Here is a 72,089-nt window from a genome sequence, read left to right as displayed (position 1 = left end):
ATCTCTGAAGTATGTACCTATTTGTGAAACTCTGGTAGAATGAAGAAATTTCAAGTAACCTGTGAGATGCCATGGTGATCACAATCTTCAAGAAAGACGACCAGTCAAACTGTAGTGACTGCAGCGGCAGAGCATTGCTCTCAACTGTTGGCAAAGTCCTAGCGAGGTTACTACTTAATTGCCTCTCTTCAATTGCAGAGAACGTTCTTGCACAGTCCCAGTGTGGCTTCCAACTCGCCAGAGGAACAGGCAACATGATCTTCATAGCATGCCAACTTCTGGAAAAGTGCAGAGAGCAGAACATCCCCTTTATGACTTCCTTTGATCTCACAAAGCCTTTGACTCAGTGAACCAAACTGCCCTTTGGAAGGTACTGCAGTGCTATGGATGCTCAGCTAAGTTCACAAACATCATCTATCTCCTACATGACAATATGCATATAACAGTACTATGCAGTGGCTCCACCACAAATCCCTACCCTTTCAAAACAAACATCAAACAGCATCATTGCACCAACGTTACTTTTGATCTTTCATACAGCATTTGCAATTACTGCTGAAAGGCTCCGAGCAGATGTGGTGACAACTTTTTGCACTAACCTCAGCTGGTTGAAGGCCAAAGCCAAGATGACAACCAGTATACCAATGATGCACAAGTTAGTGCTCACTCTGAAAAACTACAACAGAAGCCTATCAAATATGAAAGCATAGGACTTGCCCTGACCATCAGGAAGACCAAAGCCCTCCATCAACCCACACCAAATGTATAAAATTCAATGTCTTCAATTAAGATTCAGGCTGAGGTGTTGGAAAATGCCCTCAACTTCCCCTTTCTTGGAAGCTATCCATCCCAAAATGCTGACACTGAATCCAACATGCTAATCCTGCCTATGGTAACTTACGTACTCGAGTTTTGAGAATCATCATATCAGATGCAATATTAAACTCAAGTCTATCGGGCAGTGGTTCTCCCTATGCTTCTGTATGGTTCTGAAGCTTGGACGAATTATAGATGCCATATCAAGGCCCCAGGGCAACCATGCAGTCTTACTGTCTTGCGAATCAGGTAGGAGAACAAAAGAACAAACATGAGTGTCCTCTAAGACATGCTAATTATAGCTAGCGTTATGATCTCATCAGCTGGGGTGGACAGAACTGTCAGGAAGATATAATAATGTTATTGAAATTTATTGTAAAATAGTGGTATCTGCCTATATATGTGTGTGTGACTTAATTGGATTGAAGGCAGCTGCTCTGATGGCTTTGATGTATTAGGAAATGAGCTAGGTTTGAAATGTTAAGTAGGTAAACGTGGGGGAAGTTTAAAATGTAAGGTGTAGAAGGACATTTGCTTTTTAATTAAACCAGACTAGATTGTTTTCCAAGGAGGAGTGAAATGTGTCACCTATCCAGGTGAAGTTCAGAAACAGTGTATTTATTTTTCCCAAAGAATACTGGTAAAACTTAGCACTGAGAGATTTTTATTACCAGAAAGATAAAGTCCAAAGACATAGTGAAACAATGGGAATTTGCATTCAATGGGGAAAATATTCAAAGGGGAAAATATGTATAAAGGAGTGAAGGCTGTGTGTAAGGGTAGGCATTTTAAGATTTAACAAGTGTGAAAAGCCTTCAGCATCTACGCCTCAAGCGGCTGTCTTCAAACAACTGAAGGTAAGAAAACTCACTTTGAATTTGACTTGTTCAGGGTATCATGTTTCTTTGGTTCTTTTAAAATCTGTGTCTTAATGTTTCCTTAACGAAAGTGTAACTGGGAGTCAGATTAAGTAGGGGATTTAGAAGTTATCATAGCAATTTGTAGATCTATGTGTTTAAAATAATTTTGTCTATCAATAAAGGTTTAATTTAATTTTATAAGAAACCCTGTAAAACTTGGTCTTATTACTACTGACTTCAAGACACGCATCTTGAAATAAATACAAATTGCAAAACAGTTGTAGCAGTTGTTTCAAGTTTCCCACTGGGATTTGAACAACTCAGCATTTACCATCAGCTGTGCCATAACAACAGAAACATGTCGCCAGAATGCCTGATTCAAGATTACCCAAACAGGTGCTCTACTCGGAGCTATGCAGAAAGCCTGTTCACCCAGGGGCTAAAGGAAAGGTTCAAAACAATCTTGAAGCCTCCATGAAGGTCTGCTGTGTCAACATCAACACATGAGAAGCAGATGTCCAATCGCGACCTAGATGGCAATCCATCAAAAATGGTGTCAACCCTTCAAATCAGCAAGAGCAGCCTTGAGAATTGAAAGAGAGGATAGCTGCTCTCCAGCTCTCACCATCTCTACCAGCTAACAACAGAGGTCCTCACTCTAGGACAGCCTGCAAGGCTAAGATAAACCATCTATGAACCCACAGCCAACACTACCACCTGACTTCTAGCCAGCCATCCAAAAGGAAGAATCATCAACATGATGAGATACTGATAAGTAGAAATTAATTATTGTTGAAAATATTATTTTGGAGTGCCTGTTATGTTGCTTCTATAGGACATCACTTATTTTAATGATTCCCAGCAACGTTACTGTGCAGACAGTGATTTCTTTACCCTGCCCTTTCCAAGTTGTTTAAGTGACTGGGGAAATTTTCGGCTCGCTCAGTTCTGTTGTGTTTGCTGTAACGGATGTGCCCGTTGTTGACTTAAAAGAAGTGTGCCCAGGTCATGTTATTTTGTTGGGTATGCCGGGCGGTTTTCTGATTGTGCCAAAAATGAATCTGCTGTTCGTTTTGTAGAAGAGCGTTTTGCGTTGCATAAAATGTTTTGATAGCAATTAAAATAAATGTGTTTTAGTAAATTGTGCATTAATATGGTGATGTTTCATTGTGTCATTGCAGTGTAAACTTCAAAACTGCATTGCAAAAGAATTCTAGTTGACTAAGCTTCACTAAGTGGCCAAAAGACCTTGAGAGAGAATGGAGATTGGATTCCCTTTTGAGAAATTTCAGAACAGTTATGGAAACAAATAGGAATAAAATAAGTCATGTATCTCAGTGCAATTACAGCAAATGTATTGTGCTTGGTTTTTGGAATAGATGGGCACTTGATAGACATTCATAGGAGCTGAATATACTTGCCAGAGTGGTTAAAAAACCTGTACTAGCTGTTTCATCCCATTTAAAAAAAAAACCTGTGCAGGTATGAAGGGCAACTCAGTGAACATGCTTAGTCAAAACTGTGCACACTGAGCCATAGAGGGAAGGAAGTGTTCTTTCACTGAGGTGAAGTTTAGAGTAAAGTGAACTCAAATTTTAATTTCAGAAGTGTATTACTTCTGTATCAGCATATTGATTCTTTTTGCAATTACTTGGATCTGTTTTTGTGTAAAGTTTCAGAAAAATAAAATGTAATCTTCAATTAAAAATGTTTAATTGAGCATTGCACAAGCCATCTTTCCTTGCAAATGTTACTAATTCAATGTTGGGCGGGGGTTCATAATTTACTTTCTCATTCTCTATTCTTGTGAGTTGAGGTCTGTAGTTTCCTTTTGGCATCCTGAATAAACTCTCAGAATTGCTATATTTATTTGGAGTAAAAAAATGGCTAAGGAAAACTGGAATAATTGGGGCTTCTGTTGGAAAACACCCTGTTGTATCTACCTATTTCATCAGTTCCTTGGGAGTGGCAGAGAAAACATGTTTGTGCTAATTTCTGTTCTGATATACTGTGCACAACCACTTGGAAAGTTCAAAAGTAGGTAATTGTGGTAGGATTTCTCTATCCTGTTTTCAATGTTCCCCTTTTTAATGACAGCTATAGTATGGAATTTATTTGTTTTTAAAGACTAAGTTATACTTGAAGCATTTGAATGGGCATGTGGCTGAGTGTCAGACTGTGGAATGGAGATTTTCTGATTGCTTCTTAGCTCAGGTATTTTTAAGGTGTCCTGATGGTGCTGATTTGGAAACAACTATCTCATTTAAATGAAAAGTAGTTGAGTTGATCAGCACTGCATCTTTCAATGGAGAAGTAGATAAACATTTGAAGCAGTGGAAGCTGTAGTGTTGCATTGTCCATTAAAAGTGAAGGCACAGGCACCATTGGGGTGATATAACTTAAAATCTCACTCTGAAACTGATCAAATCAGGTGCAACACCCAGTCTAATTTTACTCTCCATTGAAATCACAGGAGAGGTTGTAAAATCAGCATTCTACCCGATCCCATGATTCCCACGAGGTTAAAATGGTCCCAAAGTGCTGAATTGCTTTCTTCTGACTTTAAAAACTCTATAGTGGGTATGTTATATATGCCAACAGTATGACTGCTCATTTGGTGTGATTGTTTTTTAAAATGTATTTACAAAAAGAAAAACGAGATGTTGGAAACACTCAGTTGGTCAGACAGCATCTGTAGAGAGAGAGAGATAATATTTCAAGTCAATCACCTTTAATCAGAACCCTTATGTCATACTGTTGACATATTTCTAATTTGCCTAAAGAATTCAGAGCTCTCCAGAGAAGTTATCAAATATTATCTTCAAAATCACTGAGGGCAATTATAAAAACAATAAAGATTTTTAAAAAATTTGGTTACCTATTTGTCATAAATGAGTCAATTGGATTATTTTTGCCTTAGTGAGGATTTCACTTCAAATGTTAATTTATATGAACTGCTGTGAAATGTTTAAGTGCTGAGGTGCTTTAGAAGTAAAACCATCATCGCCATCAGTCCAATTCATTGGTTTCTGGTGGGGTAATTTCAGGGAACTAATTGGGTTCTTGTGCCTGATATTTTCATAGACAATGGTATTGATCAGTTCATTTGATTGTAATCCTACAGGTTGCATATTTGACTTATTCTCTGTAGTAGGAATGGATTGTGCTTGTGATATTTTCACCTTTTGGGCTCATGTAGACTTGGGCTCTGTGTTTTTTGTCTCAGGATGTATTTCATGTAACTGCATTTTTGTCCAAGTTTATTTTAGCCAAGTTGTTGATTTGCCCCTTTGAATCAGCATCAGTAATAATTCTATTAATAACTGAACAAGGTTACTGAGGCCAAAAGACATGCTTTTGCACCTGTTCTAACTTCCTTGGTTTTGGAGATCATTGTGCAGTATGGCTGCAGTTCATTTTGTTATGATACGGCAGGTGGTATTTGCCAAGCTGACCAAATCCACAAGGGAAACTTGGCCATGCTATCAACGATTTTGCAATTTGTATTTATTACGAGAAGGCTGGTATACTGAAGTCAGAAGTAATGAGTCTACTACCGCCTTTAGATATTTTAAAGATTAAATTATAACATTTATTTAAAAAAGTATAAACTTAAACACGCACATTACAGTTATAACAGTTCCCAAAATTTCTACTTAGCAGACTCCTAACTACACACCCACTTTAAGGCAACAGTCCAAATAGATTCCAAATTTATCAAGTCATCCAGAAATATTACCACAAGCACCCACTAGACAATGGAATTCCAAAGGCTTTTAACATAACTTTGGTTACTGGAACAGCAAACATCTTCAGGGTGGTTACAGGCTTTTCCCCTAAGTCTGTTTCACATGGTGCACCTTTCAAGATCTCACACGTCAACACCCCACACAGCCTTCCTATCAGGAAGATATAAAAATGTTATTGGAATTTATTGTAAAATAGTAGTATTTGTGTCAGTTGTGTGTGAGACTTAATTGGATTAAAGGCAGCTGTCCCTGAAGGCTCTTATGTGTTAGAAAATGTTAAGTAGGTAAACATGGGGAAAGTTTAGCCTGTATGGTATAAAAGAACATTTGCATTTTTAAATAAGCTAGACTAGCTTGAATTCTAAGAGAGGGAGTGAAATATTACACCTAGCCGGGGGAAGGTAGTGTTTATTTTTCCCAAACTTGGTACTATGAGAGATTTTTATTATTAGAAAAGTAAAGTCCAAAGGCAGTGCAACAATGGGAATTTGCATTCAAAGGGGAAAATATGTATAAAGGAGAGAAGGCTGCGTATAAAAGCAGGCATTTAAGATCTAACAAGTGTGAAAAGCCTTCAGCATCTACCCCTCAAGCTGCTGGCTACAATGAACTGAGGTTAAGGAAACTCACATTGAATTGGATTGTTCAGAGTATCATATTTCTTTGCCTGGGTCTTTTAAAATCTGTGTTACTGTTGCCTTAACGGAGGTGTGACTGGGAGTCAGATTAATTAGGGGATTTAGAAGTTAATATAGTAATTTGTAGACATATGTATGTGCTTAAAATCATTTCTCTTTTTAATAAATGTTTAATCTAGCTTTGTAAAAACCTGTAAAGCTTAGTGATCTTATTACTACTGAATTCAAAGCCCGCATCTCGAAACGTACAAATTGTAGAAATAATTGTGGCAATTGTCTCAAGTTTCCCTCTGGGATTTGAACAACTCAGCATTTACCATTGGCTGTGCCATTACACTTCCATCCTTCTTTAAATATATTTCTCCCTTTTTGATCTGTAAATCCCATTGTTTCAACTGGCCTTTGGAAGTTACTTTTCCCAGAATATAAAAATCATGTTATCATTATTGTCAGCACTTTTGGGAAAAATCAACGTTAATAACCTTGCCTTATTTATCTTGCTAGTTGTAAACGTTTTCTGACTCCCATTGAAAATCAAACACTTTTCCAACTTATTTAAAAATGCAAATTTCATTCACACCGTCTATGCTGAGACCTCACCCTAGTTTACTCATCTCCATTTCAAATGCCTGTTTTACACCTCACTTTTTTGATAATTTAAGCCTTGCATTCTAACTGTCTCTAGTTTAATTAAATTAACCCCCCACACACAACCATACAGACATACGCGTGCACACACACATCGCCCTTTCATATTCAATGACGTTACCATCACTGAATCCCCCACAATCAACATCCTGGGGGGTTACCATTGACCAGAAACTGAGCTGGACTAGCCATATAAATACTGTGGCTACAAGAGCAGGTCAGAGGCTAGGAATTGTGTGACTAGTAACCCACCTCCTGACTCCCCAAAGCCTGTTCACCATCTACAAGGCAAAAGTCAGGAGTGTGATGGAATACTCCCCACTTGCCAGGATGAGTGCAGCTCCCACAACACTGAAGAAGCTTGACACCATCCAGGACAAAGCAGCCTGCTCGATTGGCACCACATTCACAAACGTCCACTCCCTCCACCACAGTGCACAGTAGCAGCAGTATGTACCATCTGCAAGATGTACTGCAGGAACTCACCAAGGCTCCCTAAACAGCACCTTCCAAACCCACGACCACTACTGCCTAGAAGGACAAGGGCAGCAGACACATGGGAACACCGCCACCTCCAAGCCACTCACCATCCTGACCTGGAAATATATCGCCGTTCCTTCACTGTCGCTGGGTCAAAATCCTGGAACTCCCTCCCTAACAGCTCTATGCCTGTACCTGCACTCCATGGACTGCAGCAGATCAAGGAGGTGGCTCACCACCACCTTCTCAAGGGCAATTAGGGATGGGCAATAGATGCTGGCCTAGCCAGCGAATCCCACATCCCCTGAATGAATTTTTTAAAAAGCCTGCTTTAAAGTATCCCACAGTAATATTAGAAGAAATATGATGGTTCCTGGCCGTGCACAAAGACTAAATGCTGACCACTTTTTTTTTTACTGTGGTCACCTTGTATCACATCCTTTTGATGTCATGAGTATTTGCTGGTTAGAGGTTTTGGGGTGTTTTCTAAACTTTCAGCCTCTTGTTTCAGTTCTGAGTTTGTTCCCTTTTTTTTTAAAGAAAATGTGGAAATGGCAAGTAAAATGATTTGCCCCAGTTTTGTTTCAAACCAAGAATAAGGAGTGAAAAAAAGTTTTATAGCACTTTTAAAGATGTGATGGAGGGATACAAGACTGAACACGTTGAACCACTGAGTGCAGTTATCGGTTGATCAGTATTTAATCGGAACCAAAAATCTAGAACATCTATTGAAAAATTAAACAGAATGTTACAATGGGGAGGGAGAAAGGAATAAGAAGTGAAGGGGTTATGTAATGCTAGTAACATTGACAGCTTGCTAAGGATGAGTCAAGGTTGTGTTTTTTTAAAACTAGTTTCACATCCTTGTGATATTGAAGATGTTCTGGAATTTAATTCTTCTGACAAGTATTGGAATGTCAGTGCCCAGTTTGCTTGAGCTACTGGGTCCTCTCTGTGTGGAATGTTGCTCTAATATCTGCCAGCCTTTCCTAGCCCCCTCCTGGATACCCTGGCCTTATTGCTGAGCCTGGATTGTTTGCTGCCGAATTTTAGTGGGTCAGGTTTAAACACGGATAAAAGAGCTGAACTCGTGAGGTGAGAGTGACTGCCCTTGACATCAAGGCAGCATTTAACACTGTGTGGCATCAAGGAGCCCTAGCAAAACTGGAGTCAATGGGAATTGAGGAAAATTCTCCACTGGTTGGAGTCATACCTAGCACAAAGGAAGATGGTTGTGGATGTTGGAGGTCAGTCATCTCAGTCCCAGGACAGCACTGCAGGAGTCCCTCAGGGTAGTGTCCCCGGCCCAAATATCTTCAGCTGCTTCATCAATGACCTTCCTTCCATCATAAGGTCAGAAGTGGGGATGTTCACTGAGGATTGCAAAATGTTCACTGTTTGCGGTGACTCACACTGAAGTAGTCCATGTCCAGATTCAGCAAGAACTGGACAATATCCAGGCTTAGGCTGACAAGTGGCAAGTAACATTTGCGCCACACAAGTGCCAGGCAGCTCACCGCCCTAAGGGGAGTTGGGGATAGGCAATAAATGCTGGCCTAGACAGCGAAGCCCACAATACGTAAATGAATTTTAAAAAAGGCTGGATTGCCATATTGAAGAATTAAATAAATGTCAGCTTTGACATTCAGGAAGGTTCTTGGCTGCCTTGGTGCTTTTTTGTCCACTGAGATTTAACTAATGTCTTCGTGGCAATGTCATCAAATTGACACGTCTAGTGATGAGTAAGTGACGACTTGATTGAAATCTTTACAATCCTGAGGTGTCTTGACAGGGTGGATGTGGAGATGATGTCTCTTCTGGGAGAACCTAGAACTAGAGGTCACTGTTTAAAAAATAAGGGGTCTCTCGTTTAAGACAGAACACAGGCAGCAGAATTTCGGAAACCTTTAAGTTTATGGGGGATGGATGACGTGAGGCTGGCAAGGAGCATGTTGGAATTGTCAAGCCCAACTTCTGATCAGTAGCAGATTTGCAATGTTAATGTAGGTTCAGGAAAGGTACTAATGGACCTGCCCGAGGGGTTTGAGCAGTGCTGTTCTTTCTCGTGTTTAATTGGAATATTATTAAAAAAATACTTGAACTATAATTTTATATTCTTTTAAGAAGTGGTCATGAAAGTAAAATAGTTTTCATAATATTTTTCTGGCTTATTGTAAAGTAGGTTTATGAGGTTGTGTTTTTGTGTCTGTGTGAGATTTAATTACATTTTGTAGCCAAGCAGACTGCAAGTTGAACTTATCAAAAGTAAGGTTTAGAAGTGGCTTTAAAATGCTAATAAGTAAACATGGTTGGGGTCTTCAGGTGTAAAGGGAATTTGCATTTTTAGATAGATGAAGGGGATTTGAATTTCAAACAGGTTAATGAGAATAGTAGCAACATGGAAAGATTTATATTGTAAGAAAGGTAATTTTGCAAAGACATATGGAAACAGTGGAATTTACATATTAAAAAGGGTGAAACGTATATAAAGGAGATTGAGGCTGTGTGTCAGGGAAGGCATTGTAAGATCTAACAAAATGGTGTGAAGCCTCTGGTTTTTGTATGAATTCGAAGCCATTTTGAATTCCACTGTCCAGGGTATTGTGTTAATTTGCTGGATCTGTTTAAAATCTAAAATATCTATTTTTGGACTGTTGCCTTAAAGGGGGTGTAACTGGGAGTCAGGTTAATTAGGGATTTTAGGAGCTATTATAGTAATTGGTAGTTCTATGTATTTGCTTGAAATCTCTTTTGTTAATATTTTAATTTTAGTTTTTAAAATCAGTAGTCTTGGTGGGCTTATTACTTGTGAATTCAGGGCACACCAATGCCTCCACTGTCTCTGCAGCCACTTCCTTTAAAACCCTTGGATGCAGCCCATCAAGTCCTGGCGACTTGTCTGCCTTTAGACCCATTAGTTTCTCAAATACTTTGTCCCTTGTGATAGAGACTGTTACAAGATCTTTCCTCCCATTAGCTCTTTGCTTATCTGATATCTTTGGGATGTTTATAGTGTCCTCCACCATGAAGACCAATGCAAAATATTGGTTTAAATTATCTACCATTTCCTTGTCCCCCATTACCCCATTATCAATTCTCCAGTCACATCCTCCAAGGGTTCTACGCTCACTTTAGCCACTCTCTTTTTATATACCCGCAGAAGCTCTGGCTGTTTGTTTTATTTCTTGCCAATTTACTTTCGTAATCAATTTTCTCCTCCTTTATTAGCTTTTCAGTCATCCACTGCTGGTTCCTAAAAAAAAATTCCCAATTCTCTGGCCTACCACTTGTTATTGCCATTTTGTATGCTTTAGTTTTTGATTGGATACCCTCCTTAACCACCTTTGTTAACCACGGGTGGTTCATCCTTCTCATCGAGCCCTTCTTTTGGACCAGGATAAATTTTTGCTGAGTGTTATGAAATATCTGCTTAAATGTCTGCCACTGCTCATCCACTGACCTTCCCCTTAGTCTATTTTCCCAGCTGCTTTAGACAACTCTTTCTTCATACCTCTGTAATTGCCCTTATTTAAGTTGAGGACACTGGTTTGAGATTCAAGTTGCTTGTCCTCAAACTGAATTTCAAATTCTACCATGTTATGATCGCTACCCCCTAGAGGATCCTTAACTACAAGATCTCTTATTAATCCTACCTCATTACACATTACTGGATCTCAAATAGCCTGTTCTCGGGTAGGTTCTGCAACATATTGCTCTAAGAAGCAATCCCTGATGCACTCTACAAATTTGTCTTCATTGTTACCCCTGTTAATCTGATTTGTCCAGTCAATATGCAGATTAAAATCACCAACAATTGTAGCACCCTTCTTACATTCCTTGATTATTTCCTGATTTATACTTTGTAGTACAGTGAGGCAACTCTTTGGGAGCCTATAGCCGACTCCCACCTGTGATTTCTTCCCCTTGCTATTCCTTACTTCCTCCCAAACTGATTCCACGTCACGATCTATGGCACAATATCAGTACTCCCCACCGCACTGATACCTTCCTTTATTAACAAAGATACCTCAATTCATTCACATGATGTGGATGTCACCGACAAGGCTGGTTTTTATTACCCATCCCTAATTACCCCCAAGCAGATGGTTGTGAGCCATTTTTTCAATAGCTGCAGACCATCTGATGGCAGTCGTCCCAAATGCTGTTAGGGAGGGAGTTCCAGAATTTTTGACTCAGCAGTGAAGAAGGAATGGTGAGACATTTCCGAATCAGGATGGTGTGTGACTCAAGGGAACTTTGAGATGGTGGTGTTCCCATGCACCCATTGCCCTTCTAGGAGGTAGGGGTCATGAGTTTGGAAGGTACTGTCAAAGGAGCCTTGGTGAGTTGCTACAGTGCATCTTGTAGTTGGGGCACACTGCTGTCACTGTGTGCTGGTGGTAGAGAAAATTCATGTTTAATTAAGATGGTGGGTTGGGGTACTGAAGTAGCAAGTTCCTTTGTCCTAGATAGTGGAGTTTCTTGTGTTGTTGCAGCTGCATTTATCCAGGCAAGTGGAGAGTACTCTCTCCTCCATCCCCACCCCCTTTCCGATCCTGTTTCCCCCCCCCCCGCCTCTTTTCCAATAATTTATATAGATTTTTCTTTTCCCACCTATTTCCATTATTTTTAAATGTATTTCCATCCATTGTTTTATCTCTACCTTTTAGCCTATTTCGATCCCTTCACCCCACCCCACCCCCACTAGGGCTATCTGTACCTTGCTTGTCCTGCTTTCTACCCTTAATTAGCACATTCCTTAGATAATATCACCACCTTCAACACCTCTTTGTCCTTTTGTCTGTGGCATCTTTTGGTTATCGCCACCTATCACAGACCCTCTATCCAGCTCTACCTGTCCCACCCTCCCTTAAACCAGCTTATATTTCACCTCTTTTCTATTTTTACTTACGGACTCGAAATGTTAACTGTGTTCCTCTCCGCAGATGCTGCCAGACCTGCTGAGTTTTTCCAGGTATTTTTATTTTTGTTTTGGAGAGTATTCTGTCACACTCCTGACTTGTGCCTTGACGGTGTAAGGGCTTTGGGGAGTCGGGAGGTGACTGACTAGACATAGCCTAACACACTGCCGCCCCAAAAATAAATGACTGCCATGATGTTTTGGTGGTGTTTTTATTTTTCTAACTTGTCAAATAAATTATATATTTGGAGCAATGGGTGATTTTAGACAATCCCTGCATTAATAAACTGACAAAATCCAAAAGTGTCAGTGGTTTTACAATTTCTGGGGATTATTCCTCCAGTTCCTGGTAGCTTTCTGTGCAGTTAATAAAACATTTGGCCTGCAGCCTCCATACCAATGCTACCAAAGCAGTTGTTATAAAATGTTCAGTTTAAATTTCAATTTAAAAGTTCAACCCTTGAAAATACAGTGAAAATAGTGTTTGAAACTAGGAAAAATGAGTATGGAAAGGACTCGATTTGGATTGCTCCTAATGACTTGGCACATATCCAGAGGGCCAAATAGCCTCCATCTGTGCTGTATAATTCTGTGGTTCAGTATCCAAAAAAAAAAAGCGCTGTCGATGCTGGAAATCTGAAACAAAAACAGAATATATTGGTTAAAATTTCTGTGTTCACAAAAGAAAATAACAAAAAACCTCCCAGAAATAACGGAGAATGAAGGGACTAGTCTAAACAAGGAACTGCAAGATATTAATGCAAATTTTAAAAAAGTACCAGAGAAATTAATGGGACTGAAAGTAGACAAATCCCCTGGACCTGATCTACATCCCAGTGTTGAAAGAGGTGGCTGTAGGGACAGTAGATGCATTAGTGATCATCTTTCAAAATTCTATAAACTCTGGAATGGTTCCTGCAGATTGGAAGGTGGCAAATGTAACCCCGCTATTTAAGAAAGGACGGAGGGAGAAAACTGGGGACCTACAGACCTGTTAGTCTGACATCAGTAGTAGGGAAAATGCTGGAATCTATTATAATGCATGTGATAACAGGACACTTAGAAAATAAAGGTAGGATTGGGCAGAGTCAACATGGATTTATTAAAGGGAAATCATGTTTAACAAACCTGTTGGAGTTTTTTGATGATATAACTAGCAGAATAGATAAGGGGAAACTGGTGGATGTGGTATACTTAGATTTTAAGAAAGCTTTTGATAAGGTCCCACAAAAGAGGTTAGCAAACAAAATTAGAGCACATAGGATTGGGGGCAATATACTGGCATGGATTGAGAACTGGTTAAAGGACAGGGTGAGTGATATTCAAGTTAGCAGGCTGTGACTAATGGGCTACTGCAAGGATCAGTGCTTGGGCCCCATGTATTCACAATTTATATCAATGATTTGGATGTGCGGATTAAATGTAATATTTCCAAGTTTGCAAATGACATGAGACTCAGTGGACAAGTGAGTTGTGAGGAGGATGCAAAGACATTTCAAGGGGATTTGGAGAGGCTGAGTGAGTGGGCAAAAAATTTGGCAGATGGAATACAATGTGGAGAAATGTGAAGTTATCCACTTTGGTAGGAAAAACAGAAATAAAGAGTATTTCATAAATAGTGAGAGGCTGGGAAGTGTTGATCTTCAAAGGGACTTGGGTGTCCTTGTTTGAGTCATTGAAAGCTAACATGCAGGTACAGCAAGCAATTAAGAAGGCAAATGATACATTAACCTTTATTACAAGAGGATTTGAGTATATAAGTAAAGATGCCTTGCTGCAATTATAAAACGCCTTGGTGAGAATGCACCTGGAGTATTGTGTGCAGTTTTGGTCTCCTTACCTAAGGAAAGATAGGGGGAGCGCAACGAAGGTTCACCAAACTGATCCCTGGGATGGAGGGATTTGCCTATGAGGAACGATTATTAAATAGACTGGACCTTTATTGTCTGGAGTTTAGAAGAATGAGAGGTGGTCTCAGTTAAACATACAAACTTCTTACAGGGCTCGACAGGATAGTTGCAGGAAGGATGTTCCCCCAGGTTGGGGGTTCGAGACCAAGGGGGGACAGTCTCAGAATAAGGGGTAGACCGTTTAAGACTGGGATGAGGAGGAATCTCTTCAGAGGGTGGTGAATCTTTGGAGTTCTCTGTCCCAGAGGGCTGCGGGGGCTCAGCCATGGAGCAAGTTCAAGACAGAGATCAATAGGTTTTTACATATTAAAAACATCAAGGGCTATGGGAAATTCCAGGATAATGGGGTTGAAGTAGGTGGTCAGCCATGATCTCATTGAATGGTGGAGCGGGCTGAATGGCCTCTTCCTATTTCTTATGTCTTATGTTCTTAAAACTCAAATGAGTTGGGCAGCATCAGTGAAAAAAACAAAAGGTTAATGGCTCAGGTATAGCCCTGACAGGTTCTCCATTTTGCATTCTTGTTTCAACCCTCAGCATCTGCCCTGGTACAGTTTTATACATTTGTGGAGATATGTTTAGATATTGGCTGTATTTCTAAATTATTGCCTGAGGATTATAAATTCCAAATGATTTTTGTTCATGGGAGTTCCCCCGAACCTTGAAAGTCACAGGTTTTAATCATTTTGTTAACTTTCAAACTTGAGGGTCCTTGCTTTTCTGTATATGTTGAACATTTGTACAAGTTAATGCTAGTGGCCTATCACCCCTGTTCTCCACATTGAACCTCTGCATAGAAATTTAGCAATTTTTCTATTTCTGTCGATTTTCCAACAACAAGACATCCTGCAAGGTCACAAAGCACTTGAGTTTTACAATGCTTGTAATGGTCTTTAGCTATTGTAATCACAGGCAGTAATTTATAACTACAGGAAATTTCAATCAGTCTGGAGCCAATATGATGCCTTTTTGCTGTTTGCTGATTCATAGGCAATTTCTAATCTGGCTAATCAGCAATTGTACTTTAATGCAGTGTAGTTCTCTGACAATGTGTTGTAATGCTATAATGTTCACTCTGCACTTTTTCATGTGGTGAAGTTTATGTAACTATTTCTGTTCATTTCAGTGCTGGTTGACTTTTGCACCAATTGCGGATCAGACAGCCCAGTATTTCCACATTTCCATGGATCAAGTTAATTGGTTATCAATGATCTACCTCGTTGTTGGTGTTCCCTTTGGCTTTGGGACAACATGGATACTTGACATGCTTGGACTTAAAACTTCAGTAAGCTTAGTTTTATATAATCTCCAGGTCTCTTGATGTATTTTTGACATAGTCAAGAATGCAACAACTTTGGTAACTGTTCTCTTCCATTAAATAAGTGACAAATACCCTAATTAATTATGGCCTACATCACCTCCCCAGGGTTTATCATGCTAAGTCTTTTAGGGTTGTTTTGTTTACAGTTTACATACATTGATATATGGTGATAAAACTTGTTGCTTTTCTGAGACTGCAACTAACTGGAGGAGGAGGCTCCACAAATATCCCCATCCTCAATGATGTGGGAGCCCAGCACATCAGTGGATGAGACAAAGCTGAAGCTCTTGCAATCATCTTCAGCCAGAAGTGCCGAGTGGATGATCCATCCCAGCCTCCTCCAGAGGTCCCCAGCATCACAGATGCCAGTCTTCAAGTTCAATTCACTCCATGTGATATCAGTAAACAGCTGAAGCACTGGATCCTGCAAAGACTATGGGCCCTAACAATATTCTGGCAATAGTGATGAATATTGTGCTCCAGAACTAGCTGTGCCCCTAACCAAGCTGTTCCAATACAGCTACAACACTGGCATATAACTGGCTATGTGGAAAATTGCCCAGGTATGTCCTGTACACACAAAGCAGGGCAAATCCAACCCAGCCAATTGCTGCTCCATCAGTTTACTGTCAGACATCAGCAAAGCGATGGAAGGGATCGTCGACAGCGTGAACAAGTGGCACTTACTCAGCAATGACTCTGTTTAAGTTTCGCCAGGGCCACTCAGCTCCTGACCTCATTACAGCCTTGGTCCAAATGCGGACAAAAAAGCTGAACTGAATAAGTGAGTTTATAGTGACTGCCCTTGACATCATGGCAACATTTGTCCGCACCTGGCACCAAGGAGACCGAGCAAAACTGGAATCTATGGGGATCAGGGGGAATAACTTGGCACTGTTTGGAGTCATACCTGGCACAAAGGAAGATGGTTGTGGTTGTTGGAGGTCAATCACCTCAGTCCCAGGACATCACTGCAAGAGCCCCTCGGGAAAGTGTCCTCAGCCCAACTACCTTGAGCTGCTTCATCAATGACCATCCCTCCGTTATAAGGTCATATTTAGGGACGTTCGCCGATGATTGCACAATGTTCACCATTCATAAGAATTTGCGATTCATCACATACCGAAGCAGTCTGTGTCCATAAGCAGCAAGACCTGGACAGTATTCAAGCTTGGGCTGATGTGTGGCATGAATGTTACTTGTCACTTAAGTATCAGGGAATGACCATCTCCAACAAGAGAGGATCTAACCATCGCCCCTTGACATTCAATGGCATTACCATCACTGAATCCCTGCTCTCAACATCCTGGGGTTTACCACTGACCAGAAACTGAACTGGACTGGCCATATAAATACTGTGGCTACAAGAGCAGGTCAGAGACTGGCGATTCTGCAGCTGACTCCCCAAAGCCTGTCCACAATCTACAAGGCACAAGTCAGGAGTGTGATGAAATACTCCCTACTTGCCTGGAGGAGTGCAGCTCCAACAACACTCAAGCTCCACACCATCCAGGACAAAGTTGCTGCTTGATTGACACGCCATTCACCACCTTAAATATTTACTCACTCCACCACCGACAGTGGCAGCAGTGTGTTCCATTTAGAAGAGGCACTGCAGCAAATTGCTAATGCTCCTTTGACAGAACCTTAAAAACCCGCAACCCCTGCCACCTAGAAAGAGAAGGGCAGCAGGTGCATGGGAACACCACCACCTGCAAGTTCCCTGCAAGTCACGCACCAGCCTGACTGGGAAATATATCGCCGTTCCTTCACTGTCGCTGGGTCAAAATCCTGGAACTCTCTCCCTAACAGCACTGTGGGTGTACCTACACCACATGGACTGCAGCGGCTCAAGAAGGCAGCTCACCCCCACCTTCTCAAGGGCAATTAGGGATGGGCAATAAATGCTGGCCCAGCCAGTGATACTCATACCTCGTGAAAGAATAAAAAAAACAGGTTGCACCTTTAAATTTCAGTGCTTTTGAGCTCTGAATAAAACACTTTTCATCTCCATAGCCTCCACTAAAACACTCGGGCCTGAATTTCACATTTCACACCCACCCTGAGGAACAAGAAAGAGGATTTTTTAAAATCCTGAAATTTGAAGTAGTAAAGCAACCAGGAATATGAGAGAATTAATGCCAGTGATATGGTGAATGTTGAGGTTGGTTACTGGATCCATCCATCTCTCTGAATTAGGTCACAGGATCTTCTGAGTCTGCTCGAACAGTCTGACCCTTAAAGCTGGTATGTCTGATGATGCAGCATTCTCTTGCTGTTGCACTGAAAAGCCAATCTAGATATACGCTGCATTCCTGGAGTGGGACTGGAATTCAGTCTGCTGACTTGAATGGTGCAACCAATGGAACAAATTGATAAGAAAACATAGGGAAGAATTTCCCTCTGTCGGGGGGGGAAATGCAGGAGCGGGCGAATGTGGGCGCGCTTCCGATCGGCGCCCCCGATCGGGGGTGTCCCGCCATTTTACGTGGGCAGGCCAATTAAAGTCCGCCCAGCGTGCCGTCCACCAGGAAGCGCTATGCGCTCTCTGTGCGGGCAGGGTGGGGGGATTCCCTCAGCCGAGAGTGTGCTCTTTCACACATGCACACGAAAGAGCGACTCATCTCCCTGAGGCTAAGTGCTGCCTCAGGGAGATCGGAGCCAAATTTAAAATTGGTGAAGGGGCAAAAATAAAATTTCCCTGACATGTCCCCTCATGTGACACTGTCACATGAGCTGGGACATGTCCATCACTTTTAATCAAACATTTGTTAAATTTTTTAAAACTCTCACGAAAGCTCATCCCGCCCGTGGATGAGGTTTGATGCTTTTTCTAAAGCCCACCAGGGCTCCCGGCCTGCCCACCAACCTTAAGGTTGAACGGGCAGGTCCATTAATTATTTCAATTACTTTTTAAATGGCCTCAATAGGCCATTGACAGGTCGGCGGGCACACAGCTGATTCAGCTGCGCTGCCACTGACCTGAAAGTTGAAATGACGCGGGGTGACGTCGGGAGTTCCGCCTGACATCATCCCACGTAATTTTTTGCGTCAACAAGCGCCCCCCCCCCCCCCAACCCCCCACCTTGCTCGCTGACCTAAATATCCCGGCCCTAACGATGGTGCTCACTTAATTTTCAAAGTATGTTTTCCCAACAAAATACTAATTCCAAATGTGAGCTATCTGTTACAAATAGGGTTGTACCTTTACACATATCAAATTTATTTGTGAAACCTTTGACTGTGCTAATTAAAATTAACAAAGTGTATAAATTCACAAAGTTTAATATAATTCCTGAATACTGGTGATTTCGTGCAATTTCCTAACTATAAACTAGTTTGTTTTTGAACGACTCAAGATTGTTGCGGATTATTATAGGTTGTAAAGTTGACTATTTTTTTTCAAAGCAAACAGAACATGTGTGGATTTAAAGCATAGAGGATATCGGCAGGCCCATCCAAAATTGTAAAGAAGTATTCCACTGCATATACACTTGGAAACACTAACTGACCACCACCTAATAATTCAATAATCCCTCTGATCTTCCGCACTGTAGTTGATCCTGAGCTCATGGCTGAACATGGCTGGTTGTGCAGTGCAACTCTTAAGTGTTGCTTTCTTCATACCTCAAGAAAGTTGGAAATTTCCTCTCCTGATGGTGGGCCAGACTTTTGGTGCATTGGCGCAGCCTTTGGTTCTCTTTTCTCCAACAAAATTGGCTGCTATTTGGTTTCCGGAGCAACAGAGAGCAACAGCAAACATGATTTCATCAATGGGTGAGTTGTTTGGCTTAGAATGAATACGATTCATCTTTCAAAAAATATCAGTGACTTTTCATTTGGATTGCTATGGACTATGTATAAGATCAGTCAACCGTCTGGGAAAAGCGCAGACTAGCCATCCGTTTTCTACCAAAGTGGAAAAGGCGTACGGAATTCTTGGCTCTGTATAAATCGAGGCATTGGCCACAAGAGCGAGGAAGTTATGCTAAACTTTATAAAACACTGATTGGGCCTTAGCTGGAGTATTGTGAACAATTCTTGACACCACATTTGAGGAAGGAGTTCAAAATCTTGCAGAGGAGTTTTATTAGAATGGTACCAGGAATGAGGGACTTCAGGTTCCTGGAGAGACTGGAGGAGCTGGGATTGCTTTCCTTGGAGCAGAGAAGGTTAAGAGAAGATTTAAGAGATCTTCAAAATCATTAACTGAATATACTTAAGTTTGTGGAGCAAGACCGGGGAGTGGAACTAATTAGTCGACACAGGCGATCCCACACTAACATTCCATACTGAGTGTCAGTGTTGTATGTTCCGTCTTGTCCTATCTCACTTTTGTTTATTGAGTTTTGTGGAGCAATTAAATGCAATATTCACTTCTACCCATTAGCTTAAAATTTTGTTTTGAGTTTCTTTTCCCTCATTCAAAAGACATTTTTTTGACTTAAGCTGAATCTTGGCTTTAACTTTTCTTTCCTGAGGTCGAGGTTCAGCCTGGATCCAACACTGTCCATTCACCTCTGAGACTAAAGTCCAAGTGCAGTCCTCATTAACTGGTGGAAGCGTCTGTCTGCTAACTGTGAGGGTTCTAAATAAGTTTGTCTGTGTCAGTTCAAATGTAGTTCCTATTGGTCATGGAACTAAAGCACAAAACTAAGAAATCAACAATAGTTAGCAATTTTGATAGATTTTATATGATTGGTTGGTGCGGGAAATGGGAAATAAATATACTGGCAGGATGAGATTTTTCTAGGCTGGACCTGTAGTAGGTTTTGAGGTGGAGTCGAGGGAGTTTTACTTTGCAGCTGAATACACCACAGCTAGTAGAGTACTTGCTGCTGCCAAGAGTACCTAAGATAGGAGGAGTTCTGTATAGTGGCACTGACAGCTGCTCCCCTCTTCAAGAAGGTCTCTTGTATAATGAGCAACTTGACACTGGCCAGGAAATATCCAGCTTAATATAATAGCCTAAATGGTCTTTTTGGTCCCCAATTGGCCCATCCCTCCTCTTTATTCTTCTAGACATTACAGGAAATCTCTGGTAACTCCTGTGGTGCTCTGTGTTCTTGTGGCTATATCAGGCAAGGATATTAAACGATGTGTCCCTCTGCTTGAGCATTGAATGGTTGGACAATTTTCTTTGAACAATGAGCAGCACTATATTTGTGAATAAACTACGAACTACATTGCTTTCTCTGCTATCTTAATAGAGAGATTAACTAATATGTTTAATGGCTCAAAATAGTGCATAGGAAAATCCTAAGCAAATATATAAACATTTTTCCACTAATTTCTGATGTAGCAACTGCAGTTTTACAAGTGATTGGAAACATAATAATTGGGTTTTGTTTCCTCCCTGGCGATCTAGCCAACCCGTTGGGTATTTTGTTTGCCAACATACTTTCCCCTCTGTTGGTGAAGGAGCCGTCTTCAATGCCAATGTTGGTAAGCACATACAAAACCCTAACCCTACAGATTATTATTTGAAATGCACCTGCCATATTCCAGAGGGAGTTATATTCTTAATTTGGTCCGTTTGTTACATTTTCAGCTGGTAGTGTATGCAATTCCTGCGGCGATTGCATGTCTTCTTACAACAGTGGGGATTCGTAATAAGGTGCCTCCAACACCTCCATCTGTTGGTGCAGCCAATTCTACCTCAGAGCCCTTTTTCACAGGAATGAAGATGGTAAGTAATTATTACCTCGAGTTTGGAGCGAATGTTTCTGACAGCTGAAGCTAAGAATTGACAATACTTAATGAATAAATAAATGAGGTGAGAGAAAACAAAGTGCAAAATTGCAATAAACTGATGTGAAGATGAAGTTGTTTTGAAATTCTTTAAAGTACATGCAGATTTTCTACTTGAGCTTCTCTTTCTTGTATTCCATGCTATATCTGTTCATGCTTTCCCCCCGTCACCTGTCACAATTTATATATCGCCCATGAATGAAGATTTTCTGCACACTGTTGTCTTTATTGTTTTTCTTTTTCTGTGTTCATCCTTCTCAAACTGCGAGATAAGCCCTCAGCCAACTAGAGACAGTACAAAACCCTGCACCGATTGCATGTTTCAGGTATTTCGAACACTAAAGTTGCCTAAGAATCAAATGATTTCCAGGCCCATTCAGCTTTTTATTCTCTAAACAGAAAATTCTGGAAGTACTCAGCAGGTCGGGCAGCACTTGCAGAGAGTGAAACAGAGTTAATGTTTCAGGTCAATAACCTTTCATCAGAATAGTTTCTTATTGTGCTGCCTGACCTGAGTATTTCCAGTGTTTTCTGTTTTCAGATTTGCAGCATCTGCTTCATTTTGCCTTTTGTGTCATCTCTTTATGATCAACAGCTCCAAATGTTAAAATGTGACTTATCACATCACTTTGGAAGTATTCCGACGATGGCAGCCTTCTGTCTCACAAGACGATGGTGGTCAACTCTTAAGCATTGCCTGGTGTGGCTAAGGAGCTGCACTCTGGCCTGACAGTCTCTGCTGTATTTGTTTCAGAGGACGACACTGTGCTGAGAGGGTGCACAATTCACTGGCCTCTCTTCTCTGCGCCCATTGTTGGCCAGTTTAGCTTTTCGTTTCTGCTTGCCTCTTCCAATGCCCCTCCAAACAGTCAGTCTCCAGAGATCATGCCCATCAGCAAAGGCCAATTGCAACATGAAAAAGAATATGCCAAAGGGTGTCGGTCCCAGAACACTGCCCTGTTTGACCCCACACTGGATTTCAAATGGCTCCAATGTTGCCCCATTAGAGCTCGACCTCACCCATCACCTCATGGAAAGAGGAGATCACATTGAGCAGCTTCAGCCAGTTTTCTTCAGCAGCTTAAATAGACTGCCTCTGCTCACATGGCCAAATGCTTTGGTGAGATTGAGGAAGGCAATATATAGTGGTCTCCTTTGTTCATGACATTTCTCTCGCAGCTGCTGGACTGAGAAGATCATGTCAATTCTAGATCTTCCAGTTCTGGGACCACACTGGGATTTGGGGTAGATTCGTTCAGCCAAGATCAGGAGTCTGTCAAGGACAACGCAGGTAAGTACTTTTCCCGTGGTGTTCAGCAGGGATATGCCTCTATGTTTGTTACAATTGCTGCAAATGATCTTGTACAGGGTCACAGTCTTTGCATCTTGCACATTGAGGCACTGCTTCCTCTCTCCAGGAGAGACCGGGAAGTTTGTGCTGATGCTGTAGGAGTGCTGGTTTTCAGTGCTTGATGAGTTCAAGTGGAATAGCATCAGCATCTGAAGATTTGCCCATGGCGCGCAAGTCAATAGCTTTGCTAAGGTTTTCCACTGTGGACTCACTTTCCAGCTCTGCCATGAAGGGCAGGCTTTCTACAATGTCTAGAGTTCCCTTGGTGAAAGAGTGCCTCCTAGAATACAACTCCAGATAGTGTTCCACCCATCTCTCTATTTATTGCAGTCAGGGATGACCTCCCCACCTTTGTTTTCAATGCAGCCGTTTTCTTTGCTGATGAACATATTGCCTTTTTGATCCCTTCATACATGCTCCTGACATTCCTTGTCTTAAATACATCTGGATATTCTGGCAGAGGGCTAAACAATAGTCATTGGTGCACTACCTAGCAGTCTGATGGGCTTTACTTTGTGTGGCTCTTAGTGCATTTGGAGTTGTCTTGTTCGCGTCTCTCTTGTAATTAAAGAGAGCGGATCACTTGGTTTCAATGACCGGTCCCATCACTAATATTAGTCTTGAACCAGTCAGCACTTTTCCACTCTTCCTTCCCATATATTGAGGGTGCAGTATTGTGGATAGTGTTTCGAAGTATGTTCCATTTTGCTTCTGCACTGTGTGGGAATGCCAGAGAGTGCCTATTCAATCAAGTTATGGAACTGTTGGTTTTTATCTGGGTGGACAGTATGGCTGATGTTGATTTAAGGGCAGCATTTCTGCTTTGAATGAGAAATCTTCATCACCCCAGTGCGCACCAGGGAGTGATCTCTATCACAGTCAGCGCTGTGGTAACTGCATGTGTTGAGAATTCTGTTCAGGGAGTAACATCTGGTGATGATCAGGTCCAGCTGCTGCCAGTGCCCTGATCTTGGATGTCTCCAGGACACCTTATGACATGGTTTGTTCTGGAAGAAGGTATTAATTAAACAAAGCTCGTGGTAGCAGCAGAGCTCAAGTAGTCTCTGTCTCTTTCTTGTTTATCTTTCCCAGGCCATGATGCCTGAGGCAAGAGGATCATGCCATGTGGTCCATGTCTGCTCTTGCATTGAAACTCCCCAGTAAGCAAAGATGTTCAGACTTGAGATTCTGCTGATAGCAGTGTGAAGCTCCTCATAGAACTGGTCTTTTGCCTCTCGTGGACCACGTTGGTAGAGCATAAATACTCATGAGGGACTGGCCCTGTTTTTGAGTGGGTTTGAGATGAGAGGTGGATAGAGAGAGCACATTCTGAACCATTTGTGGAGAGTTCTGTCTTGAAGAGGAACAAATTCCTTATGGTGAAGCCTACACTTTGCTCACGCATTTCCTGTGAACTCTTACCTTGCCAAATGACCGTATAATGTTTTTCTTTTAGTGATCCGCTCTTGACAAGCCTGGTCTCGTCTTATGATGCTATGTTGATGTTCAGCTTATCACATTTCATGTTGATCGCAGCTGTCTAGTGCATGTTACACCAGGTGTCTTGTCAGTCCCAGGCGCATGGTCCTGACATCCTAGGTCCTGATGTTCCAGCTTGTCAGTCCCAGACACATGGTCCTGATGTTCTAGCTTGTCAGTCCCAGGCACATGGTCCTGATGTTCCAGCTTGTCAGTCCCAGGCGCATGGTCCTGATGTTCTAGCTTGTCAGTCCTAGGCACATGGTCCTGATGTTCCAGCTTGTCAGTCCCAGGCGCATGGTCCTGATGTTCTAGCTTGTCAGTCCTAGGCACATGGTCCTGATGTTCCAGCTTGTCAGTCCCAGGCGCATGGTCCTGATGTTCTAGCTTGTCAGTCCCAGGCACATGGTCCTGATGTTCCAGCTTGTCAGTCCCAGGCACATGGTCCTGATGTTCCAGCTTGTCAGTCCCAGGCACATGGTCCTGATGTTCTAGCTTGTCAGTCCTAGGCACATGGTCCTGACATTCTAGCTTGTCAGTCCCAGGCACATGGTCCTGATGTTCCAGCTTGTCAGTCCCAGGCACATGGTCCTGATGTTCTAGCTTGTCAGTCCCAGGCGCATGGTCCTGACGTTCCAGCTTGTCAGTCCCAGGCACATGGTCCTGATGTTCCAGCTTGTCAGTCCCAGGCGCACGGTCCTGATGTTCTAGCTTGTCAGTCACAGGCGCATGGTCCTGATGTTCTAGCTTGTCAGTCCCAGGCGCATGGTCCTGATGTTCTAGCTTGTAGTCCCAGGCGCATGGTCCTGATGTTCTAGCTTGTCAGTCCCAGGCACATGGTCCTGATGTTCTAGCTTGTAGTCCCAGGCGCATGGTCCTGATGTTCTAGCTTGTCAGTCCCAGGCACATGGTCCTGATGTTCTAGCTTGTCAGTCCCAGGCACATGGTGCTGATGTTCCAGCTTGTCAGTCCCAGGCACATGGTCCTGACGTTCCAGCTTGTCAGTCCCAGGCACATGGTCCTGATGTTCCAGCTTGTCAGTCCCAGGCACATGGTCCTGATGTTCCAGCTTGTCAGTCCCAGGCACATGGTCCTGATGTTCCAGCTTGTCAGTCCCAGGCACATGGTCCTGATGTTCCAGCTTGTCAGTCCTAGGCACATGGTCCTGATGTTCCAGCTTGTCAGTCCCAGGCACATGGTCCTGATGTTCCAGCTTGTCAGTCCCAGGCACATGGTCCTGATGTTCCAGCTTGTCAGTCCCAGGCACATGGTCCTGATGTTCCAGCTTGTCAATCCCAGGAACATGGTCCTGATGTTCCAGCTTGTCAGTCCCAGGCACATGGTCCTGATGTTCCAGCTTGTCAGTCCCAGACACATGGCCCTGACGTTCCAGCTTGCTGATCGACAAGTTGGTATTTTCTTGCTTTTTGTTTCCAGGAGGCATTTGATAAGGTGCCACATCAAAGATTATTACGGAAAATATAAGTGCATGGTGTAGGGAGTAACATATTAGCATGGATAGAAGATTGGCTGGCAGAAAGCAGTGAGTATGTGTAAATGGGTCTTTTACTGATTGGCAGGATGTGCTGAGTGGGGTCCCACAGGGGCCTCCACTTTTTCCGATTTACATTAATGACTTAGATGAGGGGAGTGAAGACATGGTGACTAAATTTGCAAATGTCACAAAGATAGGTAGGAAAGGATGTTTTGAAGACATGAGGTTGCAGATGGATATAGATTCAGTGAGTGGGCAAAGATCTGGCCAATGGAGTTTAATGTGGGAAAATACGAAGTCGTTCACTTTGGCAGGAAGAACAAAAAAATGTATTAAATGGAGGACAGCTGCATAATTCTGAGGTGCAGAGGGATTTAGGTGTTCTAGTACATGATTCACAATAAGTTAGTATGCAGGTACAGTGAGTAATTAAGAAGGTTAATGGAATGCTCTACTTCATTATGAGAGGAATTGAACATAAAAGTAAGGATGTTATGCTTCAGTTATACAGGGCATTGGTGAGACTACACCTCGAATACTGTGTGCAGTTTTGGTCTCCTTATTTAAGGAAGGATGTAAATGCGTTGGAGGTGGTTCAGAGAAGGTTCACTAGATTGATACCTGGAATGAGTGGGTTGTCTTATGAGGGAAGGTTGGACAGACTGGGCTTGTTTCCACTGGAGTTTAGAAGAGTGAGGGGTGATTTGATTGAAGTTTACAAGATCCTGAACATTCTTGACAAGGTGGATGTGGAAAGGATGTTTCCTCTTGTGGGTGAGTCCAGAATCAGGGGAGCATTGTTTTAAAATTAGGGGTCGCCCTTTTAGGACAGAGATGAGAATTTTTCTCTCAGAGGGTTGTGCGACTTTGGAATTCTCTGTCTTAGAAGGTGGTGGGGGTGGGGTCATTGAATATTTTTAAGGCAGAGGTAGATAGATTCTTGTTAGGCAAGGGAATCAAAGGTTATTGGGGTTAGATGGGAATGTGGAAATCGAAACACAAGATAATCAGCCATGATCTTACTGAATGGAGGTTAAGGGGACGAATGGTCTACTCCTGTTCCTATTTCTTATGTTTGTTTAACTTGTTTGCCGGTGTGATGGATTCTGTCCACTTGTTGAAAAGAGACCTGAAGCTCCAAGCACCTGATGAAGTAGAGCGCTCAAAGCTGTGGTGTGCTCCATGTGGGAAGCTGGGAACATTTCCAGTGCCTGGGACCAGCATGTGTGCAGGAAGTGTGTCCAGCTGCAGCTCCTGGAAACTCGAGTTTCAGAGCTGGAACGGCGGCTGGGGACACTGTGGAGCATCCGCGAGTCTAAGAGCATCGTGGATAGCACATTTAGAGAGGTGGTCACACCGCAGCTGAAGGGACTTGAGGAAGGAAGAGAATAGGTGACCAACAGGCAGTCCAAGAGAAACAGGCAGGTAGTTCAGGAGTCCCGTGGGGTCCCGCTCGCAAATCGGTATTCCATTTTAGAGGCTGATGAGGGCGCTGGTTCCTCCAGGGAGTGCAGACAGAGCCAAGCTTCTGGCACCATAAGCAGCCTGTCTGTACAGGAGGGGAGGAAGGGAGGAAGAGCAATAGTAATAGGGGATTCTATAGTCAGGGGAACAGATAGGCACTACTGTGGCCGTCAACGTGACTCCAGGATGGTGTGTTGCCTCCCTGGTGCCAGGGTCCGGGATGTCACTGAACAGCTGCAGGGCATCCTGAAGGGGGAGGGTGATAAGGCAGAGGTCATGGTACATGTTGGTACCAATGACATAGGTAGAAAGAGGGATGGGGTCTTGCATCAAGAATTCAGGGAGTTAGGCAGTAGACTATAAAGCAAGACCTCTCGGGCTGTAATCTCTGGATTACTCCCAGTGCCACGTGCTAGCGAGCTCAGAAATAGGAGAATAGTGCAGATGAATAATGGCTTAAGAGTTGGTGCAGGAGGGAGGGTTTCAGATTCCTGGATCACTGGGACCGTTTCTGGGTAAGGTGGGACCTGTACAAGCGGGAAAGTCTATATCTGAACCAGAGCGGTACTAACATCCTTGCGGGCGTGTTTGCTAGTACTTTTGGGAGGAGTTTAAACTAATTTGGCAGGGGGAGGGGACACAGAATGTTAGCAGAATAGGGACACATCATAATACAGTAAAACGATCAAGTCAGAGGGAGTACAGCTGCATTAAGCTTCAAGGGAGTAAGGCAAGGCTGGATGGCCTCTACTTTAATGCCAGGAGTATTACAGGTAAAACGGATGAGTTAAGGGTGAGGATTGACACATGGAATTGTGATATAGTAGCCATCACTGAGACGTGGTTGAGGGAGGGGCAGGATTAGCAGCTCAACATTCCAGGATATAGAATCTTCGGGCGAGACAGGGGAGGGGGTAAAAGAGGAGGAAGTGTTGCATTATTAGTTAAGGAGTCAGTTACTGCAGTAAGAAGAGATGCTATCTTGGAGGGGGCATCGAATGAAGCTTTGTGGGTAGAGCTTAGGAATAAAAAAGGGTCAACCACTTTATTAGGTGTTTATTATAGACCCCCAGATAGTCAGCGGGAAACTGAGGAACAAATATGTGCGCAATTTGTGGGGGTGCGTAAAAACAATAACAATAGGGTAATTATATTAGTTGATTTCAACTTTCCCAACATTAATTGGGATAGACGTAGTGTTAAGGGCTTGGATGGAGTGGATTTCTTGAAATGTGTACAGGAGAACTTTTTAGGTCAATATGTAGAGGGTCCAACAAGGGACGGCGCATTGCTGGACCTAATTCTGGGGAATGAAGCCGGACAGGTGGCTGAGGTGGTGGTGAGGGAGCATTTTAGCGATAGCGACCACAACATGGTACAGTTTAAGTTTATTATGGACAAAGAAATCAACAAGTTGCAAAAAAATGTTTTGGACTGGGGGAGAGTGGATTTTAGTAAAATAAGGCAGGATCTGGCCAAGGTAGACTGCGAACAGTTACTTGTGGGGAAATCTACAGAGGAGCAGTGGGGGGTGTTCAAAAAGGAAATGGGGAGGGTACAGACTCAACATGTTCCCTCTAGGGTGATAGGAAGGAGTAACAAGCCCAGAGAACCATGGATGACCAGAGATATTCAGGTTACGATGAGAAGGAAAAGAGAGGCTTTTAGCAGGTACAAGGGAAGCAAATCAGCAGAGGCATTAGTGGAGTACAGACAGTGCAGCGTGGAGCTTAAGAAAGCAATTAGGAGAGCAAAGAGGGGATATGAGAAAGCTCTGGCTGGTAAAAGTTGGGAAAATCCCAAGATATTCTATAAGTATATCAATGGGAAGAGGATAACCAGGGAAAGAGTAGGGCCCATAAGGGACCAAGGGGACAATCTATGGGTGGAGCCAGAGGACATCGCTAGAGTGTTGAATGAATACTTCACGTCCGTCTTCACCCAAGAGAATGAGGATAAAGGTATCGAACTCGGAGAGAGACTGCGAGGTTCTTAAGCAAATTGATATAGGGAGTAACAAGGTATTGGAGGTGTTGGCAGGCTTAAAAGTGGACAAATCTCCAGGTCCAGATGATTTGTGTCCCAGACTGCTGAGGGAGGCAAGGGAGGAGATCGCAGGGGCTTTGACCCAAATTTTTAATTCCTCTCTGGCCACGGGGGAGGTGCCAGAGGACTGGAGAACAGCTAATGTGGTTTTGCTATTTAAGAAGGGTTGTAGAGATAAGCCAGGGAACTACAGGCCAGTGAGTCTCACGTCAGTGGTAGGGAAACAATTGGAGAAATTTCTGAAGGAGAGTATCTATCTCCACTTGGACAGGCAAAATTTGATCAGGGATAGTCAGTATGGCTTTGTCAGAGGGAGGTCATGCCTAACAAATTTGACTGAATTTTTTGAGGAGGTGACCAGGTGTGTAGATGAGGGTAGTGCAGTTGATGTAGTTTATATGGATTTCAGCAAAGCCTTTGACAAGGTCCCACATGGGAGACTTATAAAGAAGGCAAATGCACATGGGATACAGGGTAATTTGATGAGGTGGATTCAAAATTAGCTTAGTTGTAGGAGACAGAGGGTGATGACAGAAGGATGCTTTAGTGTCTGGAAGTCAGTGTCCAATGGCGTACCACAAGGATCTGTGCTCGGTCCCCTATTATTTGTCATTTATATAAACGACATAGATGACTATGTGGGGTGTAGGATTAGTAAGTTTGCAGATGACACAAAGATTGGCTGGGTGGTTAAAAGTGAGGTTGATGTCTTGGGCTACAGGAAGATATAGATGGGATGGTCAAATGGGCAGATAAGTGGCAGATGGAATTTAACCCTGAAAAGTGTGAGGTGATACACTTTGGAAGAAGTAATTTGACAAGGAAGTATTCAATGAACGGCATGACACTAGGAAGTTCTGAGGAACAAAGGGACCTTGGCTTGTGTGTCCATAGATCTCTGAAGGCAGAGGGGCATGTTAGTGGGGTGGTGAAAAAGGCGTATGGGACACTTGCCTTTATCAATCGAGGCATAGATTACAAAAGTAGGGAGGTCATGTTGGAGTTGTATAGAACCTTGGTGAGGCCACAGCTGGAGTACTGTGTGCAGTTCTGGTCGCCACATTATAGGAAGGATGTGATTGCACTGGAGGGGGTGCAGAGAAGATTCACCAGGATGTTGCCTGGGATGAAACATTTAAGTTATGAAGAGAGGTTGGATAGACTTGGATTGTTTTTGTTGGAGCAGAGAAGACTGAGGGGCGACCTGATCGAGGTGTACAAGATTATGAGGAGCATGGAGAGGGTGGATAGGGAGCAGCTGTTCCCCTTAGTTGAAGGGTCAGTCACGAGGGGGCATAAGTTCAAGGTGAGGGGCAGGAGGTTTTGGGGGGATGTGAGGAAAAATTTTTTTACCCAGAGGGTGGTGACGGTCTGGAATGCGCTGCCTGGGAGGGTGGTGGAGGCAGTTGCCTCACACCCTTTAAAAAAGTACCTGGATGAGCACTTGGCACGTCATAACATTCAAGGCTATGGGCCAAGTGCTGGTAAATGGGATTAGATAGGCAGGTCAGGTGTTTCTCACGTGTCGGTGCAGACTCGATGGGCCGAAGGGCCTCTTCTGCACTGTGATTCTGAGATTCTGATTCCATGGTGGGTCAGTACGGGCTGCCTGACTTGAGGTAGGTGGCGGCTGACCACTAGAACACGATGGTCCCACCCACTTTCAGAGACAGTCTCTACGCCTGTCAAGTTGGGTTCATCAGTCGCAATTGTTGTCCCCCGTGCTGTGTTAATGCCCTAAGGCGCAAGCCAGGGCAAAATGTATGGAGATTCTGGGCTGTCAAAATGTCAGGGTCTCCCTCTCGACCTCCCCAGTTGATTCCAGGATAATACAAGGCATGTTCGGTACTAGCTTGGTTGCAGAAGTTGCCAGAAAGATGACACACTAAGACATCAATCCGACTCTGGATTCCACTGCAGATTTTTTGTCAGGGTTTATTCCCTTAGCCTTCAGTACTCGAGCTATCCACAAGGCAATGGAACTATTGCCCATAACTGGGAGTTTAGTTCATGATTGCCAGAGCGTGTCCACAAGCCAGTGAGTCTGCACACTGCATGTCTGGGGCTGAACCTCCCGAGTTCCTCTGAACCTTTACGTGGGGCCGAGAGGGACCCAGCTTCCCTGTCGCGCCATGAGGAGGCGCAGCTGAGGACTTGCTAATGGAGAGACTGTGTACTGACAGGGAGAGACTTACACATCTGGCTGAGGACTTGCTGATGCAGAGGCTGTGTACTGACAGGGAGAGACTTACACATCTGGCTGAGGACTTGCTGATGCAGAGGCTGTGTACTGGCAGGGAGAGACTTACACATCTGGCTGAGGACTTGCTGATGCAGAGGCTGTGTACTGACAGGGAGAGACTTACACATTTGGCTCTTTTTCACTTTCCTGCTAGCCAGTGGTGCAGGCTGAAAACAATAAGCAAACTAATAAACAGAAGAGAAAGCATGGCAACTCATTTCACCCACATCCTCGATACATCACATCAAACTGTTCGACACACAAGTATTCCAAACCCTCATTATTAAGCATTCCAAGTAACATTCTTTTTGTCTCCCCTATTTCAAAATACAAACATGTCTGACCTATTCACCCTTGTTATTATTTACATACTAGTAGGAGATTATTGGATTTCCTTTATGTTAAGGTCTGGAATGCACTGCCTAAGAATGGTGGAGGCAGGTTCAATTGAAGCATTCAAAAGGGAATTTGACTGTTATCTGAAAAGGAAGAATATGCAGGGTTATAGGACGAAGGCAGAGAATGGCATTAGATGAATTGCTCATTTGGAGAGTCGGTACAAGCACGATGGGCTGAATGGCCTCCTTCTGCATTGTAACAATTGTGGATTCTAAATTAATTTCCAATATTTAGTGGGCAACCTCAGTGACTTCCATGCTTACAAAGCTAGAGCTCACATAGGAACATAGGACTTAGGAGCAGAAGTAGGCCATTTGGCCCTTCGAGCCTGCTCTGCCATTCAATAAGATCATTGGTTGTGTCTCAACTCTACTTTCCTGTCTGCTTCCCATAAAGCTTGACTCCCTTGACTATCAAAAATCTATCTAACTCTGCCTTGAAATTCAATGCTCTAGCCTCCACTGCTTTCTGGGGAAGAGAATTCCACATAAAAACAACCCTCAGAGAAAAGATTTCTGTTTCTGCTCATCTCTGTCTTAAGAGGGAGACCTCAATGTTAAACAGTGTCCCCTAGTTCGAGCCGCCACCCCACCCCACAAGTGGAAACCCCCTCCCCGTATCTACCCTATCAAATCCCCTTAGGAGCTTATGTTTCAGTAAGATCACCTCATCCTTCTGATCTCTGATGGGTATAGGCCTAACTTGTTCAACTTTCCTCTTAAGATAAGTCCTTTATCCCAGGAATGATTCGAGTGAGCCTTCTCTGAACTGCTTCCAATGCAATTATATCTTTTTTTTAAAATAAGATCAAAACTGTACACAGTTTTCCAGAGGTGATCTCACTAATGCCCTGTACAGCTGCAGTAAAACTTCCCTACTTTTATATTCCGTTCCCTTTGCATTAAATGCCAATATTCCATTTCCCTTCCTAATCACTTGCTGTACCTGCAGACTAACTTTTTGTAATTCATGTACCAGGACACCCAGATCCCTCTGTTCCACCGAATTCTGTAATCTCTCTCCATTTAAATATTATACTGTTTTTCCAATCTTCCTGCTAAAGTGGAAAAGTTCACATTTTCCCACATACTCCATCTGCCAAAATTTGCCCACTCACTTAACCTGTCTATATCTCTTTGCAGGCTCTCTACCTTTTGACAACTTACTTTCCTATCTATCATGATGTCATCGGCAAATTTAGCTACATACATTTGGTATCATCCAAGTCATTGATATCAATTGTAAATAGTTGAGGCCTCAGCACTGATCCCTGTGGCACTCCACTAGTTACATCTTGCCAACCCCAAAAAGACCCATTCATCCCTACTCTCTGCTTCCTGTTTGCTAACCAACCATCTATCCATTCCTAATGTATTACCCCCTACACCATGAGCTCTTATTTTGCAAAGTAACCTTTGTGCACCTTATCAATACCTTTTGGAATCCAAGTACACATTATCTGCAGGTTTCATTTTGTCCACGTTGCTTGCCCCTCCAAGAGCTCTATTAACACAATTTCCCTCACAGAAAGCCATGTTGACTCTGCCTGATCACATGATGATTTTCAAAGTCTCCTGCTACAGCCTCCTCAATACTGGATCTTAGCAGTTTCCCTATGACACACGTTAGGCTAACTGGCTTGTCTAGTTTCCAGCTTTTTATCTCTCCCCTTCTTTGAATAAAGATGTTTTATTAGCTATTTTCCAATCCAGAATCTAAGGAATTCTGGAAGATTGTAACCAATGCATCTACCATCTCTGCAGCTACTTCTTTTAAGACGCTAGGATAAGAAGACTTAGAAAACTTCCCAAAGATTCTTGAAAATGAAGAGGTGAACATGAGGGAGGAATTGAAAAATAGTTTTCCCAGCATCTGTTACCTGGTGATGGTGATTATTTTCAGTTCCCCCCCACCATTCACTTCTTCATTTCCAAGTATCTTTGGGAAGTTTTCTAAGACTTCTGCAGTGAAGACAGACACAAAATATCTTTTCGATACCTCCACCAACTCTTTGTTTTCCGTTATAGTGGGGAGGTGACGGCATAGTAGTATTGTCACTGGACTGAGATAATCCAGGGACCGAGGGGAACGCTCTGGGGGATCCGGTTCAAATCCCACCATGGCAGATGGTGGAATTTTAATTCAATAAAAATCTGGAATCAAAAGTCTATTGACCATGAAACCATTGCCAATTGTTGGAAAAATCCATCCTTTAGGGAAGAAAATCTGCAGCCCTTACCTGGTCTGGCCTACATGTGACTCCAGACCCACAGCAATGTAGTTGACTCTTAAATGCCCTCTGAAATGGCCTAGCAAGCCCCTCAGTTGTATTAAACTGTGAAAACATCTATAAGGAGTGAAACCGGAGGAACACACGGTATCAGCCTAGGCACCGGAAATGGCAATGGCAAACTCAGCCCTGTCATCCCTACAAAGCCCTCCTTACTAACTAGTGCCAAAATTGGCAGAGCTGTCTCACAGACTAGTCAAGGCAACAAAAACAGAAAGTGCTGGAAAAACTCAGCAGGTCTAACAGCATCTGTGGAGAGAAAAAAACCAGAGTTAACATTTCGAGTCCATATGACTCTTCAGATCTGCTCTCCTGCTCTGAAGAGTCATATGGACCTGAAACGTTAACTCTGTTTTTTTTCTCTCCGCAGATGTTGTCAAACTGGCTGATATTTTCCTGCATTTTTTGTTTTTGTTTCAGGTTTCCAGCATCTGCAGTATTTTGTCTTTACCACTATCACTATCCCTGGGTATGTCCTGTCCCAGCAACAGACCCAGCAGAGATGGCGGCACAGTGGTATACAGTCAGGAGCGAGTTGCCCTGGGAGACCTCAACATTGACTCCGGACCACATGAAGTCTCATGGCATCAGGTCAAATATGGGCAAGGAAACCTGATTACCACGTACCTTCCCCCTCAGCTGATGAATCAGTGCTGCTCCATGTTGAACATCACGTGGAGGAAGCACTGAGGGTGGCAAGGGTGCAGAATGTACTCAGTGTGGGGGACTTCAGTGTCCATCACCAAGAGTAGCTCGGTAGCACTGCTCCGTGCTCGGTACTCAGTTACTGACTGAGCCCGAAAGGACATAGCTGCTAGACTGGGTCTGCGGCAGGTGGTGAGGGAACCAAAAAGAGAGAAAAACGTACTTAAACTCGCCCTCATCAATTTACCTGTCGCAGATGCATCTGTCCATGACAGTATTGGTAGGAGTGACCACCGCACAGGCCTTGTAGAGAAAAAGTCCCATCTTCACGCTGAGAATACCATCTACCCGGCTATGTGGAAAATTGCCCAGGTATGTCCTGTACACAAAAAGCAGGACAAATCCAACCCAGCCAATTACAGCCCCATCAGTCTACTCTTGATCATCAGTAAAGTAATGGAAGGGGTCATCAACAGTGCTATCGAGCAGCACTTGCTCAGTAATAACCTGCTCACTGACGCCCAGTTTGGGTTCCGCCTGGGCCACTCAGCTCCTGACTGTACTAAAGCCTTGGTTCAAACATGGACAAAGGAGCTGAACTGCTGAGGTGAGGTGAGAGTGACTGCCCTTGACATCAAGGCAGCATTTGACCGAGTGTGGCATCAAGGAGCCCTAGCAAAACGAGTCAATGGGATTCGGGGAAAACTCTCCGCTGGTTGGAGTCATACCTGGCACAAAGGAAGATGGTTGTGGTTGTTGGAGGTCAGTCATCTCAGTTCCAGGACATCACTGCAGGAGTTTCTCAGGGCAGTGTCCTCAGCCCAACCATCTTCAGCTGCTTCATCAATGACCTTCCTCCCATCATAAGGTCAGAAGTGAGGATGTTTGCTGATGATTGCACAATGTTCAGCACCATTCGCGACTCCTCAGATACCAAAGCATGTAAAAAATGCAGCAAGACCTGGACAATATCCAGGTTTGGACTGACAAGTAGCAAGTAACATTTGTGTCACACAAGTGCCAGGCAATGACCATCTCCAACAAGAGAGAATATAACCATCGCTCCTTGACATTCAATGGCATTACCATCACTGAATTCCCCACTATCAACATCCTGGGGGTTACCATTGACCAGAAACTGAACTGGACTAGCCATATAAATACTGTGGCTACAAGAGCAGGTCAGAGGCTAGGAATCCTGTGACCAGTAACTCACCTCCTGACTCCCCAAAGCCTGTCCACCATCTACATGGCACAAGTCAGGAGTGTGATGGAATACTCCCCACTTGCATGGATGAATGCAGCTACCGCAACACTCAAGAAGCTTGACACCATCTAGGACTAAACAGCCCGTTTGATTGGCACCCCATCCACAAACATTCACTCCCTCCACCACCGCCACACAGTAGCAGCAGTGTGTGTACCATGGACAAGATGCACTGCAGGAATTCACCAAGGCCCTTTAGACAGCACCTTCCAAACCCACGACCACTACCATCTAGAAGGACAAGGGCAGCAGATAGATGGGAACACCACTACCTGGAAGTTCCCCTCCAAGTCACTCACCATCCTGACTTGGAAATATATCGCCATTCCTTCAAAGATAATCACAGTGATGAATAGAAACAAAATGCTAGAAGTGCTCAGCAAGTCAGGCAGCATCTGTGGAGAGAAATAGTAATGTTTCAGATCAGTAACTTTGGGTCATCAAATCAAAATGTTACCTCTGTTTCTCACCACAAATGCTGACTGATCTGCTGAGTACTTCCAGTATTTTCTGTTTTTAGTTCAAATTTCCAGCATCTCCAATATTTGCATTTTGGAGCAATGCTGAATGGAACTGGCGCTGATGTGACTGATTTACAAAAACCTTCACTTTCTTGGACTTGACTTCCAATCAAACAGACTGCTTCTCAGCATATTTACACATGTCTCTCACACAGGTGATAGATTGGACTAATATCTCTCCAGAAAGTTGTAGTTCATGAGCAGGCACTCTTCCTCAGTGGAGAAATCATGAGCTTTCTTTCCACATCCTAGTTACTGAAAGACATGCTGAGACCTGGAAGATTTATCATAAATGAGTCAAAATGAAACCCTTAAATGAAAGTATATATCGCTAGGTGAAATAGATAGGCACAGATTGTATCAACAGGTAAATCTATTGGACAATAACACTATTGTAATAATGGCATTGCATTACTCTGCTCTTTAATGAAGAGCAGCTGTTTAAGCAACGCTGTAAGTTCAGGTACGGTCACTGAACTGTGAAAAGGTGAATGACACATTTCCTAAATAAGCAGCATGTCTTCTCCTTAGGCCCTTATAAATTAATTCCTTTCAGGGAACAGACCTGCCCCAGCCCATCTATCTGGCCAAACTTGCATGTGACTGGAGTACATTGTGACTAATTCTCAATGTTTTCCGAAGTAACCCAGAAATGCACTCCATAGCCCAGGACTATTGGGGATGGGCAATAGATGCAGTGTTGCCAACATCCCAAAAATATTAAAGGATATGGGACAAAAGCAGGTTTATGAGGTTAGGTCATAGATCAGCCAAGACCTCACCGAATAGCGGAACTGGTTTGAGAGGCTACATGGTCTCCTCCAGGGCTTGTTTTCCTATGGCTGTGTTGGTACTTGCTCTTCAACTTCTACCATTTGCCTTTGCCCCACATTTGGTTATAATAGTGACAGCAAACATGAAAATAAGGTTCTTAAATTCTGCTGGGGTTTATTTAATGAGTGGGCCTCTGATCTGAATGCTGCACTGTCTGGCTTACTGCTTGATGCTTGCATTTTGCAGCAGATTTGCTAATAGTGCACGGCACTGCGCTGTCGCCAGTAACGGTGCGCGGCACTGCGCCGTCGCCAGTAACGGTGCGCGGCACTGCGCCGTCGCCAGTAACGGTGCGCGGCACTGCGCCGTCGCCAGTAACGGTGCGCGGCACTGCGCCGTCGCCAGTAACGGTGCGCGGCACTGCGCCGTCGCCAGTAACGGTGCGCGGCACTGCGCCGTCGCCAGTAACGGTGCGCGGCACTGCGCCGTCGCCAGTAACGGTGCGCGGCACTGCGCCGTCGCCAGTAACGGTGCGCGGCACTGCGCCGTCGCCAGTAATGCTATAGAACTGTTGGCAGAATTAAGGTGAGTCTTTGTTCTCATTTTTACTTGCTCCTCCAAATTTGATGATAAAGCGTATTGCAGTTAACTGTAACCACTGACCCAAAAAAAACCCCACAAATATTGAATTTACGAAGAAGAATCTTGTTTTCGTGTTGCCAGGCGAATGAGCCAAAGCTTCAACAAAATTTGTTATTTTTCTGTCATCCCTGAACTCTCTCTCAATTTGGTTTGCAGTTGATCACAAACCAACACATTTTTAACTTGAACTTTGGCTGCATGTAATCGTGGCTATAGGCTCCTGGGTAATTCAAAAAAGGCTCAATGCTTGAACATGTTGCTTATATGTGAATGTATGTTGCTTCTAGCAAGCAGAAATGATCCATGTTATGAGCGTGACTGATTACCTTAAATTGGTCGTTAGTGTAGCTATTAACACACTCAGGATTGTTCAGCAATTGTAGAATCACATCTAACTGGCGTTTTGTATACGGGGACCTGTCCTTTGGGAAGAAGTTGCAAGGTATTTACACTTGGAGACAGTAGCAACAGTCTGTGTGCTAACAGTGGATAGACCGAATCTCCAGTGCCAGAAAAGTGCTGAGGGTGGCAAGATGTAAATGGTTGTGCTTTAAATTGTCCATTTACTCCCAAGATGATAAAGTTAGGGTCTCAAGAATGGCTAATCAGAATTTCTACTCGAAACAAGGCTAATGTGATTCATGTTGCCATGGAAATGTGCTTTGACAGGGGAAGGATTTCAAAGACACAGTCTGTCAGGATCCAGGGGAGGGACAGTAGCTATAGGCAGCAAGACATTGTGGATCACCACGTAGGAATGCGGGTGGGAGCACGACATCGAATTGAAAAGTCCAGATTTGTGAGGAGTTAAAATGAAGCTGGAAGATTTCCCAGCTTTCGCTAGAGGGCGAAGTCTCTAGGAAACCGTGCATTGTGGAAGATAGCCCTGGAATTAAAAATGTCAAGGCTGGAAAAGGAAAAGATGGGAAGTAAACCCTCAGGAGCTAAGAATGATTTTGGACCAATCCTGGGAGAATTGAATGTCTGCCGACAGGGCAATGGAACATTTATCTAATGAAAGTGATTTTTCGATTGTTAAGTAGATTGTTAGAGTAAAAGGGAAACGTTCTGTCCTGTGGATTAAAATATAAGTTGTCTAAAGAAAGTATTTAGTCAATAATGCTTTTAGTCTGTTACAGTAAACATCTTAAAACATGAATCTTGTGTCATCTGTTCAGATATTAACTGGAAGTTCAAATTTCTTTTTTAGTGATTGGTCTCTATGGGATTGTAACAAGCAGCGAGTGTTATGCTAATTTAAAACATGCTATACTATTTCAAGATGTAAGCATGTTGACATGTTCTAACTTGTGTTTTGATTTTTAAATTGCAGTTATTGAAGAACAAGGCGTACCTGATCCTGATGATCTGTTTTGGGGGAGGGGTTGGTGTTTTTACCTCTTTCTCTGCACTCTTGCAACAGATTGTGTGTGTCCGGGGATATTCAAATGTAAGACCATATTTTACACTTTCTTCAAAGTACCATCATTTTCATGGAACAAAATGTCAGCCTTTTATGTCTGGGGTGTGGAAATTAGCCTGGTTATTTTGGGGGGGGATATTGAGCACACTTTGGCACAAACTGTGTTATTATGCTGTCTGTTTGCAGAGAATAGTCTGCTACTTTATCATGAAGGTGATGCCCTTCAAGAAAAAACTCAATTTTTTGGCTCATTTTGTAAAACTTAAGGATGTTAATGTTTATGTACTACAAGCCTTTTAGATAATTACATTTCCTGGACTATTACCTCTGTTGTCCCTCAAGGTTCTATCCTTGGCCCCTTTCCATTTCTCATCTACATGCTGCTTCTTGGCTATATCACCTGAAAGCATGTTTCCACATTTACACTGAATACACCCAGCTCTACCTCACCATCATCTCTCGATCTCCCCACTGCCTTTAAATGATCAGATTACATGTCTGATGTTCAGGACTGGATGAGCAGAAAGTTCCTGCAACTAAATATTGGGAAGACTGAAGCCATTTTCTTTGGTTTCCACAACAAAATCTGTTCTGTAGCTACCAGCACCGTTCCTATTCCAGAAAATATGAGGCTGAACTAGACTGTTTGCAACCTCTTATTTATATTTGACCTGAGATGATCTTCCCGCCACATCTGCATCATCACTGTGACCCCTGTAATATCACACCACTCCAACCCTGCTTCAGATTGTCTACTGAAGCCCTCCTTCATACCTTTGTTACTTCTAGACTTGACTATCTGGCTAGCCTTCCCACTATCCATCATCCATGAACTTGAGCTCATCCAAATTTCTGCCCGTGTCCATGCCAGCACCAAGACCTGTTCGCTCCTCATCCCTGTGGTCATTGACACACATCGGCTCCTGTTAGGCAATACCTAAATTTTAAAATTCTCATTCTTGTCTGCAATCCCTCCATGGCCTTACCCCTCCCTTCCAGTCTTCCTCTAGTCCTATAATCGCCTGAGGTACCTGCATTCCTCGGATTCTGGCTCGGAGGATGACAGGACTGGTTACTAAATATTCCTGTTTACAAGGTGTTCAAAAGAAAGAGTTTGCAATATTGATTGAGAACTTTACAGTGCTAGAGAGGGAGAATGTCCCAGAGGGGTCAAGGATGGAATCTATTTAGTTAGAGCCAAGAAACAATAAAGGTACCATTACATTTCTGGGTGTATTCTGTAGGCCACCAAATAGTGGGAAAGATATAAAGGAACAAATTTGCAAGGAAATTACAGGGAGGTGCAAGGATTATTGAATAGTTATAATGGAGGGACTTTAAGAAGCCTAATTTAGACTGGGACAGTAATATTGTAAAGGGCCAGGAGGGGCAAGAATTTCTGGGAGAATTATCTACATCAGTATATTCCCAGTCCAATGAAGCCAATTGCTAGATTTGATTCTGGGTGTTAATTGTATCAGTTGAGGTTAAGTATATACAGGTGGAGGGCATTGATTGAATGGCTACTTCACAGATAACAAGTCACTGACAGGGAGAGAGTCAAGCTGGGAGGTATATATCTACACGATGCTCTCTGAATTGTGATGGCCCAAGTGCTTTTGAGGGAAAACCTATATGTTGGGACGATGATCCCTTTAAGAACTAGATTTCTGTAGGAGATGATTTCTGGTAGAGCAACTTGCTTCCAGTAACTGATCATGTGATTAAGTTGTCTGGAAGATAAACATTAGAAAAAGTGTGAACAAGAAATTAATTATAAAGAAGTGTAAATTGCGGGCATGGCTCTGACCTCAATCAAGAGTTTAGTTAGTTACGAACAAGCTTGCTGCAGGAAACGTCTCTTTCAAACAGAGCTCAGTTGGTATTCTGTGTACTGGCTAAAAGAGTGTAGAAACCTTGATAACTGAAGGATTCTACTAACATGAGTTGAACTTCTGAGATAACCAAGCTGAGAAGAGAGAGTTTTCGATACAAGACTCTGAGTTAATAGAAGCAGGGGAGTTCTGATCTGAGGTGGCTATGTTTAAAACATTAGCAATGCCTGCGTTGAGCTGGGGTTTCACAACCTTGGGATGGTTGGAGGAAATTTGAAGGGACAACCTTGCTGGATGTACTTGTACGAATCTTTCAATCAATATTCAGACCGGTGGTTAATCTTCCAATTTCTGATAAATATCTGACTTGAGTTATTGGAGTGTAAATCAAATGGGTGAAGAAGGAAAGTTGAGTTGAGAAGTTTGGTTCAACGTACATGTTCATTGTACTTTTAATACCTTTAATGTAACTGACTATTTAAGGTAGAGTAGTCATATTCTTTGATTTTTGTGTGGTAAAATTCTTTTGATTTAAACCATGAATCTTGTGGCTTCATTCTTATAGTACCTGGGCTTTTGGATTTCCAAACAAAAAAATAGGAACGTTACTGTTCTTACTGAGATCATAACAGAATAAATCTATACCAAGTGAAGATTGGCTCTGGTTTCTTTCTTCATTGACTGGCTATCTGGAGTATAACATTGGGGAATGAGGTGGATCTGTTGGATCAAGTGTTAGTGGGGAAAATTTAGAGGACAATGATCGTAGCTAATCTAAGTGCTAAGATACAATGGAGAAGGACAAGGAGCAATCCAGAATAAGAATTAATTGGGGGAGGGTCAACTTCATCAAGGTGAGAATGGATAAATGAGGGTGAGTGGCCCAGATAAATCTCAATCAAAAATTGGCAGGCAAAACCATAATGGAATAATGGGCTGCCTTTAAAAAGGAGATAGTTTGGCATTTTCACGAACATATCTAGAGCCCCCTGGATGATCGACAGTAATGAAAGATAAAACATAAAAAGGGTGCGTCTGACAGATGTCAGGTGGATAATACAATTCAGAACCAAGCAAAATATAAAAGGTTCAGACAAGGAGTTTCAGGGGTGTCTGTGCGGGCACCTAGCGCAGTTTTGAGTGTCTACCTGGGTGCCCAGCACCATTTTGGGGATGGAGTATGAGTTTGTAAAATTCTCCTGTTGGATGTCACTTTCGTCCATTAATCAGGTGTGGGGCCTGAGACTGATTTCTTGCACACGCACAGGGAGTGTTGGTATAAATTAGGGTAAGGTTGTGGCGTAGTGGTAATGTCACTGGACTAGTAATCCAAAGGCCCAGGCTAGTGCTCTGGGGACATGGGTTCAAACCCCACCGTGGGAGCTGGTGGAATTTAAATTCAATTAATAAATCAGGAATTAAAAGCTAATCTCAATTTATCTGGTTCACTAATGCCCTTTAGGAAATCTGTCTTCCTGGCCTACATGGTTGACTCTTTATTGCCCTCTGAAACGAAATGCAAGCCATTCAGTTGTATCAAAACTGCTACAAGTTTACAAAAAGGAATAAAACCTGACTGATCACCTGGTATCAACCTAGGCATTGGAAACAACAACAGCAAACCCATCTCCGTCGACCCTGCAAAGTCCTCCTTACTAACATCTGGGGGCTAGTGCCAAAATTGGGAGAGCTGTCTCACAGACTAGTCAAGCAACAGCCTGACATAGTCATCATCACGGAATCGTACCTTACAGATAATGTCCCAGACACCACCATCACCATCCCTGGGAATATCTTGTACCACTGACAGAACAGACCAACCAAATGTGGCAAACAGCAACATACAGTTGGGAGGGTGTTGCCCTGGGAGCTCTCAACATTAAACGTGGACCCCATGAAGTCTCATGGCATCAGGTCAAACATGGGCAAGGGAACCTCCTGCTGATTACCACCTACCACCCCCCCCACCCCTCCCTCAGCTGATGAATTAATGCTCCTCCATATTGAACACCACTTGGAGAGTGGCAAGATGCAGAATGTACTCTGGGCGAGGACTTCAATGTCTCAATGGCTCGGTAGCACCACTACTGACCGAGCTGGCTGAGTCCTAAATGACACAGCTGCTAGACTGGGTCTGCGGCAGATGCTGAGGGAACCAACAACAGAGAAAAACCTCCTTGACCTCGTCCTCAGCAGCCTGCCTGCCGCAGATGCATCTGTCCAAGACAGTATCGGTTGGAGTGAAAACCCCACAGTCCTTGTGGAGACGAAGTCCCATCTTCACATTGAGGATACCCTCCATTAAGTTGTGTGGCACTACCACCATGCTAAATAGGATAGATTCACGGATCTAGTAACTCAAAATTGGGTATTTATGAGGTGCTGTGGGCCATCAGCAGCAGCAGAATTGTACTCAACCACAATCTCTAAACTCATGGCCCAGCATACCCAAGAAACAGTGAAGGCACTGGATATTGCAAAGGCTATGGGCCCTGACAACTTTCCAGCAATAGTACTGAAGACTTGTGCTCCAGAACTTGCCGCGCCCCTAGCCAAGCTGTTCCAGTACAGCTACAACTGGCATCGACCCAGCTATCTGGAAAATTGCTCAGGTATGTCCTGTACACAAAAGGCAGGACAATTCCAACCCAGCCAATTACAGCCCCATTAGTCTACTCTCGATCATCAGTAATGGAAGGACTCATCAACAGTGCTATCAAGCGGCACTTGCTTAGCAATAACCTGCTCACGGTCGCCCAGTTTGGGTCCCACCAGGGTCACTCGGCCGTGACCTCATTACAGCCTTAGTCCAAACATTGACAACAGAGCTGAACTCGAGTTGAGGTGAGAGTGACTGCCCTTGATATCAAGGCTTCATTTGACTGTGGCATCAAGGAGCCCTAGCAAAACTGGAGTCAATGGGAGTCAGGGGGAAAACTCCCCGCTGGTTGGAGTCATACCTAGCACAAAGGAAGATGGTTGTGGTTGTTGGAGGTCAGTCACCTCAACTCCAGGATATCACTGCAGGAGTTCCTCAGGGTAGTGTCCTCAGCCCAACCATCTTCTACTGCTTCATCAATGACCTTCCCTCCATAATAAAGTTAGAAGTGGGGATGTTTGCTGATGATTGTGGATTGTTCAGCATGATTTGTGACTCCTCAGATGCTGAAGCATCCCGGGCCCATATGCTGCAAGACCTGGACAACATTTAGGCTTGGGCTGATAAGTGGCAAGTGGCCCCAACTCCACATTCCTGTGTACCTCCCAGTAACCTTTGACCCCCCTTGTTAGTCGAGAAGCTATCTACCTCTGCCTTAAAAAATATTCAATGACCCCGCCTCCACTGCTCTTGGTTTTTAAACTGTGTCCCCCAGTTCTAGTCTTCCCCACAATGAGAAACATCCTTTCAGCATCAAACCTTTCAAATTTCCTCAGGACCTTGTATATTAACCTCTCAATCTTCCAAACTCCAGTTTGTACAAGCACATCCTATCCAACCTTTCCTCATAATATAATCTACCCCCATCCTCGGTATTAGTCTAGTGAACTTTCTCTGTACTGCTTCTAACACATTTATATTGTTTATTAAATGAGACCAAAATTGTACACACTACTCCAGATATGATCTCCTGTCCAACTGCAGCAAAACATCCCTACTTTTATATTCCATTCCCCTTGCAATAAACACCAGCATTCCATTCTCCTCCCTAAAGACTAGTTGTACCTGCAGACTAACTTTTCCTGATTCTTATACCAGGGCACCCAGATCCTTGTGTACCACTGAGTTCTTCAATCTCTCCATTTAAATAAAGGCTTTTGTTCTGCCTGCCAAAGATGAAAAGTTCACATTTTCCTGCATTATACTCCTGCCAAATTTTTGCCCACTCACTTAACCTATCTATACCCCTTTGCAGACTCCTTATGTCCTCTTCATAACTTACCTTCCTACCTATCTTTGTGTCATCAACAAATTTAGCAACCATACATTCGATCCCATCATCCAAGTCATTGATATAGAATTCACCAAGGCTCCTTAGACAGCACCTTCCAAACCCAGGACCACTCCATCTGGAAGGACAAGGGCAGCAGAAAGATAGGAACACCACCACCTGGAAATTCCCCTCCAAGTCACTCACCATCCTGACTTGGAAATATATCGCTGTTCCTTCTCTGTCACTGGGTCAAAATCCTGGAACCCTCTCCCTAACAGCACTGAGGGTGTACCACATGGACTGTAGTGGTTCAAGAAGGCAGCTCACCACCACCTTCTCAAGGGCAACTAGAGATGGGCAATAAATGCTGGCCCAGCCAGCAAAGCCCACAACCCATAAATGAATCACAAAAAATAGTTGAGGTCCCAGCACTGATCCCTGTGGCACTGCACTTGTCACATCTTGCCAATTGAAAATTACCCATTTTTGCCTTTGCTCTGTTTTCTGTTGGCTAACCAATCCACTATCCATGTTAATGTTACACCCTACACCATGAGCTCTTATTTTGCATAGTAACCTTTGATGTGGCACCTTGTCAAATTCCTTCTGGAAATCCAAGTACAGCACATCCACATGTTCCCCTTTATGTTTCTTGTTACTTCCTCAAAGAATGTCAATAAGTTGGTCAAACATGATTTCCCTTTCACCAAACCATGTTGATTCTGCCTGATTGCTTTGAGATTTTCTAAGTGCCCCACTATGACCTCTTTAATAATAAATACCAGTGTTTTCTCTATAACAGATGTTAGGCTAGCTGGCTTGTAGTTTCCTGCTTTCTGTCTCCATCCTTTTTTAAATTGAACAGTCACATTCACTATTTTCCAATCTAATGGGACCTTTCCAGAATCAAGGGAATTTTGAAAATTTAAAACCAATGAATCTCCCATCTCAGCAGCCACTTCTTTTGAGACCCTAGGATGAAGTCCATCAGAACCTGGGGACTTGTCAACTTTTAGTTCTAATAATTTTCTCAGTGCCTTTCCCCTGGTGATTGTAATTGTTTCGAGTTCCTCCCTTTCGCTTCCTGGTTCACAGTTATTTCTTGGGATGTTATTTGAGGTTGTACTTCCTGTAGTTTGTCCATTTTAAGAATGAAAGTTGCATTATCTGAAGATAGCGATTGAGAAACATGAATGAACTCTTGAATGAATAACTTTCCACAGAGTGGATCTCTCTTGTGGTCACTTCCCTACTCTTCTTTTATATCTCCACTTCTTCGAAAAGCAGCGCTGAAATTGTCAATGCTCACTAACTCACTGTTTCGCTCTTCCCCAAACTGAGTACAGTGACTAGAGTGCTGATTCCTGGCCACACGTATAAATGGTCATGTCATTTATACAATGTAATCTCTCTCTCTCTCTCTCTCTCTCACAGACTTTTGCTGGACTATGTGGCGCCTTGTTTATTGTATTTGGAATTTTGGGTGCGTTCGTGTTTGGCCTGTATGTGGACAGAACAAAGAAGTTTATGGAAATCACCAAAATTAATTTTTGCTTGACAGCTTTTGCCAGTATTGCTTTTGCGCTGGTAAGTATTTCTTCAGTGTTACCAGTACAATCGATACACTTCAACTGCAAGTTAAAAATTGCAGGCAAGAACCAGCACCAGGAATTTGTTGCCATTTTGGTCCCTCTGACTGTCCCGTGGTAATTTCTACATTATTTGATGAAACCAACCAGCAAAGCTCAGCTTTCTTGCATTGATCCCAGGTTTGTGGAGAAACACACAGCAGCTATCAGGTACGGGACAGGAAAGGTTCTGGATTTAAACACCAGGATAGGAATTTTAAACATGAACTTCTTGTGTTCTCGTAAGCAGATGTAGGTCAGAGAGCAGAATTTGATGTGAGACAGGATATAAGCAGCTGAGTTTTGGATGAGCTGAAAATTTATGGAGGGTAGAAGAGGGGAAGTTGGCCAGAAAAGCGTTGGAATAGTGGAGTCTGGAAGTGAGTGGTATGGATGAGGTTTTAATGGAAGCAGGTGATAGACACATAAGTAGATGGTCTTTGTGATGGAGAAGATTTTGGATCAAGTAGGGCACCAAGTTAGCAAAGAGTTCTGTTTAGCCTGAGACAGTGGATGGGTCAGGAGAGGGTAGAGACTTATAGTAGAAGCTAAAGACTGTGGTTTTGGTCTTCCCTACACTTAACCAGAAAACACTGTATCATTCAGGAATCAATGCTGGACAAGAAGCCTTAACATCACAGACAGTTTTGGGGTGGGCTGCAGCAACGAGTGCCTTGGCGAGCACTTCTCATCAGCACCAGACTCCCAGGTCATGTGCAGACGGCGTAGGCTGCAATGTGGCTGAACCCAGCAATGAGGCAGGTTGATATTGATGTGTCACAGATGCTCAACTAGACTGGGGGAAAGTGACCAATCTTTGAAATAGTGAATAACCTTCCTGTTTCAGTCACTGGATCAGTGGCTCCAATCATTGGGCTCAGGGTGACAGTTGTCTTGAATGGCAACTTGGTACCACTTATTGGAATGGTATAAATACATCTACAGTAACTGTTAATAGATAGGGAGACTCAACACTAGCTGATGCTGGGATATTAAACATTTGAGGCTTCACTTACAGACAAGAGTGCAATAGAACAACTAGTTTGAATAATAAAAACAAAAACTGCTGGAAAAACTCAGGTCTGACAGCATCTGTGAGAGAAAGACAGAGTTAACGGTTCGAGTCATATGACTCTTCAGAACTAAGAAGTAGAAATGTGGTGAAATATACACTGTTTAAGGGGGATGGGACAGGTAGAGCTGGATAGAGGGCCAGTGATAGGTGGAGGCAAAGGAGAGATTGCAAAAGATGTCATAGACAAAAGGTCGAAGGGGTGTTGATGGTTGCAAACTGGGTGACCGCTTTGCAGAACACCTTTGGTCTGTCCGCAAGCATCACCCAGACCTCCCTGTCGCTTGCCATTTCAACACTCCACCCTGCTCTCATGCCCACATGTCCGTCCTTGGCCTGCTGCAATGTTCCAGTGAAGCTCAACGCAAACTGGAGGAACAGCACCTCATCTTCCGACTAGGCACTTTACAGCCTTCCGGACTGAATATTGAATCCAACAATTTGAGATCATGATCTCTCTCCTCCATCCCCACCCCCTTTCCGATCCCCTTTTTTCAATATTTAGTTTTTAATTTTTATATATATAATTTTTTTCCCACCTATTTCTATTATTATTTATAAAATTTATTTCCATTCATTGTTTTATCCCCACCTTTTAGCCTATTTCGATCTTTTTTCCCACACGGTCCCCTCCCCCCCCCACCCCCACTAGGGCCACCTGTCACTTGCTCATCCTGCTTTCTACTCTTAATGTCACCATTAGCACCTCCTTTAGTCAGTATCAACACCATCAACACCCCTTTGTCCTTTTGTTTATGGCATCTTTCACAATCTCTCCTTTGCCTCCACCTATCTCTGGCCCTCTATCCAGCTTCACCTGTTCCACCCCACCTAAACAGTGTATATTTCACCGCATTTCTCTTCTCTTTAGCTCTGAAGAAGAGTCATACGGACTCGAACCGTTAACTCTGTCTTTCTCTCCACAGATGCTGTCAGACCTGAGTTTTTCCGGCATTTTTTGCTTATGTTTCAGATTTCCAGCATCCGCAGTATTTTGCTTTTATCTTAGTTTGAATAACATGCAAGAAAAGATTGGACACAGATGACAACTGGAACTGAGGTGCCAAATCCTTGCAGGATGGCTTGCTTTGTCCTGGAGGTGAAAGGATGAATTAGATTGTTTTGATTGGATTGGTATAGCAGATTGCTTAGAGAGTTCTGATGAAAGGTCATTAACCTGAAACTTTAACTCTGTTTCTCTCTCCACTGATGCTGCCGGACATGCTGAGTTTTTCCAGCATTTTCTGTGTAGAGAATTGTCTGGTTTCGCTTGAATTGTTTTATAAACTTAACTTGAGGAAACTCTAAAGGATTGGGAATTGTATCCGTGTTACTATCTTGGTATTCTGCATTTTCAGGTTTCGCGAATGAGAGATCAGCCTTATACACTGGCTGTGGTGTGCTCACTTTTTGGGTTCCTTGGGTTTTCCATCTATCCAGTGGGAATGGAGTTAGGTGTCGAATGTTCATACCCTGTGGGGGAAGCAACCTCTGCTGGATTAATCTTCGTCTCTGGGTAATTCATCTTCTATTACATTTGGCTTTCATTTAATTTTCCCAGTGACTTGTTTCCCCCTTATCATAGAATCTGAAATTATACCAGAAAGATGTGCATTCACCTCCACAGGTGCCTGCTGTGCAACTGCAGATGTTTGTTCCGGGCCCAGTTTCCTAGTCTTGCCCCAGATCCTTTTATATCCCCTTTTGTAAATACTTATCCAAATCTCTGTCTAGATACACATTTGTAGCAAATCATTCCATGTTACAATTAACGCAGCGTGGAAAAACTTCTTCCAATTTCTCTATTCACTCTTGTGTTTAGCACACCACAGGATTTCCGCTTGAATAATTTCAACTAGCAACCCATTTCCTGAATAGAGCCATTTAAATCGCTTTGCCAAAATCAATCACACGGAGATTTGATACTGCAGCAGGTTCTATTGGTTAGGTTTGTAGTTCTCATCTGGGATGCTGATTTCCTAGAAGTCAGTGAGTTTGTGTATCGGCCCAGGAGCAGTGAACTAGCCGTGACATCAGAGTTTCTGCTGTACAATAGCATTTCAAAGTTCCTCAGCTTTGCTTTCTCCCAATTGCAAGGGGAAAGAGGAAAAAAAAACAGGCGTTTATACAACACCTTTCACCATCATTGGACATCTCAAACTTCACCTGTAGCCAGTGAAGTAATTCTAAAATATATTCACTGTTGTAATGTAGGAAATGAGGCAGCCAATTGCACACAGCAAACTCCCACAAACAGCAATATGGTAATAACCAGCTAATCTGTTTTTGTGATGTTGATAGAGGAATAAATCTTGGCCAGGACACTGGAGATAACCCCCCCCCCGATCTTTGAAATAGAGCTATGGGAACTTTATGTCCATTTGAAAGAGCAGATGAGACCTTGGTTTAACATCTCATCAAAAGGCAGTGCGATATTCCCTCAGTACTGCACCAGAGTGTCAGCCTAGATATTTGTGCTCAAGTCCTGGAGTGGGACTTAAAAACCTGGAACCTTCTGACTGAGGCAAGTGTGTTGCTAATTGAGCCACAGCTGACACATAAGGAAGTGTGTACTACACTCCTATGCAGTGACTATGTCTCCAATTCTTCATTGCAGGCAGCTCCAGGGGGCATTATTTATTCTCCTGTTACCAGCATTGGCTCGGCCAGTTACTAGTGACGGTTCTGCATGTCAAGTTGGAGTGGGAGCAGCACTCGATTGGACAGGTTAGTGTGGATTTGTTGAAGCACAGAGGCCTTTTTCAACTTTGCTCAATACGTTTCTTACTAGGCTGGAATTCACCAGCTGGTTAAATAGAAGACTTGTTATAATGTATATATTATTTGGGTCTTGGTGGAAAGTGAAGGAAATGGTCCCTTGTGCAGTGCCAAATGATCATGGTTATCACTGCACCAGATCAATGATGGAACAATTCAACTTACTGAAAATGGTGAATGTTACGCTAGGAGGTGCTGTGATCACTCTGCTGCAGAATGCAGCCGGCTAAGGGCAAAAACTCGGCTGTCACATCTACAGGTCCATTACATGGTAAGAATAAAGATCGTTGCCAGGCAAATCTTTAACCCTTCATATTACCTCTTTGTCAAGGACCACCCAGCCAGTCGGGGTGAACAATGCCTACGTTTGGTTCTCTGTCCCTGTATAAACTAGTTCCTAATGTATTCAGCACACCAACTTCCAAACTGATTACACGTAGGCTGAGTGAGTTAACCCTTTTTTTGTCAAATGATCAAAGATAGACAGCAATTATTTACTAACTATAGAATCATGAAATAAATAGGTTCTTAAAACAGTTTAGTTGTGTCAACAGTAGGCCAGTGTTAACTGTTTTATTGATTATCAGTATAGTGTTATGGACAGAAGGGGGTTAATTTAAACAGCCCTGATTTCTCCCCTCATCGCTCATTCATAAACAGAAAGGTATTTATGATTTGCTTCCCCCTTTATAATCAGTGGCATATTTCCCAACCCCTCAGTTTCGGTGTGATCCAATTTCTATTAATAATCCCATAGCAAACTCAAGATAGGATGAACTAAAAGGGCTAGTTTATTTGCAGATATTCAAACGCGGGAGGGGGGAATGCAACATTGTGCCCTTTGCACTCAAACAGTAAAAAAGAGATACAGAAAAGAAAGATTTACAGAGAAAAGAAATATTGTTTCACACGGGTTCCAGAGTCCAGAATCAATGTCCAATGAGGTATTCCTTCACGGAGGTCAGCAGGTTGAAAATCCATGCTGTATAATTCATTTTTCCAGTGGTGTTGACTTCATACAATGAGATAGGCATGCTGAGATGAATCAGTCTTGTAGGTGATGGTACAGAAGTTCCATTAGGAACAATGTAGATGGGGCCAGGTTTTCAATCTGGGCAGAGCCCTTTTTCTGTGACGCTGCTAGTTAATGGTAAAATGGCAAACTGTGATTTTTCAGTTGCATAAGGCAATACTACTTTTTTCACAAACTAGAGGCCCATGGTACATGACCCTCACCTCTCCATATTATCTTTGACAAGGAATGTGTATCCCTCGTCTAGGTTCCCAAGGCACTCTCAGACTCACTCAGGCACAGGCTGACTCACTCACTCGCGCACATGCCAGCTCGCTCCCTTGCAGAATCACTCGTGCACACCCTCGCAAGCGGGCTTGCTCACTTGCAGTCTCTTGCACCCACGGACTCAGGCCTGGGAGGTTTAGACACTTCGCATCAGGAGGAATTTGCAATGATGCCAGGCGATCCCCTTCACTCTGCCCCGTCCGAGACTCCATGTGAGCCGGGCGGGCACTGTTGTTGTAGCTCCAGTTCCTCATGGGTTCCCCAGCCCACTTGACCATCTTGAGCCCTGTGCTCCTTTAGGGGAGTGACCAAAGGCAGAGAGAGTGCGCACTATGAAAACGAAGGAGAAGCCACTCACCTTCACACTACCCACTGCTCCTTCAATCAGAAACAGGCTCCCAGAAAACATGGGAGAGAAATTAGCAGAAAACATGGGAGTGAAGCGACCTGTGATTGGAGGAGCAGCTCCTTGCAGACCTTTCTCTGAACAGCTAGTCCCCGGGCTACAAACAGAGGCTTGGTGGGCCGGACTATGGCCGTGGGCCATATGTTGGACAAGTCTGCCCCATATGGTGTATACTGCTGCCACTATACATTAGTGGTGGTGGGAGTAAATGTTTAAGGTGGTGGATGGTGTGGAGCTTGAGTGTTGTGGGAGCTGCACTCATCCAGGCAAATGGGGAGTATTCCATCACACTCCTGACTTTTACCTTGTAGATGGTGGACAGGCTTTGGAGAGTCAGGAGGTGAGTTACTTGCTGCAGAATTCCCAGCCTCTGACCTGCTCTTGTAGCCACAGTATTTATATGGCTAGTCCAATTCAGTTTCTGGTCAGTGATAAACCCCCAGGATCTTGATGGTGGGAAGTTCAGTGATGGGAATGTTGTTGAATGTGAAGGGGTAATGGTTAGATTCACTCTTGTTGGAGACGGTCATTGCCTGGCACTTTTGTGGCACGAGTATCACTTGCTACTTATCAGCCCAAACCCAAATGTTGTCCAGGCCTTGCTGCACATGGATACTGATTGATTGCTTCAGACAAAGGACATGAAGTTTTTTCATTGTGTTTGTAATAGCAGTTTATCAATGAAATAATAATCTGTTAATATATTCTTAATTTAATAGTTCCCACGTTGGTGTTGGCTGCTATCTGTAGTTTGGAGGCTTGCTGCTTTGCACTCTTGTTCCATACAGAGTATAGGCGAGTCAGTGCTGAAGACAATGAGGATACCTCTGCTCTTCTTCATGGAACTGCGACCGAATGACTCTACAAATTTACAGGGACCATGTCTGTGCTCAGGAGGCCAGAAAAGCCATTTTATTTTTAAAATATTTTGAGATGTTTTATATTACATATCTATCTGCTATCTTCCTGTTTTTAAAGTAAATAGACACTGAAGCACAATTTAATTCCCAATCAGTCTGTTTGCCAGGTATTTTTTATCTTTGATTTTTCTAATTTACCCTTTTTGCCTATTTTTGAATATGTAAAAAAAAGTTTAAAAGAACATTTATTGTAACTAGGAGAGCCAGATTTTACAGATCAATTAATCATTTTCATTACTGTGATTTGAAAGGATTGAGTGCCCAACTCCCAGTTTAAACAACTGTCCACAACTATTGATCATAATTGATCACCCAGCAGTATTGCATTCTAAAAGAGGTTTGTAGCTCTCATACCTGCCTAATTGAGAGTGTTGCATTCAGTTATTCCTCTACACTCATGAAATACGGTTCAATAGGAAGTCACTTTTTGATTCATAAAGCAGCAAATGTGGAAGGACAATTTTGGAAAGTGATTAATGAGCAGGAGAAACAAATACAAATTGTACTAAAATGAGCTAGTGGGGAATGAAAATAGGAATTAGCAACTAGTGAATTTTGCAAGAAGACACCTCTGCTCACTCCTGTCAGTATGTCAGCAGTGGGCACAGACTTCGGTTGTGTTGGAAATGGGAGCGCGGCTTGGTAGCTGTGTTCTGGGCTCCTTTGTTGTCACTTAGAGCATGGACCAAGCTGATGGTTTATAAGGCCTGTATTCTCGGTACTTTGCTGCATGGCTGTGAAACAGGAAGACTCAACGATCAGGAAGCTCAAGAGATTCTATCTTTGCTGTCTGCATGTATTATGGGTGCATCATGGCAGATAAGTGTGGCAATCTCCTCAAAGACAGAGCTCCCCATTTTGTCAGCACAAATCGAAGGTGGTTTTGGTGGATGGGGCAAGTCCGGAGGATGGGAGACGGTAGCATACCGAAGGACCTTACTGTATGGTGAAGTAGCCGGAGTTGGATGACCAGTGGGACGCCCAAAGTTCTGCTTTAAGGATGCTTGCAAATGTGACATGAAGGCCCCAAACATCGACTGTGGCACCTAGGAGTTACTAGCTGGTGAAAGAGGGCAATGGCAACACCACCTGTGGGCTGGAATGATTTACCGCAATGACCCCCAGTGGTTACAGCAGCTTGGTGACAGGCGCCAATGTCAAAAGCAACAACCCAAAATGTCACCTGTGGCAGAACTTGCCTCTGGAGGATTGGCCCGTTCAGCCACCAGCAAAGGTAGACCACATGAAGATCCCCCCAACTGAAATGGATTGTTTGCTGCCTGCCTATTGTCATATGTATATATCATTGGAAAATATTTTTCTTTTAAAATAGAGATTTAGTCTGTGGATGTGTCTTAACTGGATTAAAACCAGCTAGTCTGGGTGTTTTGATGCACTAGTTTTGAAATGTAAGAGAGGGTAGAGGGCATTTGCATTTTTTTTGAATAGAGCATTCAAGAAGTGGGGTGAATTCTGGCACCTAGCTAGCAGATACCAAGCAATATGTTTATATTGCTAATAAAATTGGTACTATGGAAGGGGTTTTATTGTTAGAGGCTGGTGATACAATGAGAATTTACATTCAATGAGCTGTGCTAGGTATAACTTCAGTTTTCGTGTGTGTAGGGCAGAGGCAATGTAAGATCAAAGCAGTTGTAAACCTCCAACTGTCTCCACAGGAACCAGAGTTCCTCATTTTCAATTCATAAGGTGAAAATTATTTGCTTGGTGTCTGGTTAAGTCTATGGGTTGCTATTGCCTTAATGGAGATTAGTTTGGGAATTTGTTAAAAGTTATGATCATAGTAATTTGTAGCTATGTGTATATATTTAATTTATGTAAATTAGTAAAATGTTTCATTTAGCTTAATATAAAACCTCTTGAGAACTGTTGGCATGATTCCTGAATCTCAAACATAACACTTAAAATTATAGGTTATGACAGTTGTTTAAAGTTTCCCTCTGGGATTTTTTTTAAAGTAACTCCGCTTTACCAACTGCTTGGTCATAACATCTATCATCTCTTGTAGATGGAAGGATGCCAACAAGAGGATGGCAAACACCTTGAAGGTGTACTGTGCTGACCTTCATGCCTCTTAATTCTGTTAAACGTTTTATAGCGTGTGAGAGAGACCAAATCTACAGACAGCTGAAGGCTTCCTGAGTAGGAGTGTCAGGAGGTCAGAGTGAGTGATGAAGCGGAACCATTCTGGACTACAGGACAAGCCCTGCTTCCCTCAACAGGAATCTCACATGTTGGCCCCATTGAATACAGTCATTGAAAAATGCTTGGTCAAAGAATTGAAGGATCTGGTCATGTCACAAGCAAGGGTCCAGCACAAACAGTGAATTTTACCTTTCCTTTTGAGGGCACTTACCAAACATCCTGCTTGTTCATTTGTAATTTGTTGGATTAGTTGCTGGAGCTTTTGCTTCTACATTGGAACTTTCTGGACACTGCATTTGTCAGCTTGGATCAGCTGCTAACATTTGTTTCTGAGCCAGAGGTGCTGGGTTCAAACTGCAGCCTAGGGTTTGAGCACAAAATTGTGACTGAAGAGTGAAAGAGATGTTATCAGCTCCTTGGGACGAGGTGTTACATCAAGACCCCATCATTTTTCTCAGTATTCCTCCCTGAATTGCCACCAAAATGTATTCATTCATTTTGTTTTTGTTCAAGATTTTTCACTTTGCAGGTTAGCTGCTATACAGTAACAGAGAAACTGTACTTCAACGTAATTTATTGTTAACAGTTTGTGATAAGGTGCAATGCAAGTGCAAGTTCTTTATAGGGCTGTGGGGGATTTTGTAGTTTTAATTGTGCCTCTCTTCTGACTAAATGCTGTTGGCCAACGACCAATGGGATAAATTGCAGTCCTTTGGATATAGTTAGAAGTATATGGCACTATGATGTTATTGCTATTACAGAGACTTGGTTGAAGGATGGACAGGATTGGCAGATAAACGTTCCAGGATTTAGATGTTTCAGGCAGGATAGAGAGGGATGTAGAAGAGGTGGGGGAGTTGCACTGCTGGTTAAGGGGAATATCACAGCTGTACGACAGGAGGATACCTCAGTGGGCTCATGCAGCGAGGCAATATGGGTAGAGCTCCAGAATAGGAAGGGTGCAGTCACAATGTTGGGGGTTTACTATATGCCTCCCAATTGCCAGCGGGAGATTGAGGAACAGTTATGTAGGCAGGTTTTGGAAAGATGTAAAAGCAATAGGGTTGTTGTGGTGGGTGATTTTAACTTTCCCTATATTGACTGGGAATCACTTAGTGCTAGGGGTTTGGATGGTGCAGAATTTGTAAGGTGCATCCAGGAGGGCTTCCTGAGACAATATGTAGATAGTCCAACAAGGGAAGGGGCAATACTGGACCTGGTGTTAGGGAATGAACCCGGCCAGGTGGTCGAAGTTTCAGTAGGGGAGCATTTCGGGGAAAATGACCATAATTCAGTAAGTTTCAAGGTACTGGTGGATAAGGATAACAGGAGTCCTCGGGTTAAGGTGCTTAATTGGGGGAAGGCTAATTATAACAATATTAGGCAGGAACCGAGGAATCTAGACTGGAGGCGGATGTTTTAGGGCAAATCCACAACTGGCATTTGGGGGGCTTTCAAACGTCAGTTGATAAGAATTCAGGACCGGCATGTTCCTGCTAGGATGAAGGATAAGTATGGCAAGCTTCAGGAACCTTGGATAACGAAGGATATTGTGAGATTAGTCAAAAAGAAAAGGGAAGCATTCGTAATGACTAGAAGGCTGGGAACAGATGAAGCCCGTGGAGAATATAAAGAAAGGAGGAAGAAACTTAAGCAAGGAGTCAGGAGGGCTAAAAGGGGTCATGAAAAGTCACTGGCAACCAGGATTAAGGAAAATCCCAAGGCCTTTTATACATATGTAAAAAGCCACAGGGTAGCCAGGGAAAGGGTAAGCCCACTCAGGGACAGAGGTGGGAATCTGTGTGTGGAGCCAGAAGAAATGGGAGAGATACTAAATGAGTACTTCTCATCAGTATTCACCAAAGAGAAGGACTTAGCGGTCGATGTGTCTAGGGAAGAGTGTGTAGATAGCCTGGATCATCTTGAAGAATATTAAGGTGGATAAATCCCCAGGGCCAGATGGGATCTACCCCAGAGTACTGAGGGAGGCAAGGGAGGAGATTGCTGGGGCCTTGACAGAAATCTTTGTATCCTCGCTGGCTACGGGTGAGGTCCCAGAGGACTGGAGAATGGCCAATGTTGTTCCATTGTTTAAGAAGGGTAGCAGAGATAATCCAGGAAATTACAGGCCGGTGAGCGTTACGTCAGTGGTAGGGAAATTATTGGAGAAGATTCTTCGTGACAGGATTTACTACCATTTGGAAGCAAATGGGTGTATTAGTGAGAGGCAGCATGGTTTTGTGAAGGGGAGGTTGTGTCTCACTAACTTGATGGAGGAGGTGGTGGAAGCAGGTACGATAGTGGTGTTTAAGAGGCAGCTTGACAAATACATGAATAGGATGGGAATAGAGGGATACGGACCCCGGAAGTGCAAAATGTTTTAGTTGACGGGCAATATGATCGGTGCAGGCTTGGAGGGCCGAAGGGCCTGTTCCTGTGCTGTACTTTTCTTTGTTCTATATTGATGTTGAAATTTGATATTTGGCCCTCTAATGCTTTACTTGGAAAGGAGTTTTGTGGAGGCGAAATTTGGTATGAGCTCCTTTGCTCATCAGCCTTGGCCTCAGCCCTTCTCGAATTATCTCAGACCCGACAGGAGTCCCTATTTCCCCATTGTTACTCATCTTGCAAAGAAGCCCTTACTCATGAATTTGCTATTACAGCTCGGGCATCATATTTGTCCTGTGTGATAAGCTTATTACATTAAAGGTGCTAAATGCAAATTATTGCCATATTTTCCACATTGACTGTGTTTTGTTGGTGTATATCGAGCAGTGGCAATTCATGAGGTGTAAAATCTGTTGGACCAAGTCAGAATCAGAAGTCCTAAACCCTGTGCTGTCTTCGGGAATTTGATCTTTCAGAAAAAAGATAGAATTGAGCTTTTTGGGAGTGTAGTTGTTTTTATTCGTTCGTGGATGTGGGCGTCACTTGATAGGCCAGCATTTATTGCCCATCCCTAGTTGGGAATCTAACTAGAAAAGGTGATGGTGAGCTGCCTTCTTGAACCGCTGCAGTCCATGTGGTGTAGGTACACCCACAGTGCTGTTTAGTGAGGGAGTTCCAGGATTTTGACCCAGCGACAGTGAAGGAACGGCGATATATTTCCAAGTCAGGATGGTGAGTGGCTTGGAGGGGAACTTGCAGGTGGTGGTGTTCCCATGTATCTGCTGCCCTTGTCCTTCTAGGTGGTAGGGTTGTGGGTTTGGAAGGTGCTGTTGAAGGAGCCTTGGTGAGTTGCTGCAGTGCATCTTGTAGATGGTACACACTGCTGCTACTGTGCGTCAGTGGTATAGGGAGTGAATGTTGTGGATGGGGTGTCAATCAAGTGGGCTGATTTGTCCTGGATGGTGTCAAGCTTCTTGAGTGTTGTTGGAGCTGGACTCATCCAGGCAAGTGGAGAGTATTCCATCACACTCCTGACTTGTGCCTTGTAGATGGTGGACAGGCTTTGGAGTAATTCAGCAATGGTAATGCCATTGAGTGTCAAGGGGAGATTCCCTTTTGAAAGTTTTATTGTTGAAATGTCAATGTTTTCAGGTGTATATTGTGTTGGAATCTCTGTGCTTTCTCATATATTTTGGACTTGTTGTGAATCCAACGTCCCTGGATTCTGAAGGATTTCCATAATTACTTTGTCTAATTTGCTAATGTTTTTTGGGAATTCTTTCAGATCTGGTATGGGTCTAGTTTCTTCCCCAGTTTCAGTCCAGCTTCACTGTGTGGACAGGAATGTAACAGGTGTCTGAGGAGAGAGATAGAGAGAACTGTGCTTGTTTCTTTCCGACCCAGAGTGATATTTTAGACAGAGATCTCGAGCAGCTTTCCAACATTTACAGATTCTACTCCCAAGTATTGGTTAAACCTATCTCCATCTGTTTTTCAGTTTAGTTTCCTGCCTGGATCAATTCAATTCTTGCTGATTTTGGCTGCATCTGAATAGGTTGTAGTTTATTTTTCTGGGGTCTCATAGTATTTTATTTGTCACAACCTGATTTACTTGCTTTTTATTTTTTTCATCCATTTTGTTCACTACCCTGCCTGAAAGAGTCATTCCTTTGATGCAGTTTCATTGGCATTTCATAGAATCATCGTTTCCGGCACAAAAAGAGGCCACTTGACCCATTGTGTCTGTGCCAGCCGAAAAACAGCCACCCAGTCTAACCCCACTTTCCCCTCCAGCATCTCATTCGTATGACCATTATTCACAATGTTAACTTGTGCAAACAGAACCAAGTCAACAATGGGACACTATTGTAGCTCAGTCCCGGTCTTACCCATTCTCCACCCATGTACAGTTCCAGCCAGGGTTGACTGGGTAGCAGTCTGGAGTAGGAATGCAAACTGACGTCCTAATGGAGACTTGGTTGAGATCAGCTAATTCACCACAGAGCAGAGACCAAACTTTCCAATCTCACTCAATAAAATTGGGGTCAGTGTTTTTTCATTTGTACTTGGCTGATTGTTTTATTTATTTATACATAATAGCTATAGACTATGTTCAAAATCCCAAATAGATAATGACATAAGATTGTTCTATACCACAATGGACTGTTGGTTATCTTGCTTCTTTCAGTTTAGGTTGGGGCTGCAGAATGGTAAAGCCTGGTGCTGGGGCAGTGATGGGGAGACTCTCTTCAATCTGAGCTGGATTTCCATTGAAGGCAGAGTATGGTAAACAATTGCTCCCGATGCTGATTATCTCTGCAGATAGCAGTTCCAAATGCAAGGGAAAATGAGCCATGAAATTTAAAGCGATACTAAACTAAGATAAAATACTAACAAAAATTTGCTTCTAATGCAATCTTGTTTTGGATTTAAAGGTCATTAATCACTTGCTGACCATTTCACTATCACTCTGTAACATCATTAAACATTTTTTTTCAATGAAGACTTGTCATCATTTGTATATTTGAAACCATTTTGAAAAGTCAGTTGTGCCTCAGTCCCTCTGAAAATGTGTAGCAGAACCAATGAAGTCAAACCAGTGGGTTACCAGTTAGACTGGAGCCATCTTTTGCTTATTTGATGAAGTAAGGTTGAACAGTCTGGGCCTATACCCATTGGAGTTTAAAGGAATGAGAAGTGATTTCACTGAAACATATAAGATTATGGGAACTTGACAGAGTGGATACTGGGAGGATTCTTCCCCCTTGTCGGGGAGACAGTTTAAAAGTAAGGGTCTCCCTTTTAAGACTGAGATGAGAATTTTTAGTCATTAGTCTTTTGAATTCTCTTCCACAGAGAGCAGTGGAGGCTGGGTCATTGAATATATTCAAGGCTGAGTTAGATTTTTGATTGACAAGGTCAGGGGTTATGGGGGCAGACAGAAAGGTGGAGATGAGGCCACCACCAGATCAGCCATGATCTTATCAATGGTGCAGTAGGCTCAAAGGGCCAAATGTCCTACTCCTGCTCCCAAGTCCTATGTTCCATAGCCATCATCTGGGTTTATCTGGAGATTTAAAATGTTAAAGTGAATATATTTAATACTCCTTAATGCTGAGAACTGGAGATCTCCAAATGTTTTGGAGACCCAGGATAGATTTTCACCATGATCTTGCATAAGTGCTCCCGTTGTTTCTCAGTCTGATGAGTCAGTTATTTACCACACAGAAGGTGGCTGTTGAACCCATCAAGTCCATGCTGGCTCTCCATGGAGCAATCCAGTCAGTCCCATTCCCCCGCTCTATCTCTGTAGCTCTGCAGGTTTCTTTCCTTCAAACACCTATTCCATTTCCTTTTGAAATCATTGATCATCTCTGTTTCCACACACTCCCCACCGTCCCCCCATGGGCAGCGAGTTCCCAGTCATTACTACTCACTGTGTAAAAAATGTTTCCTTACAACTTCCTTGCATCTGGTCCAAAACGTTTTAAATCTGTGTCCCCTGGACCTTGTTACCATTAGCTAATGAAAATAACTTTCCTTTGGTCTACCTTATCCAAGAGACCGTGTGTCACATCTCCCTTCAATCTCTTTTGCTCCAAGGAGAACAACTCCACTTTTTGCAATCTAGCCTTTTAACTGAAATCTCTCATCCCTGCGGCCATTCTGGTAAATCTTCCTTGTGTCGTTTCAAGGACTTCCTAAAGTGTGGTGACCAGAACTGGATCCAGTATTCTAGTTGTGGTCTAACCAGAACTTTATAAAGATTCTGCATAATTTCCCTTGCTTTTTTTTAATTCAATACCTCTTTATAAAAACCACACTTCATTTGCTTTACTAACTCTGGTCTCATTGAGTTTCCACCATCAAGATCTATGAACCCTCAGGTCCTTCTGTGCTGGAACACTCTCTAGAATGGTGCCATTAAGTCTGTATTTCCCCTCCCTATCCCTTCTGCCAAAATGCATCACCTCTCACTTCTCTATATTAAATTTCATCTGCCACTTGTCTGCCCATTCTGCTAGTCTATCTATGTCATGTTACAGTTGATTGATATCATCCCCTCTGTTTGCCATACCTCCAGAAAACTGAAATTTTACTGTATTTCAATAACACTTGTTTATATGTATCGAAAAAGTGGCCCTAGCACTGACCTGTGGGAAAATCAGTCTACCATCCTCCAAACTGAAAAATCATTTACCACAAACAACTGAATTAGTCAAATGTGACCATTTGATCCTAAAACCTCACTAACTCTGTAAGTTTTAAGGGTTAGATTAGCTGAAAGATGTGGTCAAGAACTCGTGATTTTAAGTTAGTTTATTAAGTAGCAGCAGTTTAGATATGATACAGAAACTAAGTAGAAAGGAAAAGAATATGACTTACGCCAGGTGAGAGTGGGTTACTGATCCTGGAGGGTCAGCACATCATGTTGATTTTTAGCAGCAGCATTCTGCTCAGTAGCTGAAGTGTTAGGAAGCCCTTCCCCAGTCTTCCATCTGAAGAAGGTAAGTGCCTGACCAGGACCTCCCCTGCCTCTGAGAGTCCATTAATATACTTTATTTCTAGGGTTTACTCTACATCAAGCATTTGTTCTAATAGCTCTGGACAGTCACTGTGCCCTGCCCATCACATTAATCTTTTAGTTGACTTCATGCTGATGGCCATTTGTTTGTCCTTACCAGACACTTGTGTAGCTAAGAGGCTACAAGATGCTGTCCTAGCGACTTAGGAATTTTTTTTATTCGTTCGTGGGATGTGGGCATCCCTGGCTAGGCCAGCATTTATTTCCCATCCCTAATTGCCCTTTTTCATTTTAAAAGTCAACAACATTGTTGTGGGTCTGGAGTTATATGCATGCCAGATGAGGTACGATTTCCTTCCCTACAGGATATTATTGAACCAGATGGGTTTTTAACAACAATCGGCAATGGTTTCATGGTCATCATTAGACTTTTAATTCCAGATTTTTATTGGATTCAAATTTCACCATCTGTGGTGGGATTGAAACGCAGGTCCCCAGAGCATTCCCCTGGGTCTCTGGAATACTAGCCCAGTGACAATAGCACTATGCCACCACCTCCCCAAAATCAACATGGAAGCCTGAACCAGGAGACCTCGACATTTCTTGGGACTGTATGTGTTTTTCCAAAGAGAGAGAAAGAAAACAGCTTTCTGCCAGATAACCTCAGGCTATGCCTCCTAATTCTATAAGCATTTTATAATATTCTAAAAAAATACCATTATACTGTCTTGGATTAGCTTAATGGTTCTTGTGTATAATTTAGGAAGTTTACAAAGTTTCAAGCAGTAGATTTTTGAAGGTTTCACTTGTGCAACAGCCAAATCAATGAAGTTTAACTGTTGTTTCAAACTGCTGTATATTCACTAATTTCTTACTTAATAAAACACAATTTCACAATTCCCAGTTTTATTTAAATGAAGATGTTCTTGCCATAGATTTTTCATTGATCACAATTACATTCAAAAGAAGTGATTATATGACACTCAGTGCAATTTTTTTTACAACACAACAACAACCCATTTACCCGAATTTCAAAATATACACAATTGCTGTAATTAACATCAAATTATGGAAATTCTTGCTCCGAGAAATTGATGGTGGAATGATGAGAATCTGATGAGGTATGTGTACAGTATATTAGCCACATTGAACATAACACATTGAGAAACATTCCCAAAGGTTTCGGTCTACAAAAAGGAGATCTGAAAACTAACGTTACATGAGTCAAACTAAGAAAAAAATAAATCATCACAGGTAAACAGTAAGTAAATATATTTGTATGTCCCACACTTACTTTAACAGACATTTTGAACACGAACTGAACATGTTAAAATGGATTCCAGCAGTTTAAGAAAACAAATGAATTTGCTCCCAATCGAATCTGACAGATGTCTGCAATATATATAAATTACTCACTTACCCAACCCCAGAATTATTTGCGTATGGAAAACACTGGTATTTTGATCAGAGAATTGTTCTGTTTAACCGTTTTCAATTTTCTTTGTGAAGTGTAAATCAGTTCTAATCCCACTGATTGGGACTGTAGAAATCTGACAAATGCGTAGGTTATTACAGTTTCTTTGTAAAATGTGATGTTACATTAAAATTCTACACCTGCCCATCAGACACTAATATAGTAAAACAACCATCACCAGACAATGATAACAATCTCCAATTTTGAACAACAGTATCTGGTAATAGGCTACAATATAGAAATATGGCTTGGTACTTACTGTTCAATGCTGACCATAATAAACAGCCACTTACTTCATGATTGCAACCATTTTATAAGAATAAAGCTACACCCAACTATGGAGCAGGAGTCATTTTTCTAAAATAAAAGTGATGGAAAGCAGTTATGTCAGTTCTCAGAAAAAACATGTGGCTGACTAAGGAAGATGGATTGGCTCACTTGCTTTCTTAATTTGAGGTCTTTTAACTGACTGATAATTCAAGTTGACAGTTGTTACCCAGATGTTTTAAGCTTAGCATTTTGTTTGACATCACTTATGCCAATTATCAATCTCATCCAGGAAACCAGCAACCACTAACCAGAATTGTTGCCTGCTCTGCAGCCAGTTACAATAATTACAAACTTCTACATCATTGGCCAACAGAACCATTCCAAGCTTTTTAGTCTGAACTAAAGTGCCCCATTTCCTTCAATCTTGTGCTATCGGTAAAAACAACACTCGCACAAAAAGGACAATGTAAATCAAAAGGAGCTTTTCCTAAGTGTAAAACACTGTGGTGGAACAACACACAGCTTTAATTCTCAGAGCTGCCTCTCTTCATTGGCCAGTAAAAAGATGAAACATTTCTTTTCCCTCTTCCAAGAAAATGTGTAAATCCTGAAAGACCGAGGAGATAAATAAATACCCAATGTACAAAATCCAATTGTGACTTGTTGAGTATGTGATTACAGAAATGTGTGTTGGATTCATTAAATGCTATGTTATAAACTAGCAAACCAATGAATATCTTTGTGTATCTACAAAAAATACTTTCTCTAAAGTTCCTACACAAGTATTATTCCCAGGAAACTGAAAACATTAGCATATATCAATCCACAAAGCTTTAAACAGCATAACAAAATAAAATTGTCTCTGTGAAATCAAAAGGTACAAATATGTAATCAATATTTTTCAAAATACATGAGTATTGCCAAAATACAACTCTAGAATTTCAAAATGTAAACATTTTGGAACTGAGAAAGTTAATGTTTCCCAATGGCTGCAGTTCCTCGTCACTGAAGGTACAACAGAAATGCTAAACCTTGCTTTCTGCTAAGGAAAACACCCATTTATTGGAATATTTTCCTCAGGGCAACTGTGGAAAGATTGTAAAGTTTTTTTAAAAACTGTATTTAGTATGAACTAATTAGGATTAATCACTCCAGTAACAGCTAACAAAGAACTTAATTTTCATTCATTTAGCTATAAACATGAAACTTCATAGAAACACTTGAGCGAAATCAATTTTAGGAAAATGAAGAAATAATTCAAATGTACAAGCTTTAAAATTAAAGCACAGCCCATATTGTATCCCACTCAACTGAACGTTTATTCTTAATCATATCCTTTCCTACAGCTGGACAAACTTAAAAAATGAAGGTGAATGAGAAATCGGGAGCTAAATCTAATTTGTTGCAAGGAGGAGGCTACATATTAGTGTAGACAGAGTTTAGTCTGGCTGTGAACTGAATTAAACAAGATTATATTTAAGGTGGAATAAAATTACTGGTATGACTATTTAATGGCCCCGACACCTCTCCCCAAAAGAGATCTTGATGAGTGTTAATTGTGACAGCGGTGATATTTGTGGTGCAAAAACCAGCAGATTAATTCCCAAATCTCCGAAAATGGCTCTTATGATGTTTTCGGATGGTATGCATTGATACAACCAGAAATGTAGAACCCGTGATACTACATCACTGTGTTTCCCTTTACTAGCTTCCTGTTTACAAATAACCAAGATCCTAACATTAGCTTTTCAAAAACATCATTTTGACTGCTGCCAGTGGCATTGATTCTGATTCACAAATATACAATGCAGCTTACACGATATATATATACACATATATCTGGATATTCTTGCTAATATTCTAGGCACAATATTATCAGCAGCAAAAGTTGCCCTTTGTTCACTAATGTTGGATTTAGCTAGTTAATAATTTCATTGGCAAAGTCCCTAAAAAATGTCTAAATGCAACTCTGGAGAAAATGTATGGTTGCATTAAATTGGAATGAATCTGAAATTCTTATGCAGGTGGGGGCAGAGTTGGTCACACACTTTCATCAAAGTGTACTCAGGATAATTCACCATTTTATTGATTATCCCATTGATTTTATAAAATATGAATAGTGTGTGTGTTAAATTACCTTTTTTAAAGGATTACATTAATGTCTAATCATATTCTATCATAATAGTGTGGATCTGGTAGATAGATTGACCAGTAAGTATGTCATTGCTTCTACATGTGAATATGATATATCCCTGAATATTCCACTGCCCACAAACATTACCGTTATTCTTGCACAAAATTATTTTCTCTTTCAAAATATTTATTTCAAACACACTGCAGCCATACAGTGTGAAGTTCAAATATATCTGCTCACCCCACGAAAAAAATCAGAAGTAAACAACTTGGAATGTCTTTCTACTGAAAGATGTCAGATGTATATAATTGTAGGAATTTAAATCTTTTCATGGGATTATGTCTGGGTCTAAATTAGGACAGTCTGTGAACTGATTTGTGAATGTTTCAAAGTAAGAGACAAGCAGTAACAACCTGGAATACAAATGTTTCCTTAGCCACTTTTACACTGTTTGCTTTGTATGTCATGAGCTGAATGGCACAAGTGGAGCAGGCAGTAAAACTCAGAACTGAAATCAGTGAGAACAGTCACTCAGTTCAAGTCCACTTCAGTCCAGATCAGGCCCTTATAGTGGGAAACGTTGAGGCATTTCCTATACATGAGTAAAAGATATATCTCCATTTATCAGCCATTATTTTGATAATAATTCCACTGTTCAGTTTACTAGAGGAAGAATATTTTGGCTAAATCACTTAATTGTTAACTTAGCACCTGCTTATTGAGGCCACTGTGTTGGGATATCAGATACTTCACTATAACAGGAAACTTTCCAGTGAAAATGTGCAAATAAATGTCAAAAATATTAAAATGCAAACTGCAGCGATCTAAAAATGATTCAGCATATAATCTTTTGATTACGTGGTCATACTGCAAGTCTTTTCCAAATTGTTGCTGCCACATCACTTCTCAGTTGCCCATTTCTGAGGTGGTCAAACTCTCTGATCTAGTATCTTTGAAACTCCCAGTTTGCTTCTTCTGTTTCTGTTTACATTTTTTCAACATGTGAACCTGAAAATAAAATAATACAGGACCTCACAACAGGTAGAAAATGGGACCAAGCAATTTTCATGCCACTCAACCCTATATACTGCCCTAATATGTTGTCTCCTGTATGAAGAGACCAATTCACTTATGTTAGCTCGGGTGAGCCAGATTGATGCTTAACCTCTGATTATGGTTCAACAACACCATGTGGTGGAGATTCAGTGATGGTAGTGCTGTTGAACAACAAAGGTAAATGTTTAGAAACTCTTTGGAGATGGTCATTGCCTGGCACTTATGTGACACAAATGTTACTTGCCACTTGTACCTGGACAACATTCCGGCAGATAAGCCAGAATGTTGTCCAGGTCTTGCTGCCTTTGGATACAGACTGCTTCAGTATCTGGGGAGCTGTGAATGGTGCTGAACATTCTGCAATCCTAAGCGAACATCCCCACTTCTGGCCTGATGATGGAGGAAAGGTCATTAATGAAGCAGCTGAAGATGGTTGGGCCTAGGACACTACCCTGAGGAACTCCTGCAGTGATGTCCTGGAGCTGAGATGATTGGCCTCCAACAACAACAACCATCTTCCTTTGTGCTAGGTATGACTCCAACCAGCAGAGAGTTTTCCCCCTGATTCCATTGATCCCAGTTTAGCAAGGGCTTCTTGATGCCACACTCAGTCAAGTGCTGCCTTGATCTCAAGAAAAGTCAATCTCAACACGCCTCTAAAATTCAACCTTTTGTCCATGTTTGAACCAAGGCTGTAATGAACCAGAAGGCGAGTGACCCTGGCAGAATCCAAACTGAGCATCAGTGAGCAGGCTATTGCTAAGCAAGTGCCGCTTGATAGCACTGTTAATGACACCTTCTATCACTTTACTGATCATCAAGAGTAGACTGATTGGTCAGATTTGATTTGTCTTGATTTTTGTGGGCAGTACATATCCAGGCAATTTTCCAAATGGTCAGGTAGATGTTAATGTTGTAGCTGTTCTGGAACAGTTTGGCTAGGAACGTAGCTAGTTGTGGAGCACAAGTCTTCAGGGTTGCCAACTCACACTGGACATATTCCTGGAGGTTTCATCACATGACCTTCCACCCAGTCAATTTATTCCCCATTTCCATCATTAAAAAACAAAAGGGTTCAAATAAAATGAAAACCACACAATTCTGCTGTCTTTTCGAAGCTCCAATGATTTATTTTTTCCCACATTTGCCTACAGTAGGACCCAAAAGGTGACTTCAATTCCTGGAGACTCCAGCGTAATCCTGGAAGGTTTGTAACCCTACTTTAGTATCACTGCGGAGATGTTGTCAGGGCCCATAGCCTTTGCAGTCTCCAGTGCCTTCAATCATTTCTCAATGTCACACTGATTGAAACAAATTGGCTGAAGACTGGCATCTTTGATTCGGAGGAGGCCGAGATGGATCATCCACTCGGCACTTCTGGCTGAAGACTGTAGCAAATCTTCTGATGTGCTGGGCTCCCCCATCATTGAGGATGGGGATATTTGTTGGGCCTCCTCCTCCAGTGAGTTTTTTAAAATTCACGACTGGATGTATGAGGACCTCAGGGCATTGATCTGATCAGTTGGTGTGGGATCACTTAGCTCTGTCTATCACTTAGCTCTGTCTATCACTTAGCTCTGTCTATCACTTGCTGCTTCTGCTGTTTGGCGTGTAAGTAGTCCTGTGTTATAGCTTCACCAGGTTGACACCTCATTTTTAGGTATGTCTGGTGCTGCTCCTGGCATGCCCTCCTGGTGACAGTTACAAAGTTTCCTTGCCCATGTTTGACCTGATATTATGAGTCAATGGGGTCTAGGCTCAATGCTGAGGATTCTCAAGGCAACTCCATCCTGATTGTATACTACTGTGGTACCACCACTGCTGAGTCTGTCCTGCTGGTGGGACACTGTCTACAAAATATGATTTGTTGAATGGGACTATGTCAGGCTGTTGCTTGACTAATCTATGGGACAGCTCTCCCAATTTTAGCACAAGTCCCCAGATGTTAATTAGGAACAAGGTTGATTTTGCTGGGTGTACCATTGTCATTTCTGGTACCTAGATCATTGCCGGCTGGTCTGTTCAATTTTATTATTTTTCAGCGTGCTAGGTCAGAGTCAACCACTCGCTGTGGGGCTGGAGTCACGTGCAGGCCAAGCTGGGTAAGAATGGCAGATTTCCTTCCCTAAAGGACATTAGTGAACCAGATGGGGTTTTATGATAATCTGGTAGTATCATGGTCACCATTCCTGACACTAGCATTAAATTCCAGATTTATTAATTAATCCAATTTAAATTCTCCCAGCTGCCACTGTGGGATTTGAATCCATGTCCCCAGAGCACACGCCTGGCCCTCTGGATTACGGCCGACTACATAAATCTCCAGTAAAATTAGCACCAGGCCACCATCTACCAGTTCCCCTCATCAGCCCGGTGAGGTGGCACTCGTCACAGCCCACCCAGTCCCCCCGTCACCATCTCGCCCAGTCCCTCCATCACCATCTCGCCCTGTCCCCCCGTCACCATCTCGCCCTGTCCCCCAGTCACCATCTCGCCCTGTCCCCCCGTCACCATCTCGCCCTGTCCCCCCGTCACCATCTCGCCCTGTCCCCCCGTCACCATCTCGCCCTGTCCCCCCGTCACCATCTCGCCCTGTCCCCCCGTCACCATCTCGCCCTGTCCCCCAGTCACCATCTCGCCCTGTCCCCCCGTCACCATCTCGCCCAGTCCCCCCGTCACCATCTCGCCCAGTCCCTCCATCACCATCTCGCCCTGTCCCCCCGTCACCATCTCGCCCTGTCCCCCAGTCACCATCTCGCCCTGTCCCCCAGTCACCATCTCGCCCTGTCCCCCCGTCACCATCTCGCCCTGTCCCCCCGTCACCATCTCGCCCTGTCCCCCCGTCACCATCTCGCCCTGTCCCCCCGTCACCATCTCGCCCAGTCCCCCCGTCACCATCTCGCCCTGTCCCTCAGTCACCATCTCGCCCTGTCCCCCAGTCACCATCTCGCCCTGTCCCTCAGTCACCATCTCGCCCTGTCCCTCAGTCACCATCTCGCCCAGTACCCCCGTCACCATCTCGCCCTGTCCCCCAGTCACCATCTCGCCCTGTCCCCCAGTCACCATCTCGCCCTGTCCCCCCGTCACCATCTCGCCCTGTCCCCCAGTCACCATCTCGCCCAGTCCCCCCGTCACCATCTCGCCCTGTCCCTCAGTCACCATCTCGCCCTTTCCCCCAGTCACCATCTCGCTCTGTCCCTCAGTCACCATCTCGCCCTGTCCCTCAGTCACCATCTCGCCCAGTCCCCCCGTCACCATCTCGCCCTGTCCCTCAGTCACCATCTCGCCCAGTGCCCCCGTCACCATCTCGCCCTGTCCCTCAGTCACCATCTCGCCCTGTCCCCCCGTCACCATCTCGCCCTGTCCCTCAGTCACCATCTCGCCCAGTGCCCCCGTCACCATCTCGCCCTGTCCCTCAGTCACCATCTCGCCCTGTCCCCCCGTCACCATCTCGCCCTGTCCCCCCGTCACCATCTCGCCCTGTCCCCCAGTCACCATCTCGCCCTGTCCACCCGTCACCATCTCGCCCTGTCCCTCAGTCACCATCTCGCCCTGTCCCTCAGTCACCATCTCGCCCTGTCCCCCCGTCACCATCTCGCCCTGTCCCCCAGTCACCATCTCGCCCTGTCCCTCAGTCACCATCTCGCCCTGTCCCCCCGTCACCATCTCGCCCTGTCCCCCAGTCACCATCTCGCCCTGTCCCTCAGTCACCATCTCGCCCTGTCCCCCCGTCACATTCTCGCCCTGTCCCCCCGTCACATTCTCGCCCTGTCCCCCCGTCACCATCTCGCCCTGTCCCCCCGTCACCATCTCGCCCTGTCCCCCCGTCACCATCTCGCCCTGTCCCCCCGTCACCATCTCGCCCTGTACCCCCGTCACCATCTCACCCTGTCCCCCCGTCACCATCTCGCCCTGTCCCCCCGTCACCATCTCGCCCTGTCCCTCAGTCACCATCTCGCCCTGTCCCCCAGTCACCATCTCGCCCTGTCCCTCAGTCACCATCTCGCCCTGTCCCCCCGTCACCATCTCGCCCTGTCCCCCCGTCATCATCTCGCCCTGTCCCTCAGTCACCATCTCGTCCTGTCCCTCAGTCACCATCTCGCCCTGTCCCCCAGTCACCATCTCGCCCTGTCCCTCAGTCACCATCTCGCCCTGTCCCCCAGTCACCATCTCGCCCTGTCCCTCCGTCACCATCTCGCCCTGTCCCCCCATCACCATCTCGCCCTGTACCCCCGTCACCATCTCACCCTGTCCCCCCGTCACCATCTCGCCCTGTCCCTCAGTCACCATCTCGCCCTGTCCCTCAGTCACCATCTCGCCCTGTCCCCCAGTCACCATCTCGCCCTGTCCCTCAGTCACCATCTCGTCCTGTCCCTCTGCCTTGTCGCATGGTTATAGATTTGAAATTAGGTGAGAGAGATTTTGGATGAGAAGGAACAGTAACATTTTCGTGTAACATCAACAGGTAGAAATGCATTCTTGTTACAATCTAGAGACCTTTAAAATCCAACCTTGGCACCAACAAACCATCATTTCCTGATTTACCTGAAATCCCTTCCTATTCTTTTCAAAGATGATCATATTCTGAAATTTGGACTTTCACCCAGATTTCTGAATTAAAATGCAGCAAGTTTTTCCCTTTGGTTCTATTCTCTGGAACATACCTTCGGGCCAGCAGCGGATATGATGACGTGCCCTGGTGACTGGATCCACGGTTCTCCATCCACTTGCACAGGAATTGACTTTAGCAGCGTGACATGGAAATACGTCCCCTGTGCAATACGAATCCCAGATCGTAACCCACTTTGCACCTGCCCCTTAAGATTAAGACAAAACATTAATATATGGACGCAATACAGAATTCTTTCCTCCAATTCTCTATGGGTGTTTGCCTCTTATAAAATGCATTTTCAGGTAGAAATTAGACAGTAAAATATTTTCTGCTGGTGCATAAACATTACGGGTGGAATTTTCCCATCCTGCCCACAGCGAGTTTTGTGGCGAGCGGGAGTGGAGAATCTGGAGAGAGGAGAAACATCGGATTCCCACGAGCATGAAAACAGTTTGCAATTC

General features: G+C 43.3%; 2 protein-coding genes across 2 annotated transcripts in view; one reads left to right on the top strand and one right to left on the bottom strand.

The window, feature by feature from the left end:
• The first annotated feature begins 15,129 nt into the window (after positions 1 to 15,129).
• slc49a3 (solute carrier family 49 member 3) lies at positions 15,130 to 54,975 on the top strand. Its single transcript, XM_078564033.1, has 9 exons — positions 15,130 to 15,307; positions 18,901 to 19,120; positions 20,712 to 20,788; positions 20,895 to 21,032; positions 39,043 to 39,159; positions 46,334 to 46,486; positions 48,958 to 49,115; positions 50,217 to 50,326; positions 52,803 to 54,975. The coding sequence occupies exons 1-9, from the start codon at positions 15,206 to 15,208 to the stop codon at positions 52,940 to 52,942; spliced, it is 1,215 nt and encodes a 404-aa protein (XP_078420159.1). The 5' UTR covers positions 15,130 to 15,205; the 3' UTR covers positions 52,943 to 54,975.
• Positions 54,976 to 66,138: 11,163 nt separating this feature from the next.
• dgkq (diacylglycerol kinase theta) overlaps positions 66,139 to 72,089 on the bottom strand; it is a 153,568-nt gene continuing 147,617 nt past the window's right edge. Inside the window, exons 21-22 of the mRNA XM_078563460.1 lie at positions 71,681 to 71,833; positions 66,139 to 66,968 (exon numbers count right to left, since the gene is read on the bottom strand). Of these exons, the coding sequence (XP_078419586.1) occupies positions 66,867 to 66,968; positions 71,681 to 71,833 (255 nt within the window). The 3' untranslated portion in view covers positions 66,139 to 66,866. The remainder of the gene's footprint in view (positions 66,969 to 71,680; positions 71,834 to 72,089) is intronic.

Source organism: Cetorhinus maximus, chromosome 1 (assembly GCF_964194155.1).
Source record: "Cetorhinus maximus chromosome 1, sCetMax3.hap1.1, whole genome shotgun sequence".
Lineage (NCBI taxonomy): Eukaryota > Metazoa > Chordata > Chondrichthyes > Lamniformes > Cetorhinidae > Cetorhinus > Cetorhinus maximus.
Note: the sequence above shows the minus strand (reverse complement) of the source record. Positions and strands in the feature narration are given on the sequence as shown.

Bases quoted from the DNA above. Each gene is read 5' to 3' on its own strand.
- slc49a3 (XM_078564033.1), top strand. From the start codon at position 15,206: ATGGATCAAGTTAATTGGTTATCAATGATCTACCTCGTTGTTGGTGTT. The intron at 39,160-46,333 runs GTAAGACCATAT...TCTCTCTCACAG, and splicing joins GTGTCCGGGGATATTCAAAT to ACTTTTGCTGGACTATGTGG. The intron at 49,116-50,216 runs GTAATTCATCTT...TCTTCATTGCAG, and splicing joins GGATTAATCTTCGTCTCTGG to GCAGCTCCAGGGGGCATTAT.